The sequence below is a fragment of the Lactuca sativa genome, chromosome 7 (assembly GCF_002870075.4).
Source record: "Lactuca sativa cultivar Salinas chromosome 7, Lsat_Salinas_v11, whole genome shotgun sequence".
Classification (NCBI taxonomy): Eukaryota; Viridiplantae; Streptophyta; class Magnoliopsida; order Asterales; family Asteraceae; genus Lactuca; species Lactuca sativa.
In genome coordinates, this window is record NC_056629.2 from 175,681,267 (window position 1) to 175,753,355 (window position 72,089).

At 38.3% G+C, this 72,089-nt stretch overlaps 4 protein-coding genes across 6 annotated transcripts; 2 read left to right on the forward strand and 2 right to left on the reverse strand.

The window, feature by feature from the left end:
- Window positions 1-42,461: 42,461 nt before the first annotated feature.
- Window positions 42,462-42,957, forward strand: LOC111892759 (uncharacterized). Its single transcript, XM_023888816.1, has 2 exons — window positions 42,462-42,596; window positions 42,667-42,957. The coding sequence occupies exons 1-2, from the start codon at window positions 42,462-42,464 to the stop codon at window positions 42,955-42,957; spliced, it is 426 nt and encodes a 141-aa protein (XP_023744584.1).
- A 54-nt stretch (window positions 42,958-43,011) lies between these two features.
- LOC128127376 (uncharacterized) lies at window positions 43,012-44,782 on the forward strand. Its single transcript, XM_052765855.1, has 6 exons — window positions 43,012-43,153; window positions 43,837-44,098; window positions 44,160-44,248; window positions 44,317-44,385; window positions 44,498-44,563; window positions 44,664-44,782. Exons 1-6 carry the CDS (start codon window positions 43,012-43,014, stop codon window positions 44,780-44,782), a joined length of 747 nt encoding a protein of 248 aa, XP_052621815.1.
- A 16,487-nt stretch (window positions 44,783-61,269) lies between these two features.
- On the reverse strand, window positions 61,270-61,665 carry LOC111892760 (uncharacterized). Its single transcript, XM_023888817.1, has one exon. It carries the CDS (start codon window positions 61,663-61,665, stop codon window positions 61,270-61,272), a length of 396 nt encoding a protein of 131 aa, XP_023744585.1.
- Window positions 61,666-64,091: 2,426 nt separating this feature from the next.
- Window positions 64,092-69,911, reverse strand: LOC111892751 (putative DUF21 domain-containing protein At3g13070, chloroplastic). Of its 3 annotated transcripts, none has more exons than XR_002850659.3 (16): window positions 69,194-69,911; window positions 69,029-69,126; window positions 68,867-68,960; window positions 68,701-68,778; window positions 68,501-68,604; window positions 68,326-68,407; window positions 68,082-68,221; window positions 67,912-67,990; window positions 67,769-67,832; window positions 66,808-66,899; window positions 66,640-66,705; window positions 66,444-66,560; window positions 66,154-66,330; window positions 65,121-65,344; window positions 64,829-64,937; window positions 64,092-64,711 (listed from the first exon to the last, which is right to left on the reverse strand). XR_002850659.3 is itself a non-coding variant. In XM_023888804.3 (15 exons), the coding sequence occupies exons 1-14, from the start codon at window positions 69,758-69,760 to the stop codon at window positions 65,138-65,140; spliced, it is 1,965 nt and encodes a 654-aa protein (XP_023744572.1). In that variant the 5' UTR covers window positions 69,761-69,911; the 3' UTR covers window positions 64,092-64,937; window positions 65,121-65,137. The 3 variants fall into 3 exon arrangements, 1 of the variants encoding a protein (XP_023744572.1); XR_002850657.3 differs by having other exon boundaries at window positions 64,092-64,714; window positions 69,194-69,910; XM_023888804.3 differs by having other exon boundaries at window positions 64,092-64,937.
- Between the last annotated feature and the right edge of the window lie 2,178 nt (window positions 69,912-72,089).

Sequence of the window (72,089 nt, forward strand, 5' to 3'; positions counted from 1 at the left end):
GTTTCTAATCATTAATAGTGCCAGGAAAATGAAATACATTGTGATATGTAAAGTGAGACAAATTTAACCAAATAAATTCATTTCATTTTATCGATTATGGAAAACCCTCAATAAAACTCTGTCCCCTAGAATGGAAATAAAACCAATCACCACTACTACAGATCCGAAAGAAATATTCGAACAAATCAATCATGGGAACAACCAAGGAGGTGTGGCATAACAAATCAAAGCAAATAATCTTGGAGATCGATTTAGGTTTCAGTTGGCTAGTATGGATCTTATAAGTCTCAATAATCTGACCAAAGAAAGTGGAAGGAGGAACGCGTAAACCAACTTCAAAGTAATATAGATAGAAATCAATCTTACCAGATGGAGGACGGTCAATGATTGCATTCACACCAGGAATAACGACGCCATCTTCTTCAACATGATGATATTTCATGGCAATCTGGTCCAAATGTTCGTGAGTGACGGTCAATTTAAGGGTGGGTATTATAAATAGAGACATTGTGATTTCTGCTTTGAAGAAAATCAAGTGAGAAAGAACACAAAAGATAATGGGGAGAATACCATCTGATGTGATAGACATTTATAAGGAGTAGACGGTGGGAAAAGAAACTATTGAAAAATCAAGGAAGTAGGCGGCCACACGAGCGGCATAGTACATGTCATACTCACCAAACGCTTCATTGCCCAGATACTTTAATACTTATTTAAGCACAATTATTAAAAACCGTTTGGCAACCACCTTTAACAATTAGGATGAGGGGCTTAATGGTGTATAGGGATTGGCCCACACATGAGGGCGGGCCGGCAAGACAAGGAACAAGTTGGACAATATCAATAAGACCTAAAAACATACGTGGGTCAACAGTCAACAACAGTAAAGACCAACCGATCACGTCAAATAGCAATAAACTATAACAAGGAAATCTTTCGTACAAATCCTTAAGCATCATCTCGAGAAACATGGAAAAAACAATATTAATATATTGAAGGGTTATACCCTTGCAACCATTGGACACAAGGAACACTCAATTAGAAAGGCAATGACCTGAAATGACTTGCATGTATAAAAAGGGACCAAGCACGCATCACGTAAGTAATGTATCCTTTCAAGGGACAAAAAAAATTATCAGCTTCAAATCAACATATGACTTAGGCATCAGAGATCAATATTTAGGTCCATAGTTCGATATGGCTTTCTAACCTAGTTTTCGTCTCTCGTTTGCAGTGTGTACTCTAGAATGCTCATTAGATAAGGTCATCATTAACCAACTACAACATACTCGGAGAATCACGTTGTAACAATTTTGCTTCCCAAACAAACTTGATTTTCGGCTCAGACGGGGGTTTGTTTACCGAAACGTATTCTGGGAGGGGGGAAATTGTGAAATAGTCAAATTGTTGGGGTTAGAGTGGGGGGAGGTGATAAATAGAAGCATCTATTTGTGGTCGGTAAACCAACTGATCGAATGAAAAAACATTCCAAATTGGTGTTGTTGAACCGTTTCCATGTGACTTGTTTCAACCGGATGTTCGAGTGAGATTGGTGGAAATGTCGTTTTGATTCATTTTGATAAATGAATGTTTCAATAATGTTAAAAAAAAATGGTAGAAAGTTAAATGAAATGAAGAGTAAAAGATGTAATATACACAATGGTAAAAAAAATTAAGAAGAAGAATAAACTAATCGTTAAGCTAGTAGTTGGAGAAAAAAAATATGAAAAAAAGAAAAAAAAAACACGGGGCAATGGTCTTCGACGGGGGCTTCACGACAATACCACATACCAAACGATGCAATATTCATTGAACTAACACACGGGTATATCATCTCACCGACTCAGCTATGGTGATAGACCTTATGGCCTAACACGCATCGTCATGCTTTTTTTTAAAAAATTATATTTTTTTTATAAAGTTCAAAGTGTGACCTATTTTTTTTTACATGTGTGCTTAGCACCGATCGCTAAAAAAAGAGTATTATATATATATATATATATTGCAATTAATATCATAAATAACGTATTCATACTTAGTTATCAAATAAAACATATCAATTAAAAACGAATATTTCGTATTTTTTAAAACAAAAAATGAATATTTTTTAATTGATTATTAGAGAATTATTTTCGGAACATAAATGGACAAGCATACCTTTTGTTTTTTGTAAGATTAAAATTTATATTTTAGTTTAATATCACATCTTATCCATGTGGATGAACTCTTAAATATTTCCCACTTCCAAAATCCAAATATTTAATGACACGTCAGCCAGATACTTGTCTTCAGATGTTCGGGTTATACTACTGTGCAACCGACACCACGATCTTTACGGTGTGACCCCGTTAAACACACAAACATGTATCTGAGAATTTTATTTTTAATCACAAAAATATATCTATTCAAAACAAATGTACTTAAGCTGTTTCTGTGCCCTACATGGCTACATATCTCTTAAATTGAAAGAGAGATAATCTAAATATTAATAAATAAAGCAATATTATTAATTAAATACCACATATAAATATTATTCGATTACCTAAAGCTGTTACATTTTAGTTATTTTTATGGTGTAATCACTACATTTAGTTTTGTCGCTAAAACATATATAAGTTTAAAATATTTTCACACTATAAAATTTTATCGAAATTTAATGGTTTTAATAAAAAAAATTAACATTAATATTCGAATAAACCTACTAAAGCTTGATATGAAAATATACTATCGCCATTTTAATATATTGTAGCACGTTAATATATATATATATATATATATATATATATATATATATATATATATATATATATATATATATATATATATATATATTTACTATCTTATAAAAGAAATCCCACTATTTCTAAAAATAGATTGAATATAATAATATTATTTTTTTAAGACGTTCAAATTATTAAGCTAATAGTACAAGTAGTCATCAATAAAATAATATTAAATTTTAACATGTGTTTTGATTCCTTATATTTTTCAACAAATTCTATCTCCTTCCCTGAATTTCGGATAATTCAAAATTTGAAACCATCAGAAAATACATGTTGATTCAAATATCCCTCAGGCAGATGACTCTTTTTTAACAGGTTTTTATTTTAATCATTTCTTGTAATTGATTTCATCATTTTTAACTTTTTGTATTTTTATTTTATAAATATATGGGATGAAGGCTTTATTATATCAGGTTTGTTCCTAAAATTTTTTTTACTATGTTTCTTTAATGTGTTGGTTTTGCAGGTTCAAAGAACTCAACCAAGAGGGCCAGTTAGAGCATTGTATTATCATTATTTTATATATTTTGGTATCTTATTTTTGCAATAAAGAACGGTTAAACACAAGATTTGACATGATTAAGATAGTTTGTATATTTTTCATCTTGTTTAGTCTAAAAATGAAACTTTTTTCATCATTGGTCCTTATAATATCAAGTTTCATCTTATTGACTTCCTGATTACGGTGATTATTGTCCTTATATAAGGTTTTATATAGATTTTGTTCAATATTTTAAGGTTTCGAGAACCTAAATCAATATGAATCCTTGAATTACATATCATCGTTGAAAATGTTTTAATTTGTGACCAAACTTGGTTTAAAATTACAATGAACAAGTTGACACCTGAGTATTTTGGCCTTCTCAAAGGCCTATTTATCGACTTTTGAATCACAATACCTGATATTCTAAAGGTTTATTTTTATAAACTATTATTTATATATTTTAGCATTTTACTTAGTAGGACATTAAATTAATAAAGGAATTAAGGAAAACGAAAAAAAAAAAAAAAAAAAAAGAGGGCGATAAACAGTACAAGTGGTTTGGGTATGTATAAATGGAAGTAATAACCATTTAGAGTGTGCTTGGCAAAAAAAAAGCTTATTGCTTATTAGTTTATTAGCTTATAAATTAATAAGTAAGTGTAGGATAACTTATGAAAAAATGACGTATTAGAGGCTCCCCACCGGAATAAGTTATTTTAATCCAAACACTTTTTTAACTTATAGTGATGTGGAACCTAATAAGTTGTTTTAAAAAAAAACTTAGTCAAACACCCCCTTAATATGGTATGGTAATGCTCTTGAAAAATAGATGTCATTTAATATTTATTTCTCAAAGTGAACGCAAAATGGTTTTAACTCTAAAGAGATCAAATTATTCGTCGTCCGCCGCTTTGCGCGGGTACACGGCTAGTATATATATATATATATATATATCAAGCACTTTTTGTGATTTTTACACTATAAATATAATCAAGATATAATAGTTTTTATGATTTTAATTTCTTTATAAAGAATAATATTGTTAGTTATTTTAAAATAAATATTTAACACTTTTTTTTAAATTGTAAGTAGGTGGAAGGCTATTAGTTATAACAAATCAACAATAGTGATATAGTTATGCAATTTTGTTTGAAATAGGGAATGGAGTGGGGGTGCATGATAAGACGGAGTGGACGCAACCGCTAAAAAAAAGGTGTATTGCATGTGCAACGCGTGGCAGTTCCAGGAACAATCAGGGAGATGAAACCAACGATCATGATTTAATGCAAGTTAAGTGTAGAACACCACTACTTTAGATAAATACCGGATAAGACAAAATCTTACTATGCTGAATCTCTGCCGCATAATCTTATTCGGGACCCACATCCATTTCCTACGTGGAACTTCCTCGTCGGTCCCTACCGTAATCTACCTTCAGTCATGAATGACGTAAGCAACAACAAATTATTGTTTTTGGATGTCAAAATTAATGTTTTAAAACCCTGGTCAACCCGGCCGGTTGGACCGTGACCCGGGATAGAAGGCGGGTCAATTGAGAGCGGTTTTTTGTAAAAATACAAACCAGATCGAACCGGCCGGGTTTCTTCTAAACCGCGGTTCAACCGCTTATGCCGAACCGGTTAAAACCGGATTGACCCGTTTTAGTAGGGTTTAGATAGTTGGATACAAGTAGCGAATGCCAAAACAACGAGACGTTTGCGATTTCTTCAATGTTTTTCGATGTTTAAACTTTGTGGACATCAAATTATTGGTTTTATATGTTTGTGAATTATGTCGGAAAGTAGAAATATATAAAAGTAGAAAAAGACCATAAACCGAGTTGACCCGGCGGTTCAACTGGTTGAACCGGTTAACCCGTGAACCGGTCGTCACACCGAGTCAACTAAAAACCTAGATTTTAAAACATTGGTCAAAATTAGGGTTTAGTGTCAACTAGAACCAGGTTTCAATGTCAAAATCAGAGTTGTTTGATACATTTTTCATCGAGTCTCCTAAAATGTTAAGTTTTAGAAGTCTTGATTTGGCATATAGACTTTAATGTGACTCTTATCAAGGTGTGATTTAATTAAACATTGACTTAATTAATCATCAATTATCAAAAAATAAATAATAATTTAAAGGGGTAATATATTTTTTGATTTGTATACGTTTAGTTACTGAGATTTTTTTTGTTTATATTTAACCCTTCAACTTGTTAAACTGTACACATTCAGTTCTTATAACCGGTTACTTTAGGTTAGTCGAGAAAAATGACTTAATAAGGTAATATATTTATTATTTTGTACATATTAAGTCATTATTATTTTGTTGCACATTTAGTCTTTAATGTTTTTTTGATACAAAATAAGTTATTTTTGTTTTTGTACTCATTCAGTACTTATGAATGATTTCTTTAGGTTTTCTCATGACATCTTATGTGAGATAATCATTGATGAGGTGTTTGAGGTTGTTGATATTTATGTCCATCGCGATCTCGAATGCTTGGTTGCGTAGGTCTTGTGGTTTGGCTTAGGTCTTGTGTTCCGAACATCGTAACTTCTTCATACGATATCAGATTTTTAACGATCTTTATATTTACGTGTTCGTTTTTTAATCTAATACAACTTTCATTAAGATTACTCCCGTTAAAATGTAATATACTTTTGCTTACGATTTAAAAAAAAAAACATTCATACATGTATTCATAAAAAACGTATGGATATAAAGATCGTAATTAAAAATATATTATTTTTTAATGGGAGTAATCTAAACGAAAGTTGTAGTAAACTAAAATATGAACGCATGGATATAAAGTTCGTTAAAATCTTAGATCGTATTAAGAAGTTATGACGTTTAAAACACATGATCTAAGCAACTAATGAGTCGAGATCACAATGAACATAAGCGTCAAAAGCCACAAATACTTCATTAATGATTGCTTCACGTAAGATATCATGAGAAAAACCTTAAGAAATCGTTCATAATACTGAATAAACACAAAAACAAAAATGACTTATATTGCAAAAAAAAAATAATAATAAAATAAAATAAAAATAAAAAAATAAGGACTAAATGTATACAAAAACATTAAGGACTAAATGTGTACAAAGTGAGAAATATATTACTCTATTAAGTCATTTTTACCGGCTAACCTGGAGTAACCGGTCAAATGACTGAATGTGCACAGTTTAACAAGTTGAAGGGGTAAATATGGACAAAAAAAACTCAGTGACCAAATGTGTATAAATCAAAAAAAAATATATTACTCTTTTAAATCATTATCCAATCAAAAAATCCATAAATTATTCTGATTCTGGTTTCTAAAACTGTAGAAATAGTTTTTGTTCCATTGAAACCGTTACAGGTTAGATATATGTTGGAACCGATCCGATAATTAAGATTTAAGATGATCAACTTTTCATCAATAAGGCTGGTAGGTGTAGGTGTAACATCCAAAATTTAAAACCAAATTAAACTTTTTAAAACATGTCAAGTTCATCAAAACATTACAACTTTGTTTTCAAAATATTGATTATCAGAGTTTTTCCCAGAAACATAAACACAATAAGAGGAGTTGTACGATCACGCATTGGCCTTGCCTCGATCCCCTAATGTACCTGAAACAATAAACTGAAACTGTAAGCCCGAAAGCTTAGTGAGTTACCCCTACAATATTGATACACATACAGTCCATATAGCAATATCAACATTAACACATCATATCAATCAAAACAGAACAACATGCACTGGGTCCACAACTTTTCAAGCTGGACTACCCCCTAGGCCCTCAGTACGAGTCTGGAATGCCTACCAGGCCCTCAGCTCATATCTGGAATGTCATCGAGCCCTCAGTATGAGTCTGGAATGCCTACCGGGCCCTCAGCTCGTATTTGGAATGTTATCGAGCCCTCAGTACGAGCCTGGAATGCCTACCGGGCCCTCAGCTCGTATCTGGAATGCTCCTGAGTCCTCAGTATGAGTCTGGAATGCCTACCGGGCCCTCAGCTCATATTTGGATTACTCTAGGGTTTGTTGGCTACCGCACGGAGCAGTACAACCTCAACCCATCCCACATAACATGTCGACATGAATCATGACTAATGCACATACAGATAATCATACAATATCACAGGCAGTCCTACAGATCTACCCAACTAGCATATCAACTGGCATTCATCACTAACTTAACTCAACATATCAATAACTACTAGGATATCAAATCCAATGGGCCGTCCTTGGTGCCTTAGACCCCTTAGTATAGTGAGGATAACTCACCTCGTAGATGTCCGCTCGGTAAATAAATCGCAGCTCTCCGATCACTCGTCAAAGACTCCACCACCTATTACCATAATACGAACATGCTCATAAGTCTTCATCCTCACAGAGTACTTCATAACCCAACTAGTTAACCCTGGTCAAAGTCAAAGTCCTTAGTCAAGGTCAACAGTCCATGTTGACCTTAACTCGTCGAGTACCCTCGGCTACTCGCCGAGTTCCTTGAAATCCTTACCCAATCGCCGAGTCACCGAGGTGACTCGTCGAGTTCCCATGATTCTCGATTGAGGCCCTATGGCCACTCTTCGAGTTTCCTTCTAGTAACACGTCGATACACACACATTCCTAACTTGGGGAAAACTCATCCGACTCGCCGAGTTGTTCATGCAGCTCGTCAAGTCTATGGCAATCTTCATCGGACTCGCCGAGTTGTTCATCCAACTCGTCGAGCCCACAGCTATCTTCATATGACTCGCCGAGTCGCAAGGTCGAGTTCCTTCAGTCCTTAAGCCATACATACCCATTTTAAGCCATGCATTGGCTCCAAATTACAGATCCAAGCTCCCAGGGCATGGCTTTCACGTAAAGTTGCAAACTTTACGTGCATGCATGGCTAAAAAGGTTCTTAATGCCAAAACTAAGCTCTTTATGGGTTTCATGCATAAGGGGGGGCCTCATTCACGACCAAGACAAGAACTTTATGAATCTAGAACTCGGGAAAGGTCCAGATCAGAAGTTACAACTTTAGATCTAGCTCATGTCTTGCAATATCACCTTACTCAAACCATAAAACCCTAAATTTCCACCATATGAGATCTATAAGGAAAAAGAGATAAAGATGTTGACTTGATATCTTCAATGGGTGCTAACTGAGGCCGATTTCGGATTTCCCACTCCTTCCTTGCTCCTATCCCCTTGTTCTCCAAGTTCTTCCTCCCACAAGCCCTCCTTCCAAGCTTATAATGCACAAGAAAGGCACAATACAAGGTTAGGGTTTTCTATGAGCTCTTACTGACTGCAAGGAGGCCAAATGAGGCTTATGCCTCCTTAAATAGAGGGCAGAACCCGGGACTTAGGGTTTCTTCTGCCAGCTCCTACTCGTTGAGTCCCTTTATGGACTCGGCGAGTAGATCACTAATTTTGTGATCCCGCGTCGACGCTACTCGACGAGTAGGGCATCCTTTACTCATCGACTTGGGCTTAAAACTAAAGAAATTCTTAATTAATTTAATACCTGGGAATCGGGACGTTACAACTCTCCCTCACTTGAACTAGACTTCGTCCTCGAAGTCCTCTGGAATAAACAACGCTGAGTAGTGCTCGCGCATCTCTGCCTCCGGTTCCCATGTCCACTCAGATCCCTTCCGGTGTTCTCACTGCACCTTCACCAAAGGTATTTCCTTGTTCCGCAAAATCTTCTTCTTCTTTTCTAAGATGGCCACCGGCCTCTCCACGTAGTTCAGGCACTCATCGACCTGTATATCGTCCAACGATACTACCGCCTCCTGGTACGTGATGCACTTCCGTAACTGCGAAACATGGAACGTGCTGTGAATCCGGCTAAGCTCTTCCGGAAGCTCAAGCCTATAAGCCACCTTGCCAACCCTAGCAATGATCCTGAATGGCCCAATATATCGAGGGCCCAATTTTCCCCTCTTCCTGAAGCGAATCACACCCTTCCAGGGCAAGACCTTCAGAAGCACCATGTCACCTACCTGGAATTCCAACTCGGATCGACGTCTGTCGGCGTAACTTTTCTGCCGACTCTGAGCTATCTGCAGTCGCTGCCTAATCTGCTGAATCTTCTCGGTAGTCTGCAAGACCACCTCCGTCCGACCCATCACCCTGTGATCCACCTCGCCCCAACAAACCGGGGTGCGACACCTCCTCCCATACAACAGCTCGAATGGCAGGGCGCAAAGACTAGAATGATAGTTATTGTTGTAGGCAAACTCCGCAAGCGGTAGGTGAGAATCCCAACTCCCACCGAATTCGATGACACACGCCCTCAATATATCCTCGAGGGTCTGAATAGTCCGCTCGCTCTGGCCGTCTGTCTACGGGTGGAATGTTGTGCTGAAGTGCAATCGCGTGCCCATCTCCTCGTGAAACTTTTGCCAAAGACAGGAGTTAAACCTGACATCCCGATCAGAGACAATGGAAACGGGAATCCCATGGCGAGACATGATCTCACAAACGTTCATGTCGGCCAGCTTCTCGGCCGACGAACTCTCCCGTATGGCCAAGAAATGGGCACTCTTGGTCAATCGATCCACGATGACCCAAATGGCATCAAACCCCTTCGTCGTCCTTGGTAGCTTTGTGATAAAGTCCATCGTGATCTGTTCCCATTTCCACATGGGAATCTCCAGGGGTTGCAGCTTGCCATGCGGCCTCTGATGCTCGGCCTTGACCATCCTACATGCCAAGCACCTCTCGACGTACCAAGCAATCTTGCGCTTCATACACGGCCATCAATAACACTCAAATCCCGGTACATCTTGGTGGCCCCCGGGTGAATAGAGAAGTGAGACTTATGAGCCTCCTCCATAACCATCTGCCTAACCCCACCAGACACTAGAACCCAAACCCGACCGCATCGGATCAGTAACCCCCGACTATCCTGCACAAACCTGGTATTCTCACCCTTGATCCTCTCCAACTTCCAATTCTCCGGTCGTATGCCCTCTACCTGGGCATCTCTGATCAAACTCACAAGCGGAGAATCCACCGCTATCCTCATACATACCGCGAGGGTAGAAGATCCAGCCAACTTACGGCTTAAAGCATCCGCAACCACATTCGCTTTACCAGGGTGGTAACGGATCTCACAATCGTAGTCCTTGACTTCGTCCAGCCACTTGCGTTGCCTCATGTTCAGGTTCGGCTGATCCATGATATGTCTCAAGCTCTTGTGATCCGTGTAAATGGTACAACGGACCCCATAAAGGTAATGTCTCCATATCTTGAGGGCGAACACCACCGCCCCCAGCTCCAAGTCATGCATAGGGTATCTCGTCTCATGCGGCTTCAGCTGTCGCGATGCGTAGGCTATCACCTGTCCTCTTTGCATGAGGACCGCCCCTAAACCTGTGGTGGATGCATCACAGAACACCACAAAATCCTCAAACCCTTCCAGGTGTGTCAAGATTGGTGCCTCACACAAACGCTGACGGAGGGTCTCAAACACCCTCTGCTGCTCGGGGCCCCACCGGAAATCCACCCCTTTCCTCGTCAGGCGAGTGAGGGGTACTGTAATCTTGGAGAAATCCCGTATGAATCTCCGGTAGTATCCCGCCAATCCCAGAAAGCTCCTAATATCTAAGGGAGATTTCGGGACCTCCCACTGCATAACTGCCTCGATTTTGGCCGGATTGACCAAAATCCCCACCTGGTTAACGAGATGTCTGAAGAACTGGACCTCTCGCAACCAAAACTCGCACTTCGAGAACTTGGCGTACAGTCGTTCCCGTCTCAGGACTCCCAGCAGCTCTCGTAGATACTCCCCATGCTGCTCTCGAGTCTTGGAATACACCAAGATATCATCTATAAATACTATGACCGAGCGGTCAAGCATCGGTCTGCAGACCCGATTCATCAGATCCATAAATACTGTTGGCGCGTTGGTGAGCCCAAACGGCATCATCACGAACTCGTAATGTTCATAACGGGTTCGGAACACGGTCTTCTCCACGTCTTCCTATCTAACCCTGACCTGATGATACCCAGATCTCAAATCTATCTTGGAAAACCAAGATGCACCCTGCAACTGATCGAAGAGATCGTCTATCCTCGGGAGTGGGTAACGGTTCTTCACCGTTAGCTTGTTCAAATCCAGGTAATCAATGCACATCCGGTGCGAACCGTCGTTCTTCCATACAAAAAGAATCGGCGCTCCCCATGGAGAACTACTAGGTCGAATGAACTGCTTGCCCAACAGTTCCTGTAGCTGCGACGACAACTCCTGCATCTCTGGTGGCGCTAATCGGTACGACGCCTTAGCGATAGGGGCCACACCTGGCACCAGGTCGATCCTGAACTTGACCTGCATCTCTGGAGGTATCCCTGGTAACTCTTCCGGAAACACGTCTGCAAACTCCCTGACCACTGGTACATTGGAAACCGAGGTCTGGTCCCTGATTCACGTATCTACCACATATGCTAGATAACCCATACACCCATGCTGAATGTACTGCCGAGCGCTGGCAGCTGAACAAAACCCCGATCCTACTATGGTTCCCTCACCATATATAACCAACTCTCCCCCACTTGGGGTTCGAACCACCACTCGCTGGCCCTCGCAATCAATCATAGCACCGAACCGACTGAGCCAATCCATGCCCACAATCACTCACACCTCCCCCGTGGGGATCAGAATCAAATCTATCGGAAAAGACACCCCGAAAATCTCCAAGTCACATCCTCGATAAACTGAAGAAGCAGAAACCCCGTGTTCGTTGGCAATAGACAATCGCAACGGACACTCTAACTCGCCCATTGGCGTATGAAACTCCCTACTAAAAGACTGAGACATGAAGGACCAAATCGCCCTCGAGTCAAATAAGACCAAAGCAGGCAAAGAGTTCACCAAAAACGTACCTAATCACAGGTACAACAGATAAGCATACAATAGATAAATAAAATGAGATGAGGATAGAAACATACCAGCAACCACATCTGGTGCTGCTCTGGCCTCCTCCGCCGTGAGATGGAAAGCACGACCCTGAGCCTTCGGAGGCTCTGCCCTAACTGGTCTCCCATCCATGATCCTCAAAATCGTCAGCGCTGCCGCCTGCACTGGCTTGGCGGCAAGTAGTGGGCAGTTGGCCCTCATGTGACCAACCTGATCGCAGTGATAACATAACCTCATACCCTGAGATGGGGCGGCCTGGCGACAATCCTTCGCGTAATGCCCCTCCTTGTCACACTTGTGGCACCCACTACCAGCCCGACATACACCAGAATGACCCTTGCCACACTTCCCACAAGTGTGGCCCTGCTGACCTCCGGTCCTAGTATCAACGGTCTTAGACCGCTTCGGCGCCGGCTGTGACAGTGTCGGGGCCAGCCGCTGCTCCCTTAGTTGCAGCTTAATCTCTAACTCCCGCCGTCTGGTGGCGTCCTGCAACTCCAGAAGAGTATCACATCGCTAGGTAGATACAAACTGTCGGATATCAGTCTTGAGCATACTCAGATAACGGGTCATCTGAGACTGCTCGGAAGCAAACTCTGGGCAGAACATCGCCCGCTCGGTGAACATACGGTTGATCTCCCTCACCGACTTTCCATCCAGTCTCAAGCTCAGAAACTCCTATGCCAAACGCTCCCGCTCAACCCTCGGAATGTAATAGGCGTGGAACATATCCTTGAACTGCTCCCAAGTAACAGCAACTCTCTGATCATCAGTGTAAGCCCTAGTTGTAATTCTCCACCAGTCCTTGGCCCCGGACCTAAGCAGGTTCAGAGCACACTTGACCTTCTGGTCAGCAGGTCACGAGCAGGTGAAGAAACACCCCTCCACATCTGAAATCCATCTCATAGCCTTGATGGGATCCTGCGTCCTATCAAAAGTAGGGGGCTTCGTGTTATCGAAGTCCCTATACTGAAAACCCCTACCAACTCCTCCCCATGTCATATATACAGCTGATGCAGCTGTGGCGGTGGTTGTCTCTACAAGGGCTGCATAGCGCTCATCAAAATACTCCACCATCGCGGTCTTAATGACCCGAACATTTCCGGCAACTCGAACCGGAACAACGCAACAACCTCATCGTGCAGGATCGCTCGGATCCTGTCATCCATCTCATCTAGCCTCATCTGGCCGATAGTATCAGGTGCTGTCAGCTCCCCCTATCTGCCCTCTCCTGATCATGATCATGATCCCGAACCGGATCCAGTCACAAAGCACCTGGTTATCACCATTCTGAAACATAACACAAGGTATCAGATAACTCATACAAATAACTGGGGACCAAACCCCGACAAAACCCTAGAGGTTGTGACTTCCTTGTTACGCGTATGGGTCAAGTGCTTTCAGTAGTACGGGCCCATACTACCTTCCACGCCTACCCATATTTGTCCCAAGTATCATCACAAAGGCCCTAACAATACACATAATCATATCGAGCACTCAAGCCTCACTCCTAAAGGAAGGCTAAATGCCTCGAAGTCAGCGGACTCCTCCCAAACAACCAACCCACCCACGAAACTTCCACCAACCCTGCAGCACTAGTGTATTCTAGCCATACATAACGCTGGACCCTATAGACTTTCGAATATTCAATCCAACCCTAAGCTCCCAATCTAACAAGAACAGAACATAAGGCTAAATGAAACTTTCTCAGGTTATAAGATCTTAATTATGTACAACCGTGATGCCTACACTAGATAACTACAGTAATGATGTCAATTTCATATAAGGAAAACCCTAGGCTAGCAGGCATCATGTATCAGGCAATTCTATCATGCAATTCCTGAAGATTCCTAGCCTAGTACTAGCATGCTGTTCTAACATATCACATAATCAAATAACTGTATGGTATTTTGGGGTTTACTTACTGGCTCTGACTGATCGTACACCCTGCATCCTCCTTTATTTACTTTGAAACCCAATTTCTTAAAACATTTTTGAAAACCTTTCCTTGATTTAAGACTGGATTCACACGAATGTTCCTCCAATTCACTCGAACCAAGGCTCTGATACCAACTTGTAACATCCAAAATTTCAAACCAATTTAAACTTTTTAAAACATGTAACGTTCATCAAAACATTACAACTTTGTTTTCAAAATATTGATTATCAGAGTTTTTCCCAGAAACATAAACACAATAGGAGGAGTTGTACGATCACGCCTTGGCCTTGCCTCGATCCCTTGATATACCTGAAACAATAAACTGAAACTGTAAGCCCGAAAGCTTAGTAGTTACCCCCAAAATACTGATACACATACAGTCCACATAGCAATATCAACACTAACATATCATATCAATCAAAACAGAACAACATGCACTGGGTCCACAGCTTTTCAAGTTGGACTACCCCCTGGGCCCTCATTACAAGTCTGGAATGCCTACCGGGCCCTCAACTCGTATCTGGAATGCCATCGAGCCCTCAGTACGAGTCTGGAAATCTGGAATGCCTACCGGGATCTCAGCTCGTATCTGGAATGCTATTGAGCCCTCAGTACGAGTCTGGAATGCCTACCGGGCCCTCAGCTCGTATCTGGAATGCTCTTGAGTCCTCAGTATGAGTCTGGAATGCTTACCAGGCCCTCAGCTCATATCTGGAATAATCTAGGGTTTGTTGGCTACCGCACGGAGCAGTACAACCTCAACCCATCCTACATAACATGTCGACATGTATCATGACTAATGCACATATAGATAATCATACAATATCACAGGCAGTCCTACAAATCTACCCGACTAGCATATCAACTGGCATTCATCACTAACTCAACTCAACCTATCAATAACTACTAGGATATCAAATCAGATGGGTCGGCCTTGGTGCCTTAGACCCCTTAGTATAGTGAGGATAACTCACCTCGTAGATGTCCGCTCGGTAAATAAATCGCATCTCTCCGATCACTCGTCAAAGACTCCACCACCTATTACCATAAGACGAACATGCTCATAAGTCTTCATCCTCACAGAGTACATCATAACCCAACTAGTTAATCCTGGTCAAAGTCAAAGTCCTTAGTTAAGGTCAACAGTCCATGTTGACCTTAACTCGTCGAGTACCCTCGGCTACTCGCCGAGTTCCTTGAAATCCTTACCCACTCGTCGAGTCTCCGGGGTGACTCGTCGAGTTCCCACGATTCTCGATTGAGGCCCTATGGCCACCCGCCGAGTTTCCTTCTAGTAACACGTCAATACACACGCATTCCTAACTTGGGGAAAACTCATCCGACTCGCCGAGTTGTTCATCCAACTCGTCGAGCAAACGACTATCTTCATATGACTCGCCGAGTTGCCCTTGCGACGCGTCGAGTTCCTTCAGTCCTTAATGTTGGATTAGGTGTCTAAGCCCATAACTATAATTGGTATGAACTTGAATTGATAGCAGCACAGTCCTTTTAGGTTGCCCTCAAACCTAGCAACCGGACAAGGGAATTATGAAAGGAGAGATATTGATTTAATAAGATTAATAAATTAATATAAATGATTTATTAATATGTTAAAAGATTAATATATTGATTAGAAATCATAATGTTTAATTAATAGTTAGCTAGAAATTAATTAGAATTAATTTTGGGGTTAAAAGCATTAATTATAAAGTGCAGAGACTAGTTTGCAATTATCAGATAGTTGAGTGGAAGGCTCCAGAACCTCCTTGGAGGGAGGTGGTCGAAATCTATAGGGGAAACCCTAAGGATTTCGTCCAAGGGGCTTTGGATAAGGCCTTTGGATTAGCTTAGGCCCCAAGCAAAGGAGTATTAGGGTTTTCCCAAAACCCTAGATCCCTCAGCTATATAAGGAGCCTCCCAACTCCTAAAATCGGCCACTCCTACCTTGTAAGAAACCCTAGGCCGACTTTTGCATACCCTTCCCTCTCTCTCCTTCAAGTTTCCTTCTTGCTAGTTCTTGGGTGTGATTCCGTTAGAGGCATTACATTTGTGGTGCTAGGCTTCCAAGAAGATCAAGTTCAAGAGGATTATCAATTTTTTACTATAACAATTGAATGGTATGTAACTCTTAAACCCTAGTTAATCAATTTCGAAAATAGCCTCTCTCCTCTAGGGTTCTTGTTTGCAATTCAAAGTTATATGTTCAATAGTTAAAACATAGATCCAAAGTAGGTTGAATGTGAACTTAGGAATTGTTTTCTAGTTTATTTGTTTTACCTAAAACCCGTCAGTGGTATCAGAGCCATTGTTGTTTTAAATTGAATTGCTATAATAGTTGAATTGCAAAATTTGGGTTTATAGTTATTAAACCCTAAAAGGCCAAATTTTCGATTTCTAGGGTTTTTGGATCAAAGGGTTTTGAAAAACCCTAGCCTCCATGAACCCTAATCGAAATTAGGGTTAGGGTTTTGGAAACCCTAGCCTCCTCCCTTGATTTTCGAAATATGCTAGCAGAATTAGGGTTTCTTTGTTTTTGGATAATAGTTGCCTTACTGGATAATTGAGAAAAATAAGGAAATTATCCTATCCCCATATTTTCAAAATCTATAAGGATATGGATTATGATTAAATTAATTGTTTAATTTAATTAGATAATCCTTACAAGATTTAATTAGTTAATTAAAAGTTAATTAATAAATAAATATTAAATCTAGTTATTTGGTTTATTTTAAATTTAAAATTAATGTCTTAATTTTCGAAATTTATATATAAACCCTAAAGTTTTAAAAGTTTAAAACACACCTTATATATATTATAATTAAAAGTTAAATATTATGTATGTATAAGACTATGGTCAGTCAAATCGCTAGTATGCCTCATTCACGAAGTTAATCTATAAGGGGGGTATAAGGAAACTGCCTATAAAATGGTAGTTGAATGGGTATCCACTTTCACCCACCGCTTCCTTGATTAGTGGAGGGTCGTTAGCAGAACGGATTTGATAGGACAACTACATCTCATTAAAAGTATAATGTTATTAAAGAAAGTACTAGAACAATATTTTACAAAATTCTCAACTCTAGTTACTTTAGGAAAAATGTGAAAAGTATGCTAATCCATGAAATTGCACATTATGCTTTATTGGTCGTTAGTGGAGCGTGTGTGGATTACAGCACACTAATAGGCACTAATAAAGAGTAGTAATGGGTATCTCATAATTATCATATTGATAGAGCATGTGTGGCTTACCGGCACATCAATAGTTAATGATAAAGACAATGAGGTTACCAAGCACATTTGCATGGTTATTCACATCTAATTTGTGATCCTCGGTATCCCAGTCACAAATAGAAGAGCATCATCCAAGATTAAAACATGCCATTGAATAGTTTCAATGTATCTCAAAAGGAATTAGGAATTTCACTTCGTTTATTTTGTCTAATGGTGGAATTAGTGAATCGTCATTCACCTACCTTTATGAGATTTAAACTTGGATCTCGGCATCCCATTTCTAAGTTGTAAATCTTCATAGTTTGATCCTAACCTTGATATGATATCTTTGGGTTATTATATTGAGGTGTCTTGAAATCTAACTAAAACTATCTTTCTTTTTAGATGTCTACTCCCGAAAACACTTCTGCTTCATCTTCCAGCCACAACTTCTCTTTACTCAACATTTGCTCCAAAGTCGTTATGGATGGCTCTAACTATAACGATTGGATGTGTAACATCAAGATGGCGCTTCGATTCGAGTACAAAGAATATGTCCTTGAAAAGGTGTAACACCGTAAATTTCCAAAATAATTTTTCACAATTTATAAAAACATTTCCCATTAACTTTTCATAAAATCATCAAGTTTAAATCCCAATTTACATTGTACAAAATCCCAAGATCACAAGTATAACAAAATCCCATGCGTGTGTACGGATCAAGCTGGCGCCTTCCCACGGTCATCGCTAGTACCTGAAACAACAACACTAACACTGTAAGCACAAAGCTTAGTGAGTTCCCCAAAATACCACACATAAAACACATATTAGCCACTCGAGGCTATAACTCTATGGGTCCGTGCACCCAAACTCTGTGAACCCTCAGGTTCTAACTCTAGGAACCTTCCGGTTCCAACTCTGTAAACATGCACAGCATAATCACATAGAAATAATGCAGTACAACATATAGCATACAATACTCTATCACATAACTCTGGTTACCTACTCAAGGTAAAGTATAGTGAGAAGACTCACCTCGCGTATCTCGATGACTCACAAATCCTGAAATCCCTCGTGCCCGATCCTCCGAGCTAAAATCCTCCTATAACATCATATGTCTCTAATTAACACTTTTTATCTCTAAGGTTGACTATCCCTAAGAAGTCAACACAGGTCAACTCTAGTCAACGGTCAACGGTCAATTTTGACCGGACTCGGCGAGTGCACGAGGGCAACTCGGCGAGTCTAGATGTTTTCACCAACTCTCTAGGATTCCCTTCTTATACGTCGAGTACTCCCCCTGACTCGACGAGTCCCACCTGGAAGAATCGCGGGGCCACCCCGACTCAACTCGCCGAGTCTCAAGAACAACTCGGCGAGTCCCAGCTCGACTCAGTCCTCTTGACCACCCTTCCCTACTCGCCCTGACTCACTGAGTCAACCCATGACTCGACTGGACCACTCACTGACCGACTCAAGGCAATCTTCAAGCTACTCGCCGAGTCTGTTCATCGGACTCGGCGAGTCCATGCCATGCAATCACTCAAACTCGCTTCTAAGGTCAGATCTGTTCTATCAATTCATAGATCTGGCCTTCCTAGACTGATTCACCACGTAAAGCCCCAAACTTGGTGTACATTCAACCTCTATGTGTCCATATATGAAGAATTATCAACAAATATCACAACTCAAGGTCATAACCTCCATTGTTCTTCATAAAGCTTGATGAATGAGGCTCTCTGGACCTCTATGGATCCAGATCCAAAGCCTCATCACTAGCAAGGGACTATTTGGCCATCAAATCAACCCAACAAAGGCCACAAGAAACCCTAAACCCAAATATACTTCACAAAACAGAAGATGAGCCGAATTTATACCTTTAGATCGATGATCTAAGCTTCAAATCCACAGAATAGCAACCTCCTTTGCTTCCTCTTGGCTAGAACCTCCCTCTTCTTTGCTAAACAATACACAAAGGTCAAGAAATGCTTCCTCACTCTCTCAAATCGCTAAAGCACTCTAGGGTTTCTCTCTATGGACTGCTGGGTACAAATGACGGCCATAAGGCCCTTTAAATAGGTCCCAAACCCGAGAAATTAGGGTTTCATTAAACAGCGCGGACTCACCGAGTCCATATCCTGGACTCGTCGAGTCTAGGCGAATCTCGCGTCCAGAATCGCGTCCCTACTCGGCGAGTCTGAGCTCCAACTCGCCGAGTCCCCTCTCAAAACACCAAAATCATAAACAATAAAGATACCTGGAAATTCGGGCTGTTACAATTCTCCCCCACTAGAACTAGACTTCGCCCTCGAATTCTCGCTCTGAAAATAGCTCCGGATGCTGCTCCCGCATCTCACGCTCCGGCTCCCAGGTCATCTCTGATCCCTTCCGGTGTTGCCACTGAACCAACACCAGAGGTACCTCCTTGTTCCTCAGAACCTTGATCTTCCGATCTCTGATGGCCACTGGCCTCTCGGCATAATTCAGGCTCGCATCCACCTGAATATCCTCTAATGGAACCACTGTCGACTCATCGGCTACACACTTCCTCAATTGCGACACATGAAAAGTGTCGTGAATCTGCCCCAACTCTGCTGGCAACTCCAAACGATAGGCTACCCGGCCTACCCTCGCAATCACACGAAATGGCCCAATATACCGGGGCCCCAACTTGCCCCTCTTCCTGAATCGAACCACTCCTTTCCAAGGAGAGACCTTCAGGAGAACGAAGTCGCCGACCTGAAACTCAAGCTCGGACCGGCGTCTGTCTGCATAACTCTTCTGTCGGCTCTGGGCGGTCAATAACCTCTGTCTGACCTGCTGAATCTGCTCTGTCATCTGAAACACGATCTCTGTACTGCCCATCACTCTCTGCCCAACCTCTCCCCAACAAATGGGGGTCCGACACCTCCTACCATACAACAGCTCAAAGGGTGGCATACCAATGCTCGAATGATGGCTGTTGTTGTAGGAAAACTCTGCCAAGGGTAAATACGCATCCCAGCTACCCCCGAAATCTAACACACATGCTCGAAGCATGTCCTCAAGCTTCTGAATCGTCCGCTCACTCTGGTCGTCTGTCTGGGGATGATATGCGGTACTAAAATGCAATCTAGTACCCAACTCCTCATGAAATTTCTGCCAGAATCTGGAAGTGAAACGCACATCACGGTCCGAAACAATCGAGATCGGCACCCCATGCCGAGATACCACTTCTCTCACATATATCTCCGCCAACTTTTCCGCTGAAGAACTCTCACTGATGGCGAGGAAGTGAGCGCTCTTCGTCAACCTGTCCACAATCACCCAAATTGCATCAACTCCCCTGGCAGTCCTCGACAATTTGGTGATGAAATCCATAGTGATCTGCTCCCACTTCCATTCGGGAACCTCCAATGGCTACAACTTGCCATGCGGTCTTTGGTGCTCGGCCTTAACCCTGCGGCAGGTCAAGCACCTCTCAACAAACCAGGCGACGACCCTCTTCATACAGGGCCACCAATACTCTTTCCTCAAATCCAAATACATCTTCGTGGCCCCCGGATGGATCGAAAATTTCGACCGATGAGCCTCCTCCATCAAAGTAGCACGCATACCGCCCACAAACGGTACCCAAATCCGACCCTGAAAAGTCATAAGCCCTCGACCATCCGCAACGAACTCCGAAACCAAACCAACGACCCATTCCCTCTTCTGCATCCCCGGTTGCACAGCCTCGGCCTGTGCCCCACGAATAGCATCCAATATCGGAGCTATCACGGTCAACCTCAAACATACATCTCGCAGTGGTGTGCTCTCTGCCCTGCGGCTCAACGCATCGGCTACCACATTAGCCTTGCCTGGGTGGTACAGGATCTCACAATCATAATCCTTGACCACATCCAACCACCTCCTCTGTCGCATATTTAGGTTGGGCTGATCCATCAAGTACTTCAAACTCTTATGGTCCGTGTATATCGCACACCGAACCCCATACAAGTAGTGACGCCAAATCTTGAGGGCGAACACTACTGCCCCCAGCTCTAGATCATGCGTGGGATATCTCGTCTCATGAGGCTTCAGCTGCCTCGATGCATATGCTATCACATGACCCCTCTGCATCAACACCGCACCCAGCCCCAAAATCGATGCATCACAACATACTACAAAATCCTCCATCCCTTCTGGGAGAGCTAATACTGGGGCTTTGCACAACCTTTGGCGAAGTGTCTCAAAGGAGGCTTGCTGCTCGGGACCCCATGAGAATGCAACGCCCTTCCGGGTCAATCTGGTGAGTGGCACTGCGATCTTGGAGAAATCCTTGATAAATCTCCGATAATACCCTACCAACCCAAGGAAACTCCTGATCTCAGATGGTGACTTCGGCACCTCCCAACTCATCACCGCCTCAACCTTGGCCGGATCGACCAGAATCCCTTCCTGGTTAACAAGATGTCCTAGGAACTGGAGCTCCCGCAACCAGAAATCACACTTGGAGAACTTTGGATAAAGCTTCTCTGATCTCAAAACCCCGAGGACCTCCCTCAAATGCTCCTCATGCTGCTCTCTAGATCTCGAATATACGAGAATGTCATCGATAAATACAATCACCGACCGATCCAACATCGGCCTGCATACCCTGTTCATGAGATCCATGAACACCGTCGGGGCATTGGTGAGCCCAAAAGGCATCACCACAAACTCATAATGCCCATATCGCGTCCTGAACACTGTCTTCTGGACGTCCTCATCCCGCACTCTCACCTGATGATATCCCTGTTGGAATAGTGTCGAAGGCTGTAACTATATCCGGTTGTGCATGGTCCTTTTGGGTTGCCTTCACCATAGCAACTTGATAGGATGATTTAATAAGAGAGAGTAAATATTATTAATATATTATGAGAATAATATAATGAATAATATATTTTTATTTGATTAATATAAGTCATAGAATTAATTAGAATTAATTTGGTGACTTAAAGAGATTAATTAAATAAAGGGGTATAAACTGTCAATTGTTTGATAGTTAAACTTTAGACTGTAAATCCATTTGGATATACTATGGACGGATTCTAAGAGGATTAGGATAGCTAAAATCGTCCATTAGAGTTATCTAGGAATGGATTTGGATAGCCTTAAGAGAAGATTATCTAATAGGGACTTATCTGTAATCCTTAAGGAGTCTACAAGTATAAATAGACCCCATGGCTGATGGAATTCGTGACTAAGCCTAAAGTAAGGAACCTCTGGTCGAATTCCTCCCCTCTCCTCTCTCCTAAATCATCCTCCTTGCTATTGGTGTTTGTAAGCCATCAGAGGAGTGACATTTGTGACTCTAGAAGCTCCAAGACCTCAAGATCAACAAAGAACTCAAAGGTATGGTTCTAGATCTATTTCAATGTTGTTATTTAGCCTAATTAGTTATTAGAAGTCTTAGATTCAAAGCATGTTTATTAGAAATCCTAGATCCAAGCATTAGGGTTTTGCATGCACACATAGGAAAGTTCTTATGGCAAAAACCCATCAGTGGTATCAGAGCCTAACTTGGTTTTCTGTAAATTGTTGCTTGATTAACTGAAACAAACCTGCAAAATTCGATTTTTAGGTTTCTGAGTCATGGACTCGGCAAGTCTCAAAGTGGACTCGGCGAGTAGGCCTGACTCAACGAGTCCCTTTGTGCACTCGGCGAGTCCAGGCGTCAGGAATGGCCAGATTCGGGATTTCTTTGTAATTATCTTATCCAAACTTACCATAAACTAATTAGATCAATATTAATTCGTTTTTCTGATAAATATAACTGTTATCTTGATCTAGTTAAAGGTAATTATCAACTAATTAAATATTTAATTTCCTTATATGATAATTAATTAATTATTTTGATTATTTTGGTAATTATCTTAAAGGAAATCTTGAATAAATCAAATATAGATAATTAGGATATTAATTGTTAATTGGAATTATTTGATTATTTGATCCTCCATGTTTTAAATGTTTAAAACTTGCCCTCAAGTTTTGAAATTTATATTTGTGATTAAAAGTTTTAATTTAGACAACTTAAATTTCAAAAACCCTAGATTTTAAAAGGTTTAAAATACAACCCTATACTAATATGATATTACTAGTATAATATATATATATATATATATATATATATATATATATATATATGTATATATGTATAACTAAATGCTAGTCTTACCGTTAGTAGGCCTCATTCATGAAGCCAATCTATAAGGTGGGTATAAGGTTGCGGCCTATAAAATGGCACTTAATGGGTGTACACTCACACCCACCGCTTGCTTGATTGGTGGAGGGTCGTTAGCCGAACGGGTAGGATAGGGCAACCTCATCCTCTCATTAAAAGTATAATAAGAAATATAAAGTAACTACACATATTTTAAAATTCCCAATCTTAGTTACTTTAGGAAAAGTGAATTGATGCAATCCAATGAAATTACACTTTGCACCTTGCTAAGAAGTTAGTGGAGCGTGTGTGGTTTACCGGCACACTAATTGGTTCTAAGCGAAGGTGGCAAAGGGTGATTCATTGTATATCATAGTTCGATGGAGCATGTGTGGTTTACCGGCACATCGAATAGGTGATTGTTACAATGAAGGCACTATGTGAATTTGCATGGTTATTCACACCCGCTTTGTGATCCTCGGTATCCCAGTCACAAACAAGAGGGGCATATCGAGATTTAAACATGCCATTGAATAGTTTCAATGAATCTCATCCGAACCTAGGAATTCTCAAAAACACTTAGGACTAATAGTTTAGGTTTTTGTGATGGAGAATTAGTGAATCGTCATTCACTTACCTTCAATGTATTTGCATGTTAGATTACGGCATCCCTTTTCTAATATGTAAATGTTATTGTTGGATCCTAGCCCTAATTTTTCTTATTGGGTGATAATTAGGGATTCTTATTCTAATCTATCTTTGTCCTTTTCTAATTATAGATGTCGAACGCTAACAACGCTGCTGCTAGTTCTTTCACGTTGATGAGCCTTTGCCAAAAGGTCACCTTCGATGGAACGAACTTTAGCGAATGGATAAGATACATTCGCACCATTGCTCGCTATGAGGACAAGGAGTATGTCCTTGATGAGAAGCTCGAGAAAATCAACACCGAAATCGCTACTCCAGCCGAAATCACCGCCTTTGAAACTCATGAGCGAGATGCAACGAAAGTACATTGCATCATGATCGCTACCATGAACTCCGAATTCCAAAAGTCCTACGAGGACATGTACCCGTACGAGATGCACGAAGACTTATTAGAGAGGTACCACCAAAATGCGAGACAAGAGCGGTATGAGATTTTCACTAACATGATTTCCGCGAAGATGGGTCATGGAGAATCTCTTACCGTGCACTTGCAAAAGATGCAAAGGTATGTCGACCGCCTTCGCAAGTTAAATGTTGACTTCGGGGAAGACTTGGCGATCGACATGGTGCTTCACTCTTTGCCTCCGATGTACAACCAATTTAGGATGACCTACCACATGAACAAAGAGGAGGTCACCCTAAGCAAACTCCAAGGTCTCTTGAGAGTCGCTGAGAGCAACTTCAAGGACAAGTCTGTTGCACCTACTCCCAATCCGCCCGTTGCTCCTGTCTTGGCTATTGGTCAAGGAAAGGGAAAGAAGAGGAAAGCTTCATCGAAGAACTATCGCAAGGCGAAAGCCCGAGATGGTGCCTCTTCTAGTGGGACCAAAGTTGATCCCGCTAAACCCTGTCCTAACCCGAAGGAGGCAGAGTGCCACCACTGCCACAAGATAGGACATTGGAAGAGAAGCTGCCCAGAGTACCTGCAAGAAATCAAAGAAGGAAAGATCAAGCCATCTTTCGCAGGTATATACACAATTAAATCTAACGATTCTAATCATGCTATTTCTTGGGTCCTTGATACCGGTTGTGGTTACCACATTTGTTTACTTGGGAAGATGACTAAATCACCCTTCACGAGTACATGTGAAAGGGGCGAAGGTCTATTGGACCTAATACATACTGATGTATGTGGACCGTTTAGATCAACCACGAAGGATGGGAACCGCTTCTACGTAACTTTTACCGATGACTATAGTAGATATGGGTATATCTACTTAATCAAGCAAAAGTCAGAAACCTTTGAAAAGTTCAAAGAGTTCAAGAATGAAGTGGAGAATCAATTGGGCAGGAAAATCAAGATGCTTCGATCCAATCGAGGAGGAGAGTACCTAAGTCTTGAATTCCACGATTATCTCAAGGAGTGTGGAATAGTTTCGCAATTGACGCCTCCTAGGACACCGCAGTTGAATGGTGTGGCAGAAAGGCGTAATCGAACCTTATTGGATATGGTTCGCTCAATGATGAGTCGTGCTTCACTACCTATTTCTTTTTGGGGGTACGCCTTAGAGACTGCCGCCCATATCCTTAACTGAGTCCCTACTAAGAAGGTTGCCAAAACACCTCACGAGATGTGGACAGGGAAAGCTCCCTCGTTGGCACATATCAAGGTTTGGGGTTGCGAGGTTTTCGTAAGACGAGATACTCACGACAAGCTTGAACCTCGAAGTGAGCGATGTATTTTCATCGGCTACCCGCAGACATCCTTTGGATATCTCTTCTATAGACCGAAGGACAATGTGGTCTTCGTTGCGAGGAGAGGAGTTTTCCGAGAGCGAGAACTCATAAGCCAAGGAGACAGTGGGAGGCAAATCGAGCTTGAAGAAATTCAAGAATCGATAGATGAAGGAACCTCTGCCGCTGGCACTCAACCCGAGGAGGAAACTCCGGTTGAACCGATTGACGAATCCTTACCTCTTAGACGTTCCGATAGAGTTAGAGTTCTACCCCAGTTTTATGGTTTTCATATTACTACCGAAGGGGACACGTATATTAGTGATGGTACACTAATAAATCTTGATGAACCTAATAGCTATAAGGAAGCCATGGCAGGCCTGGAGTCTGCAAAATGGAAAGAGGCAATGGATAGCGAGATCCAATCCATGTATGATAACCAAGTTTGGAATTTGGTTGATTATGTGCCCGGACGTAAGACCGTTGGGTGCAAATGGATCTTCAAGAAGAAGACCGACGTGGATGGAAACGTACACACATATAAAGCGCGATTGGTTGCGAAGGGCTTTACTCAAACTCCTGGAGTTGACTATGATGAGACCTTCTCACCAGTTGCAAAGATTAAATCTATTAGAGTGATGCTAGCTATTGCCGCATTTCATGATTATGAGATTTGGCAAATGGATGTCAAGACCGCTTTTCTTAATGGGAAGTTGGCTGAGGATGTTTACATGGCTCAGCCAGAGGGGTTTGTGGATCCGAAGCATCCTAATAGAGTGTGTAAGCTTGAGAAGTCCATTTATGGACTTAAGCAAGCGTCTCGCAGATGGAATCTTTGCTTCGATGAGAAAGTCAAAGAGTTTGGATTTGTATGAAGCGAAGACGAATCTTGTGTATATGTCAAAGTCAGTGGGAGTATAGTAAGCTTTTTCGTTCTATATGTCGATGACATATTACTCATAGGAAACGACATCCCGACTCTGCAGAAGGTTAAGTCCTGGCTCGGGAAGTGCTTCGCTATGAAGGACCTCGGAGAGGCTTCTTACATTTTGGGAATAAGGATAGTGAGAGAAAGAAGTAAGAGACTAATTGGACTTAGTCAGAACACTTACTTGGAGAAGGTACTAAAACGTTTTAGTATGGAAAACTCAAAGAAGGGAGAATTACCAATACAAAGTAATGCCAAGTTGAGTAAGACTCAAAGTCCGAGTACCGAAGCTGAGATAGCAGAAATGAGCCGAGTACCATACGCTTCCGCAGTTGGCTCAATCATGTACGCTATGACTTGTACTCGCCCTGATGTAGCCTTCGCTTTGAGCATGGTTAGCAGATATCAAGGGAATCCTGGCAAAGCACATTGGATTGTGGTGAAGAATATCCTTAAGTACCTTCGGAGGACGAAGGAATGGTTCTTAGTCCTCGGAGGGGAGTGATGACTTGAAGGTGCGAGGGTATAGTGACGCCAGCTTTCAGACCGACAGGGACAACTACCGTTCGCAGTCGGGCTGGGTCTTTACCCTAAATGGAGGAGCAGTGACCTGGAAGAGTTCCAAGCAAGAAATCGTAGCTGATTCAACGTGCGAATCAGAGTACATTGCAGCAAGCGAAGCGTCGAAGGAGGCAATATGGATAAAGAACTTCATCGGTGATCTTGGAGTTGTACCTGCCATAAAGGAGCCCATGGAGATTTTCTGTGATAACGAAGGTGCGGTTGCCTTAACCAAGGAACCGAGGGATCATGGTAGATCAAGACACATCGACAGAAAATATCACTTCATTAGACATCGTGTAGAAGAAGGACAACTCGTAGTGAAGAGGATATCATCAGAAGATAACCCAGCAGATCCACTTACGAAGGGACTGAGTAGGGTTAAGCACTTGCAGCATGCTAGGAGCATTGGGCTGAAGGATGATATTAGCATAGATTAGATAGTATTAGAAACGTGTAATAGATAAATGTAATTAACATTTGATGATTAAATAAAGGAGTTTTATTTATGAGTAATGTTACTATCTTATGTTAATTGTTTAACTATTGTTTCACTTTGCATGTTTTGACTTCCAGAATAATTAAAATTATTAGGAATAATAGAATTGTTCAAATTGTCCACAATCGTTCATATGTTGGAAGTAGATATGAATGAAGATTGTCATGAATTGGTGTATAGATTGTCTAAATGGTGTTAGACATAGCAAAGGGTTGCTGCAACGTTCATAAGTGCTTATGAACTAGTTTTGAGCATTGGAACAAACCCGCGCTTGCTGGAATCACCTTATGGAATAAGATATAAAAGGGTGATCGCAAGACGATAATATCATATAGTCTTAAAACCTAGATATATGGTTTGTTATTTGTAAATTGGTTGTACATTGATAATGCGAAAACGCATCAGTAACTCGGTGTTATAAAACGCATTGTTGTGTATAGTTGGTTAATGAATAAGTAAATGCATATGAGTCGTAGTTTATCTGTAACTTTTATCTAAGAAGGTAAAAGCGATATCTCGGCCGCTCGATGATTTGATTTGACTTATGTGCCAGGCCCGGTCAGAACTGAATTGATGTGTTCGATTAAGTTCTATGTCAAATAAATCAGAGATCGAGAAACCTAAATGCTTGACTAACCATTCCATAGGATTGTCAGCATGATATCTAACAGAGGACTGTACGATCCCTTATCTAAAGGACAAGATTGATTAGATCAGAGTTTGACAGCGTCTTTGAGAGCTACGATTGCAAACCGAATTGTACTTGTATATTTACTAGACTTATCCAAGTGGGAGACTGTTGGAATAGTGTCTAAGGCTGTAACTATATCCGGTTGTGCATGGTCCTTTTGGGTTGCCTTCACCATAGCAACTTGATAGGATGATTTAATAAGAGAGAGTAAATATTATTAATATATTATGAGAATAATATAATGAATAATATATTGTTATTTGATTAATATAAGTCATAGAATTAATTAGAATTAATTTGGTGACTTAAAGAGATTAATTAAATAAAGGGGTATAAACTGTCAATTGTTTGATAGTTAAACTTTAGACTGTAAATCCATTTGGATATACTATGGACGGATTCTAAGAGGATTAGGATAGCTAAAATCGTCCATTAGAGTTATCTAGGAATGGATTTGGATAGCCTTAAGAGAAGATTATCTGATAGGGACTTATCTGTAATCCTTAAGGAGTCTACAAGTATAAATAGACCCCATGGCTGATGGAATTCGTGACTAAGCCTAAAGTAAGGAACCTCTGGTCGAATTCCTCCCCTCTCCTCTCTCCTAAATCATCCTCCTTGCTATTGGTGTTTGTAAGCCATCAGAGGAGTGACATTTGTGACTCTAGAAGCTCCAAGACCTCAAGATCAACAAAGAACTCAAAGGTATGGTTCTAGATCTATTTCAATGTTGTTATTTAGCCTAATTAGTTATTAGAAGTCTTGGATTCAAAGCATGTTTATTAGAAAGCCTAGATCCAAGCATTAGGGTTTTGCATGCGCACATAGGAAAGTTCTTATGGCAAAAACCCATCAATCCCGACCTCAAATCGATCTTGGAGAACCAAGATGCTCCCTGCAACTGATCGAATAAATCGTCGATCCTCGGTAACGGGTAACGGTTCTTGACCGTCAGCCTGTTCAACTCCCGGTAGTCAATGCACATCCGGTGTGAACCATCCTTCTTCTTGACGAACAGGATAGGCGCTCCCCACGGTGAGCTGCTCGGCCGAATAAACCCCTTCCCCAGCAGCTCCTGAAGCTGCGAGGATAATTCTTGCATCTCTGGAGGTGCAAGACGATAAGGCACCTTAGCGATAGGTACGGCCCCCGGAACCAAATCAATACTGAACTCCACTTGCCTCACAGGAGGCACACCCGGTAACTCCTCGGGAAAAACATCTGGAAACTCACGCATCATCGGAACCTCCTCAACTGAACTCGGTCTCTCGGAAGCCACCCGCGTATCCATCACATACGCCACAAAACCCTTATAGCCCTGCTGTAGACACTGCCTCGCCCTAGCGGCCGAACAAAAAGTTGATCCTGAACGAGTACCCTCACCGTATACTGAAAGAACTCCCCCACTAGGGTCTCGTATGATCACCAGCTGACGCTCACAGTCGATAACTGCGCCGAATCGGCTCAACCAGTCCATGCCCACAATGACACAGACATCACCCATCGCAATAGGAATCAGATCAATCGGAAACTCAACCCCGAAAATCTCTAATACACATCCCCGGAGGACCTCCGTGGCACAAATCACTCTATCGTCAGCTATGGAAACTCTCAGAGGCCGACTCAATGCCTCACGACTAACACAGATATGCTGACTAAAGGCCAATGATACAAAAGACCGACTCGCACCCGAGTCAAATAACACTAAAGTAGGTACAGAGTTCACAAGGAAAGTACCTACGCATAACATAATATAAGCATAATATCTCAACATCAAAATAAATACATGAAAGGAAACATACCAGCCACAACATCGGGCGTAGCACGGACCTCCTCCGCAGTCAGCTGGAAAGCTCTCCCTCGAGCTCTCGGCGCCTCGGCCTTCACAGGCCGACTCTCTGTAGCTCTGATGGTGGCGGCAAGAGCAGATCTCTGAGATGCTCCGCGCAACTGCGGACACTCGGCTTTCCGGTGTCCGGTTTGGTTGCAGTGAAAACACACTGCAAACCCTTGGGGCAGTCCTTGGCCATATGCCCCTCCTTGCCACATTTGTAGCAAGATCCCGCTCGGCAGACTCCATCATGACCCTTGCCGCACTTCCCGCAAGTGCGGCTCTTCTGGCTCCCTGGTTTGGGATCAGCGGGCTTGGCCCGCTTGGCTGCCGGCTGAGACTATGCCGGTCGTCGATCCCTCCCCTGAGACTCCGCCTCCTCCCTGGCATGAGTCTCAAGCTCAATCTCCCTCTTCCGGGCATTTGCCTGAAGCTCAGCAAATGTCCGGTACGAGGAGTTCACAGCGAACTCCCGAATATCCCGCCTCAAAATGCTCAAGTAGCGGCTCATACGTGCCTGCTCAGTGGACACGTGCTCAGGGCAGAACATCGCCCTCTCATGGAACATCCTCGTGATCGCTGTAACTGACTCAGTACCCTGCTTGAGGGTCAGAAACTCCTGTGCCAAACGCTCCCTCTCTACCTGGGGAACGTACTCATCCCGGAACTGTTGGGTTTTGAGCATTCTAACACTTCCTAAGTGTACATGCAACCCTAAATACCTTGGATCTATGTTTTCTCTATTATACATGCAAATAAGAACATCCAAGGTATTATCCTAATCTAGCATACAAAAACTATGAATGTAACAAGATAGAATACATACCTCTTGATGTAGCTTGATGTCTTCAAGCTTTAAGAGCTTAGCCCCAATAGTGTGGAAGCCTCAAGTGGAATCACAAATCACCAAGACACCTTGGAATACTTTAGAGAATATGATTACTTGGTTCTCTCTAGTGAAATTGGCTAGCCCTTCTTTAGTGTATCCACACTAGTGCCAATTTCACCAACCAATGACATCTTTATATAGTGTGGAGGATTAGGGTTAAACCCTAATACCCATGACCTTTCATTTCCTAGGATCCATGGGTTAAACACTCCATGGACTATCCATGAAAGCTTAGTCCAACCTAAATGAACTTGGCCCATTCCATATATATAAGAGTTCATATTTAATTAGTTCTTTTTGATCACTTAATTAATTATAAATTAATTCTTGATCAATACTAATTAAATAATATGATTCCATATTAATATATTAGAACTTATAATATATTAATATTAATCATAAACATACTATTCTCAAAAGATTATCCATATAAATTGTGTCGGTGAAGTGCAACCCAAATGGACCATGCCGGGTCGGGTCAAGTACATACCAAATATAGTTATGGACTTAGACATTAATCCAACAGGAACATGGTAGTGAACCTCTCCCAGGTCACCGCAGAAAGCTCAGCAGGCGTATAGTGCGCCGTCACAAACTTCCACCAGTCCTTCGCCCCCAAGCGAAGCTGGTTCAGCGCGAACCGAACCTTCAAATGCTCAGGAGAAGAGCAAGTGAAGAAACACCCCTCAATATCAGATATCCACCTCATAGCTGCCACCGGATCCTGAGTCCCATCAAACTCTGGTGGTTTGGTATTGCTGAACTCCCGAAACAGCAACGCATCACCACCCTGCGGCCTCGCAGCAGCAATCGCTGCGGTAGCCGCTGCAACAGCAGCCTCAATAGAGCGGCATAACGCTCATCAAACGTCTCAATCAGTGTGGTCTTTATAGACCCAAACATCTCCGGTATCTCCGCCCTGATGGCCGCAACCACCTCCTCCTGGATGATACGGCGGATCTCCTCCTCACTGGTACCACTGCTCTCGGGCATCAAACGTGTCCTCACCATGATCTACCTCTGAAATACAACATACAAAAATCAGAATCCACACGAGCATACTCACACTCGACAACTCTTTCCTCCTTGATTCTTGGTATTCCAAGGATTCTTACTTGGGCTGCATACCGCTCCGGTGCTTCCAGTAGTACAGGCCCAATACTACTGTCCGCACCGCACCAGAATACACTCCAAGTCCTCCTCTTCGGATCCCAAGTCTCAAGTACTCTATCATGCGTAGACCACTCTCTAATAGATCTTTCATAAGCCCCTCGCTGCTATCTACTCACTCTCAAGTATCTCATAGCAGCTCACCTCTCCCTAGGCTAAGGCATCACAAATCAAGCCACTCTAGTCCTAATAGCAATACCTAGCCTACTCTAGCATGCAGATACATCATATCAATATCAATATCACATAATATAAAGGTATTTTGGGAAATCACCGTTCGGGCGCTGACTGATCGTACACACATCTCTTGCTCTGCGTTTTTCAAAAATCTTTTACTCTTTTTGTAAATACATCACAAATCCTCAGTTTGAGTTCAATTACGCCCGAAGGTGTACTTGAATCCCTCAAACCAAGGCTCTGATACCAATTTGTAACACCGTAAATTTCCAAAATAATTTTTCATAATTTATAAAAACATTTCCCATTAACTTTTCATAAAATCATCAAGTTTAAATCCCAATTTACATTGTACAAAATCCCAAGATCACAAGTATAACAAAATCCCATGCGTGTGTACGGATCAAGCCGGCGCCTTCCCACGGTCATCGCTAGTACCTGAAACAACAACACTAACACTGTAAGCACAAAGCTTAGTGAGTTCCCCAAAATACCACACATAAAACACATATTAGCCACTCGAGGCTATAACTCTATGGGTCCGTGCACCCAAACTCTGTGAACCCTCAGGTTCTAACTCTAGGAACCTTCCGGTTCCAACTCTGTAAACATGCACAGCATAATCACATAGAAATAATGCAGTACAACATATAGCATACAATACTCTATCACATAACTCTGGTTACCTACTCAAGGTAAAGTATAGTGAGAAGACTCACCTCGCGTATCTCGATGACTCACAAATCCTGAAATCCCTCGTGCCCGATCCTCCGAGCTAAAATCCTCCTATAACATCATATGTCTCTAATTAACACTTTTTATCTCTAAGGTTGACTATCCCTAAGAAGTCAACACAGGTCAACTCTGGTCAACGGTCAACGGTCAATTTTGACCGGACTCGGCGAGTGCACGAGGGCAACTCGGCGAGTCTAGATGTTTTCACCAACTCTCTAGGATTCCCTTCTTACACGTCGAGTACTCCCCCTGACTCGACGAGTCCCACCTGGAAGAATCGCGGGGCCACCCCGACTCAACTCGTCGAGTCTCAAGAACAACTCGGCGAGTCCCAGCTCGACTCAGTCCTCTTGACCACCCTTCCCTACTCTCCCTGACTCACTGAGTCAACCCATGACTCGACTGGACCACTCACTAACCGACTCAAGGCAATCTTCAAGCTACTCGCCGAGTCTGTTCATCGGACTCGGCGAGTCCATGCCATGCAATCACTCAAACTCGCTTCTAAGGTCAGATCTGTTCTATCAATTCATAGATCTGGCCTTCCTATACCGATTCACCACGTAAAGCCCCAAACTTGGTGTACATTCAACCTCTATGTGTCCATATATGAAGAATTATCAACAAATATCACAACTCAAGGTCATAACCTCCATTGTTCTTCATAAAGCTTGATGAATGAGGCTCTCTGGACCTCTATGGATCCAGATCCAAAGCCTCATCACTAGCAAGGGACTATTTGGCCATCAAATCAACCCAACAAAGGCCACAAGAAACCCTAAACCCAAATATACTTCACAAAACAGAAGATGAGCCGAATTCATACCTTTAGATCGATGATCTAAGCTTCAAATCCACAGAATAGCAACCTCCTTTGCTTCCTCTTGGCTAGAACCTCCCTCTTCTTTGCTAAACAATACACAAAGGTCAAGAAATGCTTCCTCACTCTCTCAAATCGCTAAAGCACTCTAGGGTTTCTCTCTATGACCTGCTGGGTACAAATGACGGCCATAAAGCCCTTTAAATAGGTCCCAAACCCGAGAAATTAGGGTTTCATTAAACAGCGCGGACTCGCCGAGTCCATATCCTGGACTCGCCGAGTCCAGGCGAATCCCGCGTCCAGAATCGCGTCCCTACTCGGCGAGTCTGAGCTCCAACTCGCCGAGTCCCCTCTCAAAACACCAAAATCATAAACAATAAAGATACCTGGAAATTCGGGCTGTTACAAAAGGAGCTCAAAGAACTTGATGAGTCCAAAGCCACTCCCGAAGAGTATGCTGCCTACAAGAAGCACTATGATGATGCAAATGGCATGCATCATGGTCGCAACCATGTCCCCAGAACTGCAAGGTAAAATGAGGACTACTGGCCTTTTGAGATGAACAAGGACCTTATGGAAAAGTACCATAAGCGAGCTCGTCAAGAAAAGTTTGAAGTAGTCAAGTCACTCATGGCTTGCAAGATGAAAGAAGGGGAGTCGGTTGTATCTCATGTGCAAAGAATGCAACGCTACATAGAGCGTTTGGTCAAGCTCAACATTCATTTTGATGAGGAATTGGCCATTAACATGGTCTTGAAATCATTGCCTGATTATTATGGTCAATGTATCTTAGCTTACCATTTGAACAACATTGAGCAAACACTGGCCCAATTGCACAACTTGTTGCAGACTGCTAAAGCAGGGATGAAGGGTAAAAGTATAGCCTCCACTCCTGCAAGTGCTCCTGTTCTAGCTATTGGATAGGAAAAGGGGAAAAAGAGGAAAGGTCCTCCTAAGCAAAACTGGAAGGCAAAGGTCCAATTCGGGTCATCTAGTGGTGGCCCAAAGGCTAAGCCCAATGCCACCATTCCCCATGTTTCTGATTCAAAGGATGTTATTTGCTTTTATTGCAATAAAAAAAGGGAATTGGAAGAGAACCTGCCCACAATATCTGCAGGATATCAAAGATGGCAAAGTGAATCCATCTTCGGCAGGTATTTACACTATTTCTTTTAATAACTCATTATCTTCTCGTTCATGGGTCCTTGATACAGGATGTGGTTTTCACATCTGCTCTGATTTGCAGGGGCTAAAGGAAAGTGAGGAGATAGAGCGAGGAAGGATAAACTTGATCATGGGAAACAAGAAGTCTTCACCAGTAACCAAGATTAGAGTTTATCAACTTTTGCTTAGTAATGATGTTAGATTAGATTTATTGAATTGTTGCTATTCGTCTGAGATAACGAGAAACATTATTTCATTTCATGCATTGTTCAGACAAGGTTTTAAATATTCTTTTAATGATTTGAATGGTTCAATTTATGTTTATAAGAATGGTGTTTTCGTGTTTGAAGCTTTACATTGTGATGGTGTGTATGAAACAGTGACTTGTGTTGATAGCTTAGGAAATAGTGTGTTTAATATTGACTTGTCTAATAGTGTAGACAAGGCATGTTTGTGGCATTGTCGTCTTGGACACATTAACATGAAACACATAGTCCAACTCCAAAAGGATGGAGTGTTGGAATCATTTAACCTAAAATCAGATGATCTGTGTGAATCTTGTCTTTTGGGAAAGATGACAAAATCACCATTCACAGGGTCTTGTGAAAGAGGTCAATGTTTGTTGGACCTCATACATACAGATGATTGTGGACCCTTCAGATCAACCATAAGAGATGTTAATCGATTTTATGTGACTTTCACTGATGATTATAGTAGATATGGTTATGTATACTTAATCAAACATAAGTCAGAAACCTTTGAAAAGTTCAAAGAGTTTAAACATGAGGTCAAAAATCAATTAGGCAGGAAAATAAAGATACTTAGATCCGATAGAGGAGGAGAGTATCTTAGCATTGAGTTCAACGACTATCTAAAGGAATATGGGATAGTCTCACAATTTAATCCTCCTACGACACCACAGTTAAATGGTGTGGCTGAGAGGCGCAATCGAACCTTGTTAGATATGGTTCGTTCTATGATGAGTCGTGCTCCACTTCCAATTCATTTATGGGGCTATGCCTTAGAAATAGCTGCCCACATCCTAAATCTTGTCCTAACAAAGAAGGTTGTCAAAACACCTCACGAAATGTGGACAGGGAAAGTTCACTCGTTAGCACATATTAAAGTCTGGGGTTGTGAAGCTTTCATAAGACGAGAGACTCATGATAAGCTAGCAGCAAGAAATGAGAAGTGTGTTTTCATTTGTTACCTAAAACAGTCTTTTGGATATTTGTTCTACAGACCTAGTGAGAACATGGTTTTTGTAGCACAAAGAGGAGTCTTTCTAGAAAGAGAGCTCATATTCAAAGAGGACAATGGGAGTACCATAGAATCTTTCTAGAAAGAGAGCTCATATTCAAAGAGGACAGTGGGAGTACCATTGACCTTGAAGAGATTCAAGAGTCAACTAATGAAGGAACCTTAGATGACACTAGCACTCAAACAGAGGAAATAGTTCCTGTTGAACCAGTTGATAAATCATTACCTCTTCGAAGATCCACTAGGGTGAGTGTGCCACCTGAGTTGTATGGTTTTTATATTACTTCAGACGGTGACACATTCATCAGTGATAGGACACTGGTGAATTTAGATGAACCAGTCTCTTAGAAGGAAGCAATGGCAGGCCCAGAGGCTTCCAAGTGGAAAGAGGCAATGGACAGCGAGATAAAGTCCATGTATGACAACCAAGTTTGGAATTTGGTTGATAATGCACCGGGTCGTAAGACAGTTGGGTGCAAATGGATCTTCAAGAAGAAGACAAACATGGATGGGAATGTTCACACATTCAAGGCTAGACTGGTTGCGAAAGGTTTCACACAAACCCCAAGGGTTGACTATGATGAAACATTCTCGCCAGTAGCCAAGATTAAATCTATCAGGATATTGCTCGCCATAGCTACCTTTCATGACTATGAAATCTGGCAGATGGGTGTCCAGACTGCTTTCCTTAACGGGAAGCTGGTTGAGGATGTTTACATGAATCAGCCAGAGGGTTTTGTTGATGAAAAGTTTCCTAATAGAGTGTGTAAGCTTGAGAAATTCATTTATGGATTGAAACAAGCATCTCGCAGCTGGAATCTTTTCTTCCATGAGAAAGTCAAAGAGTTTGGTTTCTCTAGAAGTGAAGATGAGTTTTGTGTGTATCTCAAGGCTAGTGGGAGTATAGTAACTTTTCTGGTGTTATATGTCGATGACATATTACTCATTGGTAACGACATTCCAACCTTGAACGAAGTTAAGTCTTGGCTTGGAAAGTGTTTTGCCATGAAAGACCTTGGAGAAGCTGCTTATATTCTTGGGATTAGGATATTGAGTGATAGAAAGAAGAGACTAATTGGACTTAGTCAGAGGACATACTTGGATAAGGTACTAAAGAGGTTTAGTATGGAAAATTCCAAGAAGGGAAAGCCACCTATCCAGAGCAATACAAAATTGAGTAAGACTCAATGCCCTAGTATAGATGAAGAAATAGCTGACATGAGTCGTGTACCTTATGCTTCCGCTGTCGGATCGATCATGTACGCTATGCCATGTACTCGCCCTGATGTGGCCTTTGCTTTGAGCATGGTCAGTCGATATCAGGGAAACCCAGGCAGAGCTCATTGGATAGCAGTAAAGAATATACTCAAGTATTTGCGAAGAACGAAGGATTGGATCTTTGTACTTGGTGGCAATGATACTTTGAGAGTAGATGGTTATAGTGATGCCAGCTTTCAAACAGATAGAGATAACTTTTGTTCTCAATCTGGCTGGGTATTTCTACTGAATGGAGGAGCAGTTACTTGGAAAAGTTCCAAGCAAGATATGGTGGCCGATTCTACAGAGTACATAGCAGCGAGTGAAGCGTCTAAAGAAGCAGCTTGGTTGAGTAACTTCATCGGGGATCTCGGAGTTGTTCTAACCATCCAGGAGCCTATGGAACCGTTCTGCGATAATGAAGGAGCGGCTACCTTAACTAAGGAATCCAGAGACCATGGTAAAACCAGAAATATCGACAGAAAGTACCATTTCATCAGGCATAGAGTAGAATAAGGCCATCTTGTTGTAAAGAGGGTATCATCTGAAGATAACCCAGCAGACCCCCTAAAAAAGGGTTTGAGTAGGGCTAAGCGTATTCAGCATGCTCGAAGCATAGGGCTAAAAGATGATATTAGTTTTAGTGGTTAGATTAGTCTAGTTCAGAAACTTGTTACAAAGTAAATGTAATTAACTTTTGGTGATTAAATAATAAAGTATTATTTATGAGTTTGTTTACTACCTTTTGTCAATTGTTTATTATTATGTTTCATATTTTGCATGTTTTACTTCCCGAATAATATGATTGTTCAAACTACACAATCGCTCGTATATTTGGAAGTAAGTAGTGAATTAAGACTGTCATGAATTGGATTGCAGATTGTCTAAGGAGAGACATAGCAATAGAATTGTTGCAATGTTCATGAGTTCTCAGAGAGTGAGATTTGAGTATGGATAAACCCACGCTCAGAGTATTACTTCATGGAATTCATCACGAGTAATTCTGAGACTATAATATCTATGATCTTGAGAGAGAGATATATGAGTTGTAGTTTGCAAGTCGGCCATACATTGGTGATACGAAAACGCATCAGTAACTTAGTGTTATAAAATGTATTGTCATGTATGGTTTGATGAGTAAAAGATACAAGCATATCAGTCAATGTTTATTCGTTCCTTTTTCCCTAACGGGAAAAGCGGTATCTGTGGGCCCCTTGATGATTTGGTGTTCACTTTTGTGTTGGGCCCAGCCAGGACTAAATTGATGTGTTCGATTAGAAGTCCTATATCATCACAAATCAGAAATCGGGAAACATAGAATCTGGACAAAGATATTGATTGTATTCCATGTCTTATGTCTAGGGATATCTAGTAGAATGAAGGGTCATATGATCACTTATCTTAGGACACATAACTGACTGGGTCAGAGTTCGGCATCAGCTTTTGAAAGCTACAATTTGCTGATCAAATTTAGAAGTCATACTAGCAATTATAGTTACAGACTTATCCAAGTGGGAGACTGTTGGATTAGGTGTCTAAGCTCATAACTATAATTGGTATGAACTTGAATTGATAGCAACACAGTCCTTTTGGGTTGCCCTCAAACCTAGCAACCGGACAAGGGAATTATGAAAGGAGAGATATTGATTTATTATAAGATTAATAAATTAATATAAATGATTTATTAATATGTTAAAAGATTAATATATTGATTAGAAATCATAATGTTTAATTAATAGTTAGCCAGAAATTAATTAGAATTAATTTTGGGGTTAAAAGCATTAATTATAAAGTGCAGAGACTAGTTTGCAATTATCAGATAGTTGAGTGGAAGGCTCCAGAACCTCCTTGGAGGGAGGTGGACGAAATCTATAGGGGAAACCCTAAGGATTTCGTCCAAGGGGCTTTGAATAAGGCCTTTGGATTAGCTTAGGCCCCAAGCAAAGGAGTATTAGGGTTTTCCCAAAACCCTAGATCCCTCAGCTATATAAAGAGCCTCCCAGCTCCTAAAATCGACCACTCCTACCTTGGAAGAAACCCTAGGCCGACTTTTTCATACCCTACCATCTCTCTCCTTCAAGTTTCCTTCTTGCTAGTTCTTGGGTGTGATTTCGTTAGAGGCATTACATTTGTGGTGCTAGGCTTCCAAGAAGATCAAGTTCAAGAGGATTATCAATTATTTACTATAACAATTGAAAGGTATGTAACTCTTAAACCCTAGTTAATCAATTTCGAAAATAGCCTCTCTCCTCTAGGGTTCTTGTTTGCAATTCAAAGTTATATGTTCAATAGTTAAAACATAGATCCAAAGTAGGTTGCATGTGAACTTAGGAATTGTTTTCTAGTTTATTTGTTTTACCTAAAACCCATCACTTAAGCCATACATACCCATTTTAAGCCATGCAATGGCTCCAAATTACAGATCCAAGCTCCCAGGGCATGCCTTTCACGTAAAGTTGCAAACTTTACGTGCATGCATGGCTAAAAAGGTTCTTAATTCCAAAACTAAGCTCTTAATGGGTTTCATGCACAAGGGGAGCTCATTCACGACCAAGACATGAACTTTATGAATCTAGAACTCGGGAAAGGTCCAGATCTGAAGTTACAACTTCAGATCTAGCTCATGTCTTGCAATATCACCTTACTCAAACCATAAAACCCTAGATTTCCACCATATGAGATCTAGAAGGAAAAGAGATAAAGATGTTGACTTGATACCTTCAATGGGTGCTAACTGAGGCAGATTTCGGATTTCCCACTCCTTCCTTGCCCCTATCCCCTTGTTCTCCAAGTTCTTCCTCCCACAAGCCCTCCTTCCAAGCTTACAATGCAGAAGAAAGGCACAATACACTGTTAGGGTTTTCTATGAGCTCTTACTGACTGCAAGGAGGCCAAATGTGGCTTATGCCTCCTTAAATAGAGGGCAGAACCCGGGACTTAGGGTTTCTTCTGCCTGCTCCTACTCGTCGAGTCCAACGTCGAGTCCCTTTATGGACTCGACGAGTAGATTACTAATTTTGCGATCCCGTGTCGACGCTACTCGACGAGTAGGGCATCCTTTACTCGTCGAGTAGGGCTTAAAACTAAAGAAATTCTTAATTAATTTAATATCTGGGAATCGGGGCGTTACGGTGGGCAACGCCCACACCAATGTTTTTGAGAAAAAGACAAAAAAAAAACGATGTTAATGGAAGGTGATGGTGGTAGCGGGAAGCAACGTGCAGACGTATAACGCCGAATAACATTGAAGGGGGCGGTGTTTGCGTGTTATAACGCCCAATAATGCCCCAATGGGCGTTGCCCATACCCAACAATCTAAGGGGTCGTTTAATAGCGTATCTAATTGGGTCCAAAGAGGGACTGAGTCCATAAAATATCAATTTGCATGTTTGATAGGGATAGGATTCGGACCAACATGTGGACTCGGTCCAATAAAAACATAGGACTCGGTCCTTGATTTCAACTTGATGGACCGAGAAAAACATAAGGAAAAAAAACCGTTGCTGCCAATTGACAATTCATCGTTGCTGCCCTATCGATCCAAAAAAAATCTCTGCTGCCCCCGTTAACCTCTCATCGACGAAGCCTATTATTTCCCTTATCGGTCAAAAGCATTGCAAGAGTCATCATCCACAGCAGTAGCGTCCGTGATCAACAACACATAACATGTTTGTTTTTATTTTTTTAACGTTGCTTTTTCTGTATTCATAGTCAGGGACAAAACTGTCCAAAACTTGAAAAAAAAATTGCATGTTATTTCTGTCAATACCCCATAATCAGGGGCAAAATAGTCCAGAACTGTCCATATATTTTTGTGGTATTCTATCTTCTTAAAGCTGTCAAAGATCTAACTCACAGTCAAGCTATCTGAATGTCAAGTTTTCATGAATTCTTGAAGATGTGTGACTTTTATCTTTTTTATATCATTTGGTAGTGAGAACCTTGCATCTAAGAGCTATGGATTCCATTTTAAACCTGACAATTCATCTTTAATTGATTGAACAAGCATGTTTCTTTTCCTTGTTGTACCCTACTCCATGCCAAAAGTTCTATCATTAATGTTAGTATAAGCAAATTATTGTCTTTATAGAGGAAAAAGTTAAAAATTGTAAGCAATCTTTAGTGATTAATATATATGACTGTGATGGTTAAATTTGTACATTTAAACATATTATCATGTTTGTTTTTTGTTTTAGTAATAACAATATTGTAAAGTTTTAGCAAAATTATAAATTTGATAATTAGAAATTTTTTTCAGATTTATTATATTTTCGTATTCTTTGAAAATTATCTCCGTTATAAAAAATAACAAGACACTAATTTACTTCATAAATTTTTATACTAAAAAACTAAATGTGTATATGTATATATATTTGTATATATGTGTGCAAAGATGTGTATATTTATCATTTATTTATTCCTTATACATGGCAGAAAAGAGAAGTAGAGCTAGTTGATCTTCGGATTTTGTGAACAAAACTTTTCTTGATGCATGTATCCAAGAACTAACAAGTAACGGTCGGGAGGGTAGTGGTCTCAAAAGTACCTCATGGAATACAATAGCTGAAAAACTAAAAAAAGAACTCGACTTTGTTGTTGAGAAAAAACAAATGAAATATCGTTATTACTACTTGAAAAGCAAGTATGCAATTTGGTTGAAATTAAAAAACAAAACCAGGAATCTCTATAATCCTGTCACAAACACGTTTCAAATGACGGATGAAGAGTGGAAAGCGGAGGCGAAAGTAATCTTTTAATTTAAAACACATTATTATTTTTTAAAATGTTTAATAATAAAATCATTTTTTCAAACAGTTAAACAAGATGGTTGAGAAATTAAGAAATGCACCCCTCATTTACCCTGAACTATGCACCCAGTTGTTTGACGGTGCGACCTCGACTAGTGCTGCTAGTTGGGGACCATCTTCGACACTCCCTTACCTTGTAGAAGTCTTTACTACACAAGATGATGATGATATCGAGATGGTAGATACTCCACCTCAAATGGATATCCCAGCCTCAGCTTCAACAGTACCCCCACCTACAAGTGCAACATATGCAAGTGGAGATTCGTCTGGTCAGTCCAAAAACAAAAGAGGAAAATGAAATGCACCCATGAACTAACTTGATGATGACATAAGAGAGGTTGGCAAGGAAATTATGAAGGCAGCTCGGGCGTTTGTGCAAACTAATAATCTTGACAAGGAGATGGATGAATGTATTGAAAAATTGAAAGGCTTGGAGTGGCGAAATTCTGATCCGAAATACATCACTGATCTTATGTTGTTCGCTGAAAATGTTGGTAACAGGAAAATTTGGTTACGCCTCGAGTCTTCGACTTGTGAATTGTGGGTGAAAAGTGCGGGAAAGAATTTTGGATTACTTGGTTGACTTTAGTATGACTTTAGGATGTTTTTGGCTTTATGCTTTTTGGATTTATATTATGGTACATGTTATGGATTTTTATGTGTAAGGTTGTTATGTGTTATGTTTAGGATTTTTAAGTTTAGGTTGTTTATGTGTTATGTTTAGGATTGTTATTTGGTATTGACTTTTATGTTATGGAATTTTTATGTGATGAATTTGTATGTTATCGAGTTATATGTCATCCATTTTAATGTTATTGATTAATTTTATGGTTTATGTATAAAATTTGTGTGCTTTGTATTTAACATGTAACAGGTTACTTATGGATAAGGAAGGTGAGTTTTTAGGTTTCCTTATACTCTCCTGCTATTGGTTGATGTTGGTTCAAAAAAGAAAAAAAAATAATTGGAAGAATAAAAGCTAATGAATCGGAAGAAACTGGGCATACATATACACAAGATTTGATATAAGGATGTCATATACAATGTTTTGATATGATGCGTCTTTCACAAGATGCAGCTGTATTATTATGCAATCATTTTACTCAAAGAAATTGGTTGCAACGTAGTAGGACAATAAACGTTGAAGAGAATATGGCTATATTTTTACATGTTATAGGACATAATGAACGTTTTCGAGTTGTTAAAGAAAGGTTTCACCACTCCATACAAACGATTCATCAATGTTTTCATGAAGTGCTAAAAACAATGATGTGTTTTGCAAGAGAAATTATTGTACCAACATCTTCTAATACAACAAGAAATACCTCGGAACGACATAGACGGCTAAAAAACATATTTCCTAGAGCATTATGTGCACTAGATGGAACACTTGTACATGCAGTTGTACCCGTTGATGAACAAACTCGCTATAGGGGAAGGTGAATGTTATCAAAATGTTATAGGAATTTGTGATTTTGATATGATATTCACCTTTGTAAGGGCTGGATGGGAGGGCATAGCACACGATTCTAAAGTTTTGAAAGAAGTTCTATTTAATCCGACTTTTGGATTTCCATTCCCTCCACCAGGTTTGTCATTTGTGTATAAGTTTTATTATCTATATTATTTATATGATTAATTTGTCACCCATCTGCAGATAAATATTACCTTTGTGATGCCGCATACACCAACACCCGTGGATTTATGGCTCCTACCGCAATACTAGGTATTGGTTAGCCGATTTTCGAAGAAACAGAGCTTTAACTAAGGAAGAAAGGTTCAATCATGCTCATGCACAACTTAGAAATATCATTAAACGTGCTTATGGTGTATTGTAGGCGAGATTTCCAATTTTAAAACGTATGGCTCCTTATCCTTTTCCAGTGCAAAGAGACATAGTCATTGTCTGTGTCGCGGTCCATAATTTTATAAAGAAATACGATATTCAAGATGACCTACTTACGAACTTTGAACAAAATACTATGGTTACTCCTAATGTGGGAGGTGGAGGAAGTGAGGGCCAAAACATACAAAACATTGAATGGGGTTCAGAAACCGTTGAGTATATGACTACTTTACGTGACCAGATTGCTACTCAGTTATTTTCAAATGGTTCACGTTAAATGATATAGTTTTTTTTTTATGTATGACAATGTGTATTTGGGTTTTGTATTACACTTTGTATTTGGATTTTAAATTATATATGTTTAATTTGGATTTTATGTGATAATTTTTATTTTTATAATTATTTTATCTAATACAGAAGGACAACATGAGGATAATATGGTCATTTTTATCATTCGGCACAATCAGTCAGATAAATAATCAAACAGCATAAATTCAGTCAGATGTGGACTCAGTCGGCATTTCTAACCCAGTCAGCTTCTAACTCAATCAGCTCTAACCCAATCAGCAACTATCAAACAACCCCTAAGTATCTTCATTAACTTGGAGGATCCTTTAATGAAATTAAGTTCCTCCATTTTTGTTTTGAAGATAATAAAATTAAATTACATAAACATTAAATCAGTTTGTAAGTTAGATCATTACTGTTCTCTTTGACGTGTGAACAATCTAAATGTATCACAAATTCACTTCGTATATAGTTCCTGCTCCAAAACGATTGCAATATATATTAGGTGCATCAGCTTCTCCTGTCTTATTTTCTTTAAATAAACAACCAACATATTATAAGTAATTAAATAATTAAACATATAAAGCACAATCCAATGTATAATTAACCAAAAGTTCTATACAAAAGAAGCTACTATATGGATCTAAATATTATTCCTCTATCTAAATCACTATCATACAAAAATAGTAAAATTCTTGTTTTAATGTATAACTAAATATACGACAAGAAACAACCAATTATTTGGCAAAATTACAAAATTCTTTTATAATTAATTCATATAAATATCGTTGTTGATAAACAAATCAAATAAATGTCGGGTATAGACAGGGGTGTTACCTGGTCGGTTTTTTCGCTTTTCGATTTAATCGGTTCGGTTTTTTTGGTTTTTTTTACTTATTAAAACTAACCATAACCAAATCAAATAAGGTTCGGTTTAATCGGTTTTGGTTAATTCTGTTACATGGTTGTAAAACTCGCTACTCGGTACCTGTTCGTCCGACTACCGAGTAGCAAGTACTCGGATTCGGTAATTCACATAGAATTATTTTTAGTGAAATTATATATGTCAAAATCATAAGTTAAAATCATTCGTTGATTGAAATATATAACAAAATTAGATATATGTGAATACACAAAAAACTAAAAAACATACAATGGTCTCACGTCGTGAATAAATACTAAATATTTTAGGTATACATATAGTAATAATCATATGTGTGTGTGTTTAGTAAGAAATCATTAAGTAAATTATACATATTGATCACCAAGTTGTCCGATTTTTACAACGACTCGCTTTAGTAAGGGCCGATCAAGGAGTAGTCGGATTTTGTAACTCGCCTAGTAAGGGGCCGAGTAAAAAGTACTCGGTTGAATAATCGGCCAACTCGACGAGTTTTACAACACCGTTCGGTTACTGTTAATTCGGTTCAGTTTACCGGTTAAACCTAATAAAATATATCAGATAAAACTAATTATTAGACTAAATGAAAAAAAAAAAAAAAAAAAAAAAAAAAAAAAAAAAACCTATTAAACTTTTACCAAATAAAAACAAATACATTAATACATAACATATTATATTTAGTCTTTCACGATATGTTGTTTTGAAGAATCGATGTAATCATACAAATTATATATACGAGTAAATATAGCTCTACTCGTATATGAAGAGGAAAGGAATGACCGAATGTTAATTTATATTTGGCTAATTATATTTTTTTTGTAATACAATATATATAAAAAAAATTATAAATTTATAATGGTCAATAATTAAATAAAGAGTTATCAAAATCTTTTTTCGTAAGTAATCCATCAATTTAAATATAAAATGTTAATTTATAGATATAAACTATAAAAATATATATTAATTAAATAGTTTATTTAGTTTTTTTTTCGGTTTAACCAAAATAATAAAAATTAAACCAAATAAGGTATCATTATTTGGTTAACCAAACCGAATTAACCAAATAACCGAATAACTCGAAGCAAATAAACCAAACATCATTTGGTTCGGTTCGGTTATTCGTTTTCGGTTTTTTATCACACCCTTAGGTATCGAGAACTACAACTGATTTCAGGAACAGTTTCAAAATCTTAGGATTTGATGTAACCGGTTTTGGTTCCGAATTCAACATTCGAGGAATTGCACGTTCAGTTCCCGACAATCCAACCGCATACAATCTTATGTTCATTCTTCCCGGAAACCCTTTTCTTTCTCATTCGTTGTATGATGATAACTAAAATTTAATGTAATAATAATAATAATAATAATAATAATAATATTGTTTTTGTAATTTTTATACTTGGAAATATAAATAAAACTTTGTAGACTTTTGTTTGATGAGTTAGGATTGTTAAAATCAAACAAATTATTAGACCGGAGGGTGTGGGTCATATCCTCCTTTCTCTCACTTTTTTTCCCTCACTTAAAATCCAATGAATGGGTGGGAAGTCACTCCCTCACTTTTTTTTATTATTAAACAAAATTAAATTTTTTTATGATTTATAATTTTTAAATTAATACTAAACATAAATTTTAATTAAAAATAAAAAGCATTTCATTAATTAAAATAAAAATTACATTAAACCAAATATTTAAATAAGGAGAAAAATAATTAATATCCTAATTTTATATAAACCAAAATACGTCACTCGGAATCATCGTGTTCGCCATCGCCCTCATCGTCCTCGCCATTGCCTTGATTGTCTTCATCATTCTCCCCAGCGTCACTCTCGTCGTTGGAATCTTCACTCTCGATGAACATATCAGAATCCTAGTCTGATTCGTCAAACAAATCACCGCGAGGAAACTCTAACGGGGGCTGAATATGAGCCCTATAAATGTGCTCCACCAAATCAGCACGAAGGGCGTGATGAATGTCGCGATTGTGTGCTTCTCTTCTATTCATCCTATACTCTTGTGTACCAACGGCTAGTCCTTCGACATTTGGCAAAACTTCATTTTCGTTGTACCGGCATATCGCTCTTCCTTCGTTTTAAAGAATCATATTATGCAATATAATACATGCATACATTACGTGTTGTAACCTTTTCATCTCATATGACCTTGCCCCGACCGTTAGTACTTGCCAACGTCTCTTAAGTACACCAAATGTTCGCTCCACATCCTTCCTAGCTGACTCTTGCGCCTCTTTAAACTTTTTCCTTTTCTGGTCGTTAGGACATATAAACGATTTCACAAAAACAGACAAGGGAGGATATATATACCGTCAGTAAGATAGTATCCACGCTTATATGCTACCACATTTGCTTGAAAAGGTACATCGTGCGACCTTCCAAGGTAGATATCGTTGAATACCGACGACTGGTCTAGGACATTAATGTCATTGTTTGCACCAGCTGGACCAAAGAATACATGTCATATCCAAAGATCATGTTATGCGATAGCCTATAGAATGATCGTCGACTCTTTATGGTCGCCTCTCATGTATTGACCACGCCATGCGTTGGGGCATAATGACCAACTCAAATGTATGCAATCGATACTACCTAGCATTCCAGGGAATCCATGCTTTTGCCTTCATGCACCGTGTACAATTGGTGGATATCGTTGATAGTTGGTTTGCGCAAATATCGTTGCCCATAAACCAAACAGATCGCTTTGCAGAACTTGTACACACACTCTCGCACGGTACACTCTGACATCCTAAAATACTCGTCACATTTAACTGCGCCCATGCCGTATGCTAGCTGACGAATTGCAACCGTGCATTTTTTGAATGGGAGAGAAACCTTTTTCCGCCTTGCATCCATTTTCCATTGGAAATATGGAAAGCGGCCTTCCAAGTCGCCAACAATACGTAAGAATAGTTCCTTCCTCATCCAAAACCGACGTCGAAACTTTACAGCGTAGATGGCATCATCTGCAAAATAATCTTCTATAAGGCGATCGTGTATGGCTTCGTAATTTCTACGCAACAGCGGCTTTCTTAGTTTAGTTCGTGCACTTGATGTTTAAGCCTAGTCGGTTTTGATAGTATGCAACCGTTTTCGTCATGACGGAACCAATAAACCTAGCCTCCTCTACAGCCGTCGAATCGGATGATGAAGATGATGACATTTTGAATAATATTTTTTGAAGAGAAATATAGGTTATGGGTTAAAAAAAAGTTAGAATGTTGTAGTATTTATAGGTTAAAAAAAGGGAATATATATATATATATATATATATATATATATATATATATATATATATATATATATATATATATATATATATATACTAGCCGTTTGCCCGCGCAAAGCGGCGGCGGCGAATAGTTTCTTTCAAACAATTTGTTCCATTCAAAGACATGTTATATTTCTAAGAACACTTGCACCATTATCAATCGGTTTCACAAAAATAAAAAGTGCAATGCCAAAACCAAAAAATATTTTGGTGGTGGATTCCATGGAGGAAAAGGAGATGAATATTTGAATTAGTCTCCAGTCAACTATATTTTATACAAAAAATTAGGGAACTGCAATTTGAATGAGCTTTTAATTTTCAAACGATTTGTCGAAAAGAAGTGTTTCAAATTTCGAATGCACCAGATACCAGAGAAGAGAGTGCGAGACCCCCCCCCCCCACACACACACACACCTTTTTCCCGCGTTTCCTTTCCCGCACCCCCGGAACGGTGTTTCTTCGTGCGGGATCGTTTCCCGCGGTTTCCGCGTTCGCCACTCCGTCCGGCCTTACAAGAATATATATATATATATATATATATATATATATATATATATATATATATATATATATATATATATATATATATATATATATATATATATATATATAATGTTTCTTTTATTTATTTACGTGGTTTTTAGTGGAACCTACAAATTAGTCTTATTGAAAAGTTTATTATAGCGAATATATTTTGATTTGTTTTTTATTTGTTGAATTGATGTTTCCTATTATATAATCCATTAGACAAAAAATTAGTTTTAACTATTTGAGGGGTGGTTTTTATTTTATATATTTATTGCAATTCTTATTTCCTTCTAATAATACAATATATAATAATCTCCTTTATAACTTTAACATTTAGTTGCAATTTAGAAGTTATGACACAAACATAAGCAGTATGAACCTAATTATAATTTTTCAAATTAGACAATGTTAGTATTGTGATTATTCTAAACAACTCCACCAAATCATATTAATATAGCCTAACATTATCCATATTATTTAAATCGTTAGACTTTAGCACGTAAGGATGAATTTGATTTTTAATTTATTATACTACTAATTTACTAAACATTTAACACATAAAATATTAATTGCTGATCTACTAAACAATGATTGGTCTCCTAAATATATTAAACATTAATCTTTTTAAGTATGAAACATATCTTTTATCTACGATATAAGGTATCTACGGAGAGTTTAAGTTGTTGACCTTGCTTATAAAAACTAATATGTTCCTATAATTACGTTTATTTAGTATTGTTTGGAACTTAATTTGTTAATTTTATATTGTGATGTGTATGTGTATATGTAATATGTATGTATGTGCATACATAGATATATACATATACACACCATGTTGATAATTTAAAATCAATAAATCCAGTCAATAATTCATACTAGAAAAAATTTGAAGCGCAATAACATAAAATCTTAATATATATATATATATATATATATATATATATATATATATATATATATATATATATATATATATATATATATATATATATATATATATATATATATATGGTTTATATGAAAATATTAAATAAAATGAAAACATGAATACTCTATTTATATATTATTATTTTGCTATGAATTTTGTATAGGTATAATATTATATTAAATTTTAATATGCATATTAACATATAATTATTGATATATTCATTGTAAATAATGACGTAAAAATGGTGTCTTAACATCTTCATTTTATATTGATTTGATCGTATCCCTAGATACACACATACACATACAAACAGGTGTGTATATATATATATATATATATATATATATATATATATATATATATATATATATATATATATATATATATATATATATATATAAAAGCATTTAATTAGTGAAAATTTATCTAATTAAATTCCTTTAAAGACATGGTTGCATGATAATATCAATAAATAAAAACATTATATTATATCCATTCTAGCATTTGTGTACAAAGTGGACACTACCACATTTATGCATAAAGTATATGGCCTGTTATTAAATAGTAACAACTTGGTGTTAAGATATATATTTTTATAATATTGGAACTTAAAAATAAAGTTTATGACTTTAGGAGGAAAAAGAAAAGTTAAAAGGAATGATAATTGATTACTAAAAGTAACATTAACTTTTAAACCTTTTTATGGTTAAAGTTATGGATTAATTTTGAAACAAGTGAAGTTTAAGGAAACCTTGGTGGGTGTGAATAGTAGTGGCCTCGTTCGGAGTTAGCTTGACCTATTATTTCGTGTTCCAAACGTTGTAGTATTTCCAAATATTTTTGACAAGTTAACCTAAATTGTAAAATTCGAAAAAAATATGTATACTTGTATAATAACCGATAAATTTGTAAATATAAGATATTTTGTAAGATATTATATTTGCTCCTCATAATAACCGTTAATAATTTCCTTCGTGAAAAATATGGTTTTTGTAATGAAACGTTTTCTATGAACTATATAGTTAATCTTGGTTAGCTACGATCTTTCCCAAAATGAACTGATAATCATATAATATAAACATTATTTGATGAATTATCAGAATTATGTATAAACGACTCCTAAGTTTTGTCACAATCTAATACAAGCCACCTTTTGGGCTTTAAGTTCAGCTATTTCTAGTGAAGTCTTGGACCAATTTTGGGCCAAATTGGTGATCCACAATAAGATCTAAAAAAAATTTACGGTCAAGATTTGTTGGTTGGCTTTGTGTGAAAATTAACAAGTTTTTAAAGTGATTGTATGTTCGAATCCAGCGAGGCATATTTTTTTTTAACTTTGTTAAGTGTTAAAGATTCTCATATTTACACCAGTGGTGGGAAGAGGACCAGTTAACTGTATGGCCCAATAACTGTCCCAAGATCGTTTAAAGAATGGCACAACTAAGGGAGTCCAGTCCTGGTCCAAAAAGGCCCAACCAGCCATACCTGTTTCCCTTTTTTTCAAATAAAGAGCGGTTAAAAGGCCATGTCTCAGGCCCTATTATAAAATCCCGAGTAGTTATCTACTTCTTTTTTTTATGTCAACGACAGGACTTGAACCCTCAACTTCAAAGAGGGAGGGCACTACTTGATATCGTTGGGCTAGAAGCCCTTTGGTACTTTGGTTATCTACTTCTTTTAATCAAAGTATTTGTAACCTATCATGTGTTTGTGAAAATGTATCTTTAGATCGAGGGTTGAAGTTTTGTTTGAGACGGCATGAAGTAGTGTACGGGTGTGTGTTTAGTCATTCTAAGAAAATAATCTATTTATTAAAATATCTATTTCGATTAATTGAAAACAACTCTAAAAATAGGCCCGCTACTGAGTATATGCTCTCGAAGAGGACTCCGCAACCAACAGGTCTCCGCAACAGCATTCACAACAACATGGTATTCAACCTTAGCACTGGACTGCATGGTCATGCAGAGGACCAAAATAAAAGGTTAATGCCAAAAAAATCATTATACCTCAAAGTAGACAGTTTCATAGTCAAGCATCTACCTCAATTGTATTAAAGTATGCAATAAGGTCTAGTGAGGAAGAAGCGTATATCTAACGCTCGTGATCAAAAGTGTACCATACATACCATTAAATACACATAAGAGTGCCAAAGTGGGCCTCATGATGATCATGCATAACCATAAAAAAACCATATTAGTCGAACGACATAAGTAAGATCCAATGTGATAAAGGCGAGGTACTGCAGAGCACATGCAATACTGCATAAATAGTGGGATCGACAATAAGAGGTCTAGTGTCATCGAGCTTCACCTCGGTGTTCGACATGGTATATGTATTTTTAATGCACTAGTTTTTTATTTATAATTCATAGTCTATCGCATTTAAACCATGACTTATATGCAGTGAACCTGATCGAGTATAGTATAGTTTGGATAACTAAAGGTGTCGAACTCGAGGGGAACGGTAGTGATTTAATATTAGAATTTTGGATTATAGGTTATACTAAAGAAAAGAAAGCAGTAAAAGTGGGTTTTTATTATTAAATGTCAAACAAATCGATAACTGACGAACTAGATAAATTGATTGGAAACGAATCACTTCGGGTATTTTGGTTTAGTCGGGATTACTTCTCAAAATCATGACTAAATTCGTTAATAGTGCAATGGATTTAATAGTGACTAGTTATCTTGATCGGATTTCCTAGAACTAATTATTAATGAACAACTCACACAATGATCATGTAATTTGTGAACACATAATTAATTTAATATATTCGGATTATGAATGATATGATCTAGTGATTTCTCATCAACGGTCATGACAATCAATCAAAGCATAGCATAGATATCTAATACTCTCTAACACAGCCAAAGTTACAGTTTAACATTACCTAACCCTAGGATTTAATCAACCTCTAGTCCTAACAGTTTAATGATCATAAACTAATTAAGATTTGTTTGTGATTTGTTATCATCAATATTATGTAAGTGTAATGGGATTACTTTGTTGAACAAAAGTGATCTTGATAAATATTAAACAAGTAAGGAAGGTGTGGACTACACACTTGTTTAAGTTTGATCAAGTTTTCAAAGTACGCTGTCATTTAGGGGTGAAGCCCCTAAACGAATGGGGGTCCGGCGGCAGCACCCCTGGGAGCGGGGTCCAAGGGGCAGAGCCCCTAGCTGGGGTCGAGCTATATTAAAAATACATCAGAAAATCATAATTTCAGAGAATTAACCATTGTTTGAACCTTATCCAAACTTCCGTTTTTATGACAGTTTTTATAGTTTTATGACAGTTTGAAACTGTCATATGACAGTTTTCAGACAAAGATCATAAAGTCGGTTTTGGTCTCATTTCTGGTACATACGAAACTATCATCAAAACATTCTAAATTTTTGTCTCTCTGATTCTTATTCGATTAAAGAATATTAGGAGTACCACCCAAATGTTTTAATCTAAAAGTGTTTTACACAATTCTCAGAATTCAAAGCCTTACTATACCCCATTTCGAACAAGATTCAAGTTAATGTAATAAGATTAATCCTCTTAACTACGCATAACTCAGCAATAGGCAAATCATAATTTTAACATAATAGATAATGATCAATCAAACACAATTAATAACCAAATTATTAAAATCCAAAATCAAATAAAGCAACACATAAAATCGAGTTTCATCTACTCCAAACAAAGGCAACAACTTTTAACACCTAAATTCAAAAAGTAAAAACACAAAGAGAAACAAATGGAATACTAATCATGGTAAGAACAACAAACCTAATGATTCATATCATGAATCAGCTCTCGAATCCTTCAGATCTTCGCTCCATCTCAGCTTAACGGCCCTCTGGCCGCCTTCTAGACCCTCAAAACGGCTTCTCAAGGGTTTATGTTTATAGGGAACAAAGTAGGGTTCAATATATGTCATTAGGGCTATTTTTTGGCTCTATTTATGGGTTTCAGGTCGTCATGTGGAGAAATAGTTGCTACGTCGTGGGAACTGTTTTCTTCGCGTCCACGAAATTTTCAGATTTGCCTCATCGTGGAAACGCTTTTCCACGGCGTGGGCACTAGGAATCAAAATTTTCTCAAAACACGATAGGTGTCCAGAATTTTCTCTAGTTTCCAGAACATTTTGAATCTCGTCAATCAGAGTTACGACTCATGAAATATGGTCAAAATACTTACGAGAGGTCAAGTTGTCCGGCAACATCCTTTTTGCGTCTTTTTAGCTCCTTTCTCTTCATTTTGCATTACAAGCTTCCATTTTACCTGTAATTGAACATTTCAAAGCATATTAAGTATCATATATCTTCAAATATAACATTTTTACTCAAATATATTAAGATAATGGCCTAAAATACATAGTTAAATAAGGTCATATCAAAATACCCCACACTATTTTTTTGCTTGTCCGCAAGCAAAACTAGATTCATTATGATTTCATTCTAATACCATACATCAAAACTTTGTTCACCAACATCACACAGAATAACCTAATTTGAGTTCACCAATTATGTTTCATCTCAATGCATATATTTGTGTCTAAATCCTAATTACTTCCCAAGCCTTAAATACTCACAATCCTCATAAACGTTCTCCACTTATTTTTAACAACATTCATTGTTGCATCCCTCCGAATACATCCTCAGAAAACTTTCTTAATCTCAAGGTAATTTTTTAAAATTCTCAAGCATACATATAGTAAAGTAACCTAGAAAGAAAAATTACATTTTTGACTACGAAGTTCTTGGCTTTTAGCAATTTGCCTTATTTTCTTCACTTTCTTCAAGATCTTCATAATTTGAACAACATTCATTTTATGCATCCTTCCGAATATATCCTTATAATTTTTCTTGACCTCAAAGTAATTTTTGGCTAAGCCCTCAAACATACATATGGAAAAATACTTCAGAAATAAAAATTACAATAACAACTTGGCAAATTGTCTTATTCTTGAGTCTTCAACTTTTGGATTTCTTGAACTTTTCTTCATATTTCTTGATCTTCATAGCTTTATAAATTCTTATTCTCTCAAACTTTGCAACTTTTTTTTTCTTTTCTCTATTTCTCTTTTTTTTCTTTTCACTTTTTTTCACTCAAAACTAAAAATCCTAAAAAATAAAAAACATATCCTTAAGCAAGGGAACTTAAATCAACCCTTATATTTAGAGGTATTAGTCTAATGTGCAATAACTACATAAGCTCTCTTGGATACATTTCTGGTACACAATGCTAAACATATTATGTCCTTCAAACTAAACAATAACGTGTTTTTGTTCCACGATTTCACTATGACAAGGAAGCCACAAATACACTATAACATATATTGGCTCAAATAAACATCGAAACTCGCATTAGGTTGTCCCACGCAACACTAGCAACCTAGGTCTCAACAAAACAATACAATAATTTTTAACTAGATTTAATTTTAGACCATTATTTCAAGTCTTTCTAAAAAATTTAATCCTAGTCAATTTTTCAACTTTTATCATCAGTAAGTGCATTCCTAAATTCAACCTCTTACCTCACACTTAGTTGATGCAATGTCCCCATTGCATAGTTAAACAATTAAAGAACATAAAAGTAAAAAGGATAAATTTGAACAGACTCCGTTAGAATAGTAGTAGCGAGATCAAATTCTTGAAAGTGTGTGGAAAGCTTGAATATCTTGATAATAACTGGAAACATGGTCTTCAGCAACTCATAAATATGCAGGATAAATGGAGCCAAGAACCATGCCCTTAAAAATGTGGGGCAACAAAACTTCAAAGTATGCACTTTAGCCCAGCCACGACGTGGGAAAGCAACGTCAAGTCGTGGTGTCAGGTAAGAAATCGTCATGATCGCGAAAAATAAGATCGCCACGTCGTGGCCTAGTGATGCCACATCGTGGGCACTAGACGATCAGCAAAATAGCGTTTGTCCAAGTATACTTCTGAAGTTGTGTTTTAGATCACTTCATGCATTGGATTCACAAGTCATAATCCTCCAAAATTTCAGATTTCTCCGAAAACTCTCAACACGCACCCCACACTTATGCAAAGTTGTTGCTCTCGGTTATACGTTTTACTCACATGGCTTTATATTCTCTCTTAAAAACTTACCCTCTATGCTGCACAACCAAAAATAAAACAAACTTCCTAGATAAATTCAGAAAACATCACAATCATTCGATTACAAACCTAAATAAAAACAAACCAAACCAAACAAATAAAAAGAAGTATTAAAACAAACAAAACACACCAAACATAAAAATAAAAATAAAAAGGATAAAAATCACTAATCATCATCCTCTCGGGCTCCACTCGATCCGGATCCAAAGTTGTGTGACGCCCATATCTCCTCCCAACTTGGAATATATGGAGTTTGTTGCGGAAAATTGGTGGCCGCTCGATATGGAAATGCGCATAAATCCCGTCAATTGCATGGTTTTGATAATGAACGGCCCCACGAATATTATCTAAATAATATCCAAAACTACTCTGAAATGGGTCGGTGGGTAGACCTCCAGCTGGTATGTCATGGAATTGTTATGGCTGGCCCTGCTCTCCTCGGCCTCGCACATTTCGTCGGCCCCTCTACCTTGGCTCCTCCACTTGCTCAAGGGGCTCTACCGGGTCATCCGTCGAAATAACATAAACACCTCTCACCAACTTCACTACGTGCATGTTCTCCAAAAAACTAATAGTGATGTTTTTCGCCCGAACACACGTCAATGTTGCAATCATGCCCAGAATTAACACGCCATATGACTTTTCCAAATGAGTCACAAAGTTTCCCCCAGTAAATGGACTTCCTGGTTGCGAAATTGTCGCACTTTCTCCAAGAAAACGGGCCAACATATAAGGTAAGTCACAAAAATGTCCAGCATAATAATGCTCCACAAATAGGTTCGTTTGCGGGACTTTATCTCCATGTTGCTTTTGGTTGATACTAAATGTGAGGATTCGGTGCATGAATCGCTAGATCGGAGATCTAATCTAGCTTTCTTGAGCAGATTTAGTAGCATAAGTCTTATAGGCAATTTGTTGCCAAAACTCCATATCTTTCCCCTCAAATTGAAAACCTTACTTAGTAACCTGATATAATGATGCACATTGTGGCGACATGACTTCATCTAGACTATATAAGCCCACCCGCCATGCAAACTCCGCCAGGCTACTTTCCCGATAATACCCACCAAGCCTAAATGTGATAGCTCTCAAGTACATCAATGTAACAGCCCGGAATTCCAAATATTGATATAATTATGATTTTGGGGTGTTTTAAGAGGGGACTCGGCGAGTTGGAGCCTAGACTCGCCGAGTAGGATCGCAGACCGGGTCGCGGGTTCGCGACTGGACTCGACGAGTCCAGATATGGACTCGGCGAGTCTGCGCTGTTTAGCGAAAACCCTAACCGTTCAGGTTTGGGACGTATAAGAGGCACTTATTGGCCGTCATTGTTCATTTTAGCCTTCTGAGAAGAACCCTAAATCGATTGGGTGCATCTGGAGCAAAGTTCAAGGGCCATTGTTGATCTTGGAAGTGTTGTTGTGCAAGGAAGAGAAGGGCTTGGCTAAAGGAACAGCAAGGGAGTCACGTTCTGAGGATTTGGGGACACAGAGGGCACATTATTCAGGTCAGAATTCGAGTTATGCTCTGCTATGTTGATGTGTTTATGGAATTAGGGTTTGTGGAACCCTTTTGTGATTAGATTGAATGCTACCCTAGTCCCCCAAACGATTGTAACTCTGTATTGGGACCTTTGGAGGTCCAGAACGTCCCATGCCTGTACATTTCGGGAATTGATGAAGGTTTTGGATTGGAATCCTTATGCCTTAGGTCAATATGTATGTTATGAATCATGGGGTGTATCATGAACACCAAAATGAGGACCTTACGTGATGGACCAGTCTAGGAAGGCCAGGCCTATGAATGGTCGGAGCAGTTCTGCCATTAGAAAGCAGTTTGAGCGGTTGCATGGCATGGACTCGCCGAGTCCAATGAACAGACTCGGCGAGTAGCTTGAAGATTTACTGGGACTCGTCGAGTTGTTCTTCAGACTCGGCGAGTTGATTCGGGGTGGCCCCGCGATTCTTCCAGGAGGAACTCGTCGAGTAAAACGGGGATACTCGACGTGTAGAAAGGGTGTCTTAAGGAATCGGCGAGTTAAGTCGCGGGTTAAGTGAAGCTCTGAGTATGGGGACTCGGCGAGTCATAGGGTTGACTCGGCGAGTAGGGTCAGTCAGGGGTTGACTTTGACCTTGTCTTTGACCAAGGATTTACCAGTGGTTCCAGGGGTATTTTGGTAATTGTTGTTATTGTTTGAGTTCAGTGCATTGGTGACTGTCCAGAGGTGGAGATCGTATCAGTGATCGGAGCAGCTTGAGCTATCTGTTCAGTCGGCAGTTTCGAGGTGAGTTATTCTCACTATATCGCTAGGGTTTATGGCACCAAGGCCGACCCTTTTTACCGGATGGAAATCTGGGTAGTTGTCATTATATGTTACAGGCCGGAAGGCATTACTATGTGGACCGGAAGGTCATGGCCTGGAAAGGCGTATGTATGCATTTAGTATGTTGACTGATTCATAGGGTAATGTTATGATAGTGACCGGCTAGACCGGTATCTTGTTAGAGTAATGCTATGATATGTAATCTGTTGATCGATTGTTGTCTATGAACTGCTATATGATTATTCGTTATGTTGTATATGCATTTTATGCTTATGGGCCGGAAGGCAATATATGTTATGGGCCGGAAGGCAATATGTTATGGGCCGGAAGGCGATTATGTTGTGTGATGGACCGGAAGGTCAGGGCCTTGAAAGGCGTATATGTGGTTGGTATTCTGGGGGTATCTCACTAAGCTTTCGGGCTTATAGTTGTGGTTTTATGTTTCAGGTTCTCAAGAGTCTGTGGCAAGGCAAGGGCGTGATCGTACCGTTCCACGCGTTGGTGTTTTATGATATGAACCTGGGAAATTACTCTGTTTAATAATGTATTGAAAACCTTTTTGCAATAATGTTAATAAAATGGGTGATTTTGAAAAGTTTTAATTGTTTTGAAATTCTGGGCGTCAGAATCAAATCCATAGTATTCGCCGCAAAGTTAACTATAGCGAACAATTCAACCGAAAGCTCCTTGTAAACCACTTCTTGAACTCCAAAAATGTTCCTCCACCCATTACAAACGAACGATATTCCATCACCCTCATAAATTTTATCCAAATATGGGTTTACTCAATCCATTATTCTTCGATGAGTCAACTGAACCCAATCAACAATAGGAGCAATCTCGATATTTCTTGTAAGTAACCATTCCAAGCGATTGTTAAACCTTTCCAAAATCTATTGTGGCATGTCTCATGGGAATTGGTAAAGAGGGTGCAAACTGGACACATCAACATTAGCTTTTCTATATCCTTTTTGTGACATCCCTGTAAATTAAAACAAAAAAAACCAACCCAAAACAGATCTCAACATATCAGTTCAAATAGAAAAACACAGAACCTGTATACCCAGTAGCCACGTTGTGGCGAGGAAAGGCCACGTCATGGCGTTCATATGACAACAAAGGTTCAACCGGGATTGATTCAAGGTAGCAATGGTCCAACAATGTGAAGGTTTTTCGTCCTAGGGCTATCTAAACTCAAAAATGAACATGCACCCAACAATTTCAAACCAAAAACAATAATTTTGAAAAATCTAACTCTAATCTTCAAATCAAGAACAACAGTAGTAAAATTAATAGATTAGGAAACAAGAATGCATACTTTTTGATGGGTTAAGTGGAACTGAGGAAGAAAATGGAGGAAAAAATCGAAATTCGAGTGTGGCGCTGTTGGGGGTATGCGCAGTCGTGAGTTTTAGAAAGTGAGATTTGGTTTTTGCTATTAAAAGTCAAACAGATCCGAACTGGTCCCCCTGCTAACCAGTCCCCTTGTTGGGCCACATCATGGTGTTTTAATGGGTCATGTCGTGGGATTCAGAGTTGCATAAATATTAGGTTTTTTTCTTAGCATCATGTCGTAGTTAAGCTCACCATGCCGTGGGGCTTTAATTTTCGCAAAAACTTAAAACTTTTATCCGAATTAAAATATTTTTATAAACAAAACTCAAAATTTCAACCCCACAGTTGAATGGAAAACAGGAAAGAATGATGAAAAGATCAAATATCCTAAAAATTAAAGCGAAAAGTAAAACACAAAGAAACGAAAAGAAAATGCAAACCAAGACAATCGAGTTGCCTCCCGATAAGCGCTTCTTTTTGGAGGAGTCATGAGCCGGACTCTTTCCCGCACTACGTTGTTGCGGGTGAGAGTGGGTTCTCCCTCTTCTCCTTCTGCTCTTTCCATCTTCTCTTATACACATAAACTCGCCTTATGTACGTCTTTTTCGAGTTCTCTTTCTTCTTTTGATTGGTGCTTTCATCATGTTTTCGTTTCACCTCTTTATTCTTTCTAGTAGATTCGTGTTCCCCTCATTTCCTTTTTCTTCCCTTGCTTCAACTTCCATCTTGACAATGATTGAATCATTTTTTCTTGTTTAATCTCTACCTCGCTCATCTCTTCTTCATCACTTGCTTCATCTACTTGAGCCTTGGGTGTAGTGAATGCAAATACTTCAAACGTCATAGGAATTGAAGCCTTCGGCTTGGAACACTTTATTTCTTCAATTTGAGGCTTCTCCAAAGCCTTCAACTCTTCTTCCATCAATTTCTCAATCTCATCTAGCTCGCTAAGATTTTCTTCTTCGAAATCATTCACCCTTAACACTTCATCTTTTGGCCTTACTTTTTGATACATTTCAAAAGTTATTCCTTCATCTTCTACGCGAAATTTAAGCTAAGAATCATGGATGTCAACAAGGGCTCTCGTGGTGCTCAAGAATGGTCTTCCCAAAATTATGGGAAGGTCTCCGTCTTCTTTCATGTCTAGAACCACAAAGGCAACCGTAAAAATAAATTTCCCCACATTCACCAACAAATCTTCAACAATTCCACGTAGGTGAGTGATTAAGTGATCCGTCATTCGAAGTGTTATCCTTGTGTTTTGTAGTTTTGGTAGATCGAGCTTCTTGTAAAAGGAATATGGCATGAGATGTATACTAGACCCCAAATCGGCTAAAGCATTTATTGAAGTGGAATTGCCAAATTCGCAAGGCAAAATTAATCGATTCGGATCTCCCATCTTAATTGCCAATCCATCAATGATTGCAGCATAATATAACTCATTTAGCATGATGGCTAAGAAAGATCCCAATAGGGCTGAGAGTGGTAGCATTCCCAAGAAAGTAATTAATTTCTCCCAAGAATGTCATGGAGAGCTCATGACTAAAGGATGACATAATATATTGGAGAAGTGTCATAAAGAAGGTCGTTAGCGGAATGTCATTAGCCTGTAGAAGAAAGTAAGACATAAAGGATCCCTAATGATATTTAAAAAGTTTGAGCTAGACCATATATATGTTGAAACATGATGCTCATGGTAAAATAAGCAAAACGCATAAATCATGCTTAAATTCCCATTTAAGGTTATATAGTGATCAACGTAGATGGAAGACATGTTCAGGAAATTGTGGATCATGGAAACCTAGAGATCAATGCATGTATACCATCCAATGAGGTTAAATGTGAACAAAAATAAAATCATTACATCAATCTAATGAATCAGACAATGATGGGCATTGGAAAGTTAAGTAAAATAGAAATAGTAGTTGGTTTTGATGACAAGGTTGAATGTATCAACATAGTAATTTGCAAGGAACAAGGACTTATATACCATTAGTGATGAGATTCGAGAACTTGTCGTTCACGACCTTCATATGTGTGTTGGATTCCACGTAGATGGCTGGGTTATGGGCAAAGTTGGGTGAGAGAAGATACCAATAAAATATATAGGTGGAGGACGAAAAAAATGTAAGTAAAATATAAGATAGTGTATAGGAGGCAGGTCATGGCTAGCTTTGTCTAGTCTGGTAACGTGCATAGATTGTGTGGTGGACCAAGATACAAGTGCCCAAGAGGCATGGGCAATAAAGGTCATTGATGTTATTTCTTCGCCTATTATGGTGCTTGTTAACTTTCGTTTAGTGTTTAAGAATGGCAACAACCACCACAAATGTGATGGATGTTGCCTCAATTTTTCCCATCTTGTTTGTGGTTTTTATAGGAACCTTTCATGTTTAGAACCATGAGAGAGGATGAATGGTCGTACTATTGGGAAGAATGTGGTTTAGGAAATTTTATGCTCAAGAAGGAGCATGGAGAGAGCTTCAAGGAACGTTGGAATTGGAGACCATTATTGGATAAGGCTTGTAATATAATCATACTTAGGAGACAAGCCATTAATCATTTGGGTGACAATATTCTTCTTGGGACTATAGAATTAATATCATCCAAGTGTTTTGTAATTGTTTTGATGTGTGTACGGTATGTGGTGATGGACGAATCACAAATGGTGATGTTGTGCAACTTATTTTTGAGTTTGATGGCTTTAGCATCTTTGTTGTCACGAAAACGGGTTTCTCAATTTCTCCATGCTAATTGAGTCATTGTGTTTTACTTGATAATCATATAAATTAGATGTTGACAAATCATGTCATAAATCAATAGTTTCATTATGGAATCGATCTTGATCCATTTTAGATCATTAGATTTTGTTGCACAATCATTCTTGGAGACATTGATGTAATCAAGAACACCAAAACCAATACAATAGGTTTCAAGTTCTTGTCATAATAGACTTATAGTAGACCTAGCTAGCTATATGCATCATATATATATACATCAATAAAATATTCTACAAGATTGTTCCATAATACTCCCCGTAAACCATCGTATATGTAACTAAAGACACTCTTGGTACGTCGTCAGGAAAAGTTAATGAACATAGAGAATCATGGTGGTGGAGCGAGGAGGTTCGGGATAAAGGTAGGGTTAAACATGTTAACTTAAGGGATTTTTATAGTGTAGTGGAGATGAAGAAATAGGCAATCGAAAAGAAAGACACGATGACACTGCTAACTATGAGTCAAGGAAAATAAAGGACATGGCATAGGAAGAGATATATAAGAGATTAGACATTAAATAATAGGAAATGGAATCAACAAGCTTGTTGAAGACATTTCAAGTAAACAAAAGTACATAAAACATTGTTATTATTTCTAAAGAAAACTACATAAACAGGTCGGTCAAAGTAATTACCAAAACACCACCAATAATCTCAAGTTTTGAGTGATTTCGTCCAAAGATTACTTGTTTCCTAGTTCTTAATGTTTGTGTGTATGTAACGATTTATGTTCGTTCTTTATGTACATATTTTTTTCAGATATGTTAACACTTTTGAACACTATAAATAACTATTTGTAGAAAACAAAGATGTATGTACAATATGAATAAATAAACATGTCCATAGACTAATTGATGCATACATCATAGAAGACAAATATGTACGTACAACATAAATTAATAAACACCATTCCATGAATGTGACCATTCTTCGTGGCTAAGGTACAAACAAACACACTCTAGTCCACATAGACAATAATTCCACCATTTGTTTTATATGCAATCTCAATCTTTACCCTAATTAAATGAAAGATGTTAACTCTTAGAATTCCAACAGTCACAAGTCAAAATCAAGAACCAAAAAAAACACCTATCAAATTCCCATCATAACACGAACGATTTTATAGCAAATTCCCATCATACTATATAGTAAATCAGAAGCAATATTTTGGAATAGAAACATATACATAAACTCCATAAACAAAAAACCAAAAACGTTGTCATCTTCTACAAAGCTTAAAGCACTCAAAAATAAAAATAAAAAAATACAAAAACCCTGACCACAGCATCAAACCTAACCTTATATTCTCACAAACACAAAATTCCAAACACTCCCACTCTTTTCCTCTTTGTCCTCTTGTTTTCACTCCCTCACCCTTTCTTTCCTTCAAAAAGTCCTTTTGCCTTCACCCTTCTTTTTTCCCCTTGGATCTTGTGCTCCATTAGCCGATTCTATACCCCAATGACGTCATCAAGAATCCACAAAGGGAGGCTCACTCTCCAAAACAAATATTATTATAAACTAAAAAACACACCCCCACATTATATATATAACACTCACAAAGAAAACCATCAATAGGTTCAACAGAAAAAATTAACAAATATCCCACAAACTAAAAACATTAGTGATAGTTCTTCATCCCATGGGAAGGCAAGGCGGCAAGTTGATGGCGGCAGGTGGCGGTGGTGGAGGTGGTGGTGGTGCTTCTTCTATAGCTCTACTGCAAGAAAGATTCCGGCAGCTTGAGAGAATGAGAGAGAAGAGGGAAGAGATGGAGATTTTAAAGTTGTTTCCTGAAGGTCAAGGTCAAAGTCAAAGTCAAAGTCAAACTAACCGTTATGAGCCACCACCGGTTAGGTCATCGGTGCAGCCTAGACTCTGTTTTCAAGATTCTCTTTCTCTTGGACTCAATATATACACCAAGCAAACAGAACCTCAAAAACCTGCAAAAAAACAACCTTTTATCGAGTTTTTATCATCAAAACATGAAGTAGACACATCCCTTCATCTCTAGTTTTTTTTCTTTTTTTGGGTTATATTTTTGCTTCTTTTGAGTTAGATTTTAGTGTAACTTATAGGAGGGGGAATAAGATATAATAAGTGAAAGATGATGATGATGATGATACCTTGATGATGATGATGGTCATTGGTTGTTGTTAATGGTGGTGGTTTGGGGTGTTTCTTGATAAAATGTTTCATCATCACCACTTCCTGAGCTTTCGTAATTTTTCCAATTTTTTTTCCAAAATCTTGGAATGATTCGAGCTGCTTCCTTGATTTCTTTTGCTGAATGATTGTTTATTCTTTCAAATCTTACTGTATTTACTTTTCTACAATTTCCTGCCAATATCTGCAAATAAAATATTTAATCAAATCATATATTGTTTTTATATGAGTTTTAGGGTTTTGTATTTGCCTTTTAATGTTTTAATTGTTTCCTTATTGCATTAGACATCTTATGGATATCAATAGGATGCTTGTAGTTGTGAGGTTTTTTAATGTCTCTTAATCTCATAAAAGACCTTATATTAAGTGTTTTGTCCAGATTAAACCTTAATTTTATTTTTTTCCCTGAAAAATACCTTGTATTTTTTTCATTTTTTCTGATCTGGCCCTTTTAGTCGTTTTTTTTTCCGAAAAAAAAAAAAAAAAGGTTTTATGCAGAAAAATATCATTATTTTGGGAAAAAATTTAATAAAGTCTTAAATCTTTTTTTTAACAGAAAAGTCTGGTTATTTAACATTTTGCCCAAATTAACGAAAAACTCATTTTTTTTATTTTAACAGGAAATGACAGATTATGTGATTATTTCCCAAAATAATGAGACTTTTCTGTTCAAAAAAAAAAGATTTAGGACTTTATCAAAAAATTTCCCAATATAATGGGACTTTTCTGGACAAAACTCCCAAAAAAACTTGTAAAATGTGTTGGAAAAAGATAAAAAAGTTGAGATTTTTTTCAAAAACAATCAGAAGGATTGAGGGGTTTTTTCAGAGAAAAAGACAAAGTTGAGGGTTTTTTTCGGAAAAATGAAAAAAATACAATGTCTTTTTCAGGAAAAAAAAGATTGAGGTTTAATCCGGAAAAAAAAAACACACACACACACAAAATATAAGGTCTTTTATGAGATTAACCCTTATCTTTAGAGATTAAAATTACCTCAAGCTTGAATGTTTGGGATTTTTCTTTCTGATCTTCATTCTTATTTTCTTGTTTACTCTCATCATCTTCTTCTTCATTTGCTTTTTTAAGAATTACTTTAACACTTTCACCTGTTCTTGGTATATATCCAAATGCTTCACATATAAACCCTGAAACTGTCTCATATTGATGATCCTGCATGTAAAAAAAAAAAAAAAAAAAAAAAAAAAAAAAAAAAAAAACTCCATCTTTTAATGGAAAATATATAATCAAGATTGACAAAAACATAGTAAAAAAAAAACACATACCTCTGGCAAAATAATATCTAAATCTTCACAAAGTTGATCAATTGATGTATTTGCATCAACATCAAAGACTCCATCCCCTCTCTTCACAATATTCCCAGTTTTTCTATCAATTTCCTCCTGTAAAGTGTAATCCAAAAACATTTTATAACAAATGTTTACTAAATTTATAAAGTTTATAAATTTCAATTCCAACTACCTTTGAGTCATTCTCATCGAAGATTTCACCAACAATTTCTTCAACAACATCCTCAAGGGTTACGATCTGCTCATCAAGAAACAAAAGGGAAAAATTAGTTTTTAGATTTAAATATTTAAGAAAATGTTAATTAATAAAACATCAAGAAGAACATGAACATGAACATACTCCAACTGTTCCTCCATATTCATTAAGAACAACTGCCATGTGGACCTTCCGGATGCGAAATTCCCTAAGAAGATTCCAAACCAACATTGAATCTGCAAAAAGGTTATATGACTTATGATTCATGTTTAAGGTTTATAAAAATAAAAAATTGCCCCTATATATATATCATATGCTTGATTGTAATAAATTTGCACTCATTTTAAAGATTATCCAAAATGGGCGGGTTGGGGAACGGGTCAAACGGGTAATTTTGTATGGGTTGGGTCAAGATTGGATTGACCGGTAAAACTTTTTGTTCAAATCTTTCATAAATTAACTTTTTTTTAAATATGATTACAAAAAGGTCAACCACAAAACTGACCAAAATAGAAGGTGCATATTAACAAGGGTTAATCTCAAAAAAAGAACTTATATTTTATGTTTTTTTCCGGATTAAACCTTAAATTTATTTTTTGCCTGAAAAAGACCTTGTATTTTTTCATTTTTTCTGAAAAAGCCCTCAACTTTGTATTTCTTTTTTCCGGGAAAAAAAAAAAAAAAAACACTTCTAAATGCTTCCAAATAAACCCTCAACTTTTTTTGTTTTTATCGAAAAAACCCTCGCATTTGTCAAATTTTTTTGCAAAAAATGACTAAAAGGGCCAAATCGGAAAAAAAAAATGAAAAAATACAAGGTCTTTTTCAGACAAAAAATAAATTTGAGGTTTAACCCGGAAAAAACACAAAATATAAGGGCTTTTTTGAGATTAAATCTATTAACAAATAACAAAAGGACATGTTTCACAAAATGAATTATGCTAAATGCAAAATAATTATAATAAAGAGTAATCTAACTCCCCAACTAAATTAGGAGTTTTTATGCATCAAAAACACAATTTGGGTAAATTTCAACATAACTAACCAATTTCTTTTTTCTCCAAGTTTTATAATTTTACAAATCTATGAATATATACAATCTTACCAGGGACAAAATAAGCAGGCTTATGAGCAATCTCTCCCACCATAGCAGTTTCCAGCATATCTCCCTTCACATATTTCATGATAAATCATATGATCTCAATAAATAAAAACAACATAAAATAAAATAATTCAAAATCAACTTACTTTCTGAACAAGATCCAACAAATCCATTGCATACGCCACACCCACAATGTTATCAATTCGTTGCTCAAATACAGGCACCCTATGAGTCCAATTATTCAACACTTGTTAATTATTTTTAAATTAAAAAAAAAAACATTACTTTTTTTAAAACCAATTGTTTTAAATTTTACCTAGAGTATTGATGAGTCACCCATAATTGATGAAAATCAACTAATGTTGCTCCAGAATCAACTGCAACTACATCTATAAGAGGAGTCATAACCTCTTTCACATGAGTATCTTTTATCTCCAACACATTCTCAATCATATCCTGTATTAAATAAAATTTTGAATTTAAATATTATTCTCCTATAAAAAAAATGAAAACTTGACATAGATTATAAATTTATAATCATGATAATATGATATGGATACTTGTTCTTCTTCCTCAATGGCCCCACTCAACTCAGCAACCCTCAACATCAACTTGAGTTCATCTTCTGTCACAGATGGCTCACTAAAGCAAAATTTAATCATAAATTATCAAAAAGATAAATGAAATTTAAAGTATTTAGTATTTACATTGTGAAAGAAATGTCAAATGGCTAACCTTTTCCCTTTTAAACCAAGAATTTTAAGCATTCCCATTGAAAGAAAAGTTACAACTCTTCCAACTGGATATAAAACAATTGAGAGCCATGCAACTGGACGAACCTATGTATTATTTTAGACATTAATTAATTTGAAATAATATTAAAAATGTAATTTTTTTTATTAGAAAATAGTCAAAATACAAATAAATTTACTTACCACAGCCCTAGCAACAGCAGTAGCATTATGAACAGCTATACTTTTGGGTGTGATTTCAGTGAGAAGTAATACAACAACCTGAAATTAAATTAACAACCAAATCATTTAGGTTTTTTAGGATGAAATTTTGTTGTATTGATTTAAAAATTAGGTTTTGGATACATACAGTCATGACACCAGTTGCTGCACTAACACCAGCTTCACCAAACACTGTTGTTGCTGCTTCTGTAAAAAGTGCAGTAGCTCCAATGTTGACTACACTGGAAACAAGATTATAATTGTTAATAACAAGATTTAAGTGGAAACGAAAAGAAATTGTAAGGCTTACGTTGTGCCAATGAGAATGGTGGTGAGGAATCGTGTGATATCGGTACGAAGGAGCTTGAAGACGCCATTTTCATCTTCTTTTTCAGCTAACTCTCTCACCTGTAAACAATGCACCATATTGAGGGACCACTATATCGATGTAGGTAATCAAACACGGGATAGATACCTTCCAAGGGGAAAGAGTGGTGATCGAAGTCTCGGCCATGGAGAAGAAGGCAGATAAGCCCAAAAGTGCGGCTAAAATCAAACCTTGTTCTCTGAAAACTCGGAAAATCTGTGAAATTTTGGGCCCATTCCAGAAGCCTTGCGTATGAACAACGCCCGTCTGTGCCAAAACCCCTAAATCGCTACCAGGATCAAATGCGAGAGCTCTTTGGCATCGAATTACCCCCAAAACCAACAGACCGAGAAGAAATCCGCATCTCAATAAACCCCCAAACTTCTCAAAACCCTCTTTTCTTGACGAATCTTTGGTAGATTCTTCGGGTACAATTTCTCTGGTTATGGGATTCTTTGGGTATACTTTGGCATCGAAGAAACTAGAGGTTCGTGAAATCTGAAGCTTGTGTTTCCATAATGGTTTTGTATTGACATGGTATCGAAAGGGGGCAAAAGGCTCCGGGATTCGTGAAGAGTGTAAAGGGCGACGATGGATGAATGGTGATGTTCTCAGAAGTGTTGAATTCATAGTTGTGTGTGTGTTTGGTGGTGAAAGAAAATACAAAATTTGCATGAAAATATGAATTTGTGTTGCGTTCTTGAAGGATTCAGTGAAGGGTTTTTTTTAAGGGGTTTAGGATCGCTGACGATGGAAAAGCGGTAGAGATTGGTGTTCATGGATGCCCCACGGATACCCCATGATATCGTCATATGTGAAATAGATTGCATCCATTTAATTTTGTAAATGGCTCCAAGAAATGATATTTGTGTCAATGATTTATAATGAGTATATTCTATGAATCAACTATTATTTGCATCTGGCTATGATTTTCATAAATAAATAAATAAATAAAGAAACGTACCTCTCTTGAGTTGTTCTTCACTTGATTGAGAACAACAAATTGAAGCAAATTTTGGTAAAATCATAGCTAAATATTCAATAATCATGTAAGGATTCAAAAATTGTATTGGTGATTATTAATTAAGATAATTACGGGATATGATTAAAGATGATCAACCACACAATAAGATAAAATGTCTAAACTACTTCACTTTTTTTAATTAAATTAGATAGACCATTCGTTTATACACTCATTTACTGTCACATCAATCTCGACCCTCCAATCCTAACGCTTTAGGTGTACTAATGTCGGGTGTATGGTGTCTATGTTGTTGGCGTTATAACGTCCAACAACACCTCCACCTTGTGTGTCATGGTGGGTTATGGTCAGTGCAACGGATTCCAATGCGATTCTCTTCTTTCTTTCTTATTCTTTAGTTTTTGTCTCTTCTTTATTCTACTTCTTTACGAAGTGGTGAAGGTGAACATTACCCCAGCAGGAACGTGGTATGAGATGATTTTGCAGTGGCGTTGAGCGGTTGAAATTGATTTTGTGAGGCGTTTAGGTACACCTCAAAGCCTAATGGTTCATAAAGAGTTCTTGGATTCTCGATAACTAAGTGTGTTCTCGTAAGAACAAAAGTATATATATATTGTTTGATGGATCATAATTGAATTTTTGTCATTATATTTTATTTACAAACCATTTCAAATATTATTATGTATATAATTGTGGATAATTTTTTATGGTAGATGTTTTAAATTAACAATATTTGTTGTGTATTTTATTTGTATTTAGTAAATTAATATTGTATTTATTTTTATAAACAAATGATACGAGATGAAAGGTGACTAGGGATGTTATTCGGTAGGTTACATATGTTATATGTTTTGTTCTATTCGGTTTAATCAGTTGTTATATGTGATTTAAGCATTTGGAACATTCGGATTGAGCATTTGAGTTCAATGGAGCACTTGGGGCTCATAGAACATGTAACAAAGGAACAGATCATCTGAGAAGAAAATGGATCATCTTACAAAGGAACGTATCTTCTAAAAGGGGTATCGAGCACCTAAGAGTGAAATGGAGCACCTTGGTGCATGGATGTGTCATCCATGCTCAAGGTGCGTCACTCTAAGCGTAGATATGCCACTCTTGAAGCATGGTGCGTCATTTAAATGGGTGATGTGCCATTGGCAATCCATATGCACCACTTGAGAATAATATACACTACTTTGGAAGGAGGATACACCACTTAGAAGCCTCATGCGTCATTTGTGGGGGAGATGTGTCATACTTGAAAGAGATACGCCAACCCTTGCACAAGAAGTGCAATCTTGGTGTAAGGTGCGCTATTTGGTTCCCTGATGAGCCATGATATCCCTTGATGAGCCACGTATGTTATGAAAGTCCTTTTTTATGCTTAAGATTGTTCAAGGATGCCCAAGAGTTGAAGAAGCTCAAAGAAAATTACCATGATGCGCCACTATGATGGATGATGCGCCACTAGTGTTCATGATGTGCCACATGTGCATCATGATGTTCCATTGTGTCTCATGGGGCTACATCATGTGCGTTGCTGATGTTCATATGTTGTTTGTCATGGATGAATATTCTAGAAAGTGTTGCATGATAGATTGTGATTTGTTGACACCTTTCATGGGCCGGGCCAATTAGTTTGGCTCATTAGGGTTTTAGGTATGATCTCTTCAGTGTAAATAGGGATGGCTGTTAGTAATTTGAAGCGTCTTGAATTCTAGAGTGATAAACGAATCTTTTGTGAATTGTATTTGTAACCTCTATTATTGAGAGCTCGTAAATAAAAAAATATTATTTTTCTGTCTGTGGACGTAGGTCACCTTGAGTAAACAAAATAAAATATTGTGTCTTGTGTATTTTTGGTATTGCTTGTTTTCCGTTTTACTTCCTAACATTAGTTTTTTGACTTTCAAATATCAACCAAAATCGATGCAGTTAAGGGTTGGTTTTCCGTTTAATGGATTCCATTTAATTTGGTTAAAATTACGGTTCGAATAACATATGTTAATTTTCCTTTTGTTT

Excerpts from the sequence above, each read along its gene's own strand:
- LOC111892759 (XM_023888816.1), top strand. The coding sequence starts at position 42,462 with ATGAAATATCGTTATTACTACTTGAAAAGCAAGTATGCAATTTGGTTG. Across the intron at positions 42,597-42,666 it reads AGTGGAAAGCGGAGGCGAAA|TTAAACAAGATGGTTGAGAA; the intron begins GTAATCTTTTAA and ends TTTTTCAAACAG.
- LOC128127376 (XM_052765855.1), top strand. The coding sequence starts at position 43,012 with ATGAAGGCAGCTCGGGCGTTTGTGCAAACTAATAATCTTGACAAGGAG. Across the intron at positions 44,249-44,316 it reads ATTTCCATTCCCTCCACCAG|ATAAATATTACCTTTGTGAT; the intron begins GTTTGTCATTTG and ends ACCCATCTGCAG. Across the intron at positions 44,386-44,497 it reads GGCTCCTACCGCAATACTAG|GCGAGATTTCCAATTTTAAA; the intron begins GTATTGGTTAGC and ends GGTGTATTGTAG.
- LOC111892760 (XM_023888817.1), bottom strand. The coding sequence starts at position 61,665 with ATGCTAAATGAGTTATATTATGCTGCAATCATTGATGGATTGGCAATT.
- LOC111892751 (XM_023888804.3), bottom strand. The coding sequence starts at position 69,760 with ATGCAAATTTTGTATTTTCTTTCACCACCAAACACACACACAACTATG. Across the intron at positions 68,408-68,500 it reads CTTGGTTTAAAAGGGAAAAG|TGAGCCATCTGTGACAGAAG; the intron begins GTTAGCCATTTG and ends ATTTTGCTTTAG. Across the intron at positions 68,222-68,325 it reads CCATTGAGGAAGAAGAACAA|GATATGATTGAGAATGTGTT; the intron begins GTATCCATATCA and ends TATTTAATACAG.